Source organism: Citrus sinensis, chromosome 2, assembly GCF_022201045.2.
Source record: "Citrus sinensis cultivar Valencia sweet orange chromosome 2, DVS_A1.0, whole genome shotgun sequence".
Taxonomy (NCBI): Eukaryota; Viridiplantae; Streptophyta; class Magnoliopsida; order Sapindales; family Rutaceae; genus Citrus; species Citrus sinensis.
The window spans coordinates 30,098,099-30,157,131 of NC_068557.1; the positions used below are offsets into that span (position 1 = coordinate 30,098,099).

The 59,033-nt window shown below is 34.1% G+C and overlaps 9 protein-coding genes across 17 annotated transcripts; 6 read left to right on the plus strand and 3 right to left on the minus strand.

Moving 5' to 3' along the window:
• Positions 1-7,835: 7,835 nt before the first annotated feature.
• LOC102621329 (VQ motif-containing protein 4) lies at positions 7,836-8,873 on the plus strand. Its single transcript, XM_025095592.2, has one exon. The coding sequence runs from the start codon at positions 8,029-8,031 to the stop codon at positions 8,728-8,730; it is 702 nt and encodes a 233-aa protein (XP_024951360.1). The 5' UTR covers positions 7,836-8,028; the 3' UTR covers positions 8,731-8,873.
• A 5,421-nt stretch (positions 8,874-14,294) lies between these two features.
• On the minus strand, positions 14,295-14,636 carry LOC102623595 (rapid alkalinization factor). The gene has a single exon (XM_006468151.1). It carries the CDS (start codon positions 14,634-14,636, stop codon positions 14,295-14,297), a length of 342 nt encoding a protein of 113 aa, XP_006468214.1.
• Positions 14,637-21,483: 6,847 nt separating this feature from the next.
• LOC102621058 (nonsense-mediated mRNA decay factor SMG7-like) lies at positions 21,484-26,935 on the plus strand. 2 transcript variants are annotated; one of them, XM_006467712.4, is made up of 6 exons: positions 21,485-21,662; positions 22,745-22,883; positions 22,988-23,581; positions 23,819-23,941; positions 24,064-24,272; positions 24,632-26,935. In XM_006467712.4, the coding sequence occupies exons 2-6, from the start codon at positions 22,821-22,823 to the stop codon at positions 26,667-26,669; spliced, it is 3,027 nt and encodes a 1,008-aa protein (XP_006467775.3). In that variant the 5' UTR covers positions 21,485-21,662; positions 22,745-22,820; the 3' UTR covers positions 26,670-26,935. The 2 variants fall into 2 exon arrangements, with proteins under 2 accessions (XP_024950575.1, XP_006467775.3); XM_025094807.2 differs by lacking the exon at positions 23,819-23,941 and having other exon boundaries at positions 21,484-21,662.
• Positions 26,936-27,407: 472 nt separating this feature from the next.
• LOC102620764 (hypothetical protein) lies at positions 27,408-32,313 on the plus strand. Its single transcript, XM_006467711.4, has 4 exons — positions 27,408-27,814; positions 27,883-28,061; positions 28,174-28,331; positions 31,742-32,313. The coding sequence occupies exons 2-4, from the start codon at positions 27,984-27,986 to the stop codon at positions 31,836-31,838; spliced, it is 333 nt and encodes a 110-aa protein (XP_006467774.1). The 5' UTR covers positions 27,408-27,814; positions 27,883-27,983; the 3' UTR covers positions 31,839-32,313.
• A 928-nt stretch (positions 32,314-33,241) lies between these two features.
• Positions 33,242-37,313, plus strand: LOC102619935 (uncharacterized). 5 transcript variants are annotated; one of them, XR_003063776.2, is made up of 9 exons: positions 34,646-34,752; positions 35,077-35,119; positions 35,204-35,306; positions 35,643-35,692; positions 35,873-36,052; positions 36,445-36,519; positions 36,643-36,692; positions 36,810-36,924; positions 37,021-37,313. XR_003063776.2 is itself a non-coding variant. In XM_006467708.4 (9 exons), exons 3-9 carry the CDS (start codon positions 35,243-35,245, stop codon positions 37,026-37,028), a joined length of 546 nt encoding a protein of 181 aa, XP_006467771.1. In that variant the 5' UTR covers positions 34,646-34,752; positions 35,077-35,119; positions 35,204-35,242; the 3' UTR covers positions 37,029-37,313. The 5 variants fall into 5 exon arrangements, 2 of the variants coding, with proteins under 2 accessions (XP_006467771.1, XP_006467772.1); XM_006467708.4 differs by having other exon boundaries at positions 36,639-36,692; XM_006467709.4 differs by having other exon boundaries at positions 36,445-36,487.
• A 337-nt stretch (positions 37,314-37,650) lies between these two features.
• LOC102619644 (30S ribosomal protein S5, chloroplastic) lies at positions 37,651-39,876 on the minus strand. Its single transcript, XM_006467707.4, has 2 exons — positions 39,089-39,876; positions 37,651-38,124 (listed from the first exon to the last, which is right to left on the minus strand). Exons 1-2 carry the CDS (start codon positions 39,757-39,759, stop codon positions 37,875-37,877), a joined length of 921 nt encoding a protein of 306 aa, XP_006467770.1. The 5' UTR covers positions 39,760-39,876; the 3' UTR covers positions 37,651-37,874.
• A 2,946-nt stretch (positions 39,877-42,822) lies between these two features.
• Positions 42,823-49,292, minus strand: LOC112497288 (B3 domain-containing transcription factor LEC2). 2 transcript variants are annotated; one of them, XM_052432683.1, is made up of 7 exons: positions 49,156-49,292; positions 44,883-46,570; positions 44,677-44,751; positions 44,221-44,321; positions 44,064-44,110; positions 43,878-43,951; positions 42,823-43,520 (listed from the first exon to the last, which is right to left on the minus strand). In XM_052432683.1, exons 2-7 carry the CDS (start codon positions 45,450-45,452, stop codon positions 43,098-43,100), a joined length of 1,290 nt encoding a protein of 429 aa, XP_052288643.1. In that variant the 5' UTR covers positions 45,453-46,570; positions 49,156-49,292; the 3' UTR covers positions 42,823-43,097. The 2 variants fall into 2 exon arrangements, with proteins under 2 accessions (XP_052288643.1, XP_024951254.1); XM_025095486.2 differs by lacking the exon at positions 49,156-49,292 and adding an exon at positions 47,466-48,963.
• Positions 49,104-50,116, plus strand: LOC102623296 (late embryogenesis abundant protein 76). Of its 2 annotated transcripts, none has more exons than XM_052432686.1 (2): positions 49,104-49,307; positions 49,405-50,116. In XM_052432686.1, the coding sequence occupies exons 1-2, from the start codon at positions 49,167-49,169 to the stop codon at positions 50,011-50,013; spliced, it is 750 nt and encodes a 249-aa protein (XP_052288646.1). In that variant the 5' UTR covers positions 49,104-49,166; the 3' UTR covers positions 50,014-50,116. The 2 variants fall into 2 exon arrangements, with proteins under 2 accessions (XP_052288646.1, XP_015382437.1); XM_015526951.2 differs by having other exon boundaries at positions 49,159-49,307; positions 49,400-50,116.
• Positions 50,117-52,955: 2,839 nt separating this feature from the next.
• On the plus strand, positions 52,956-55,451 carry LOC102619159 (dof zinc finger protein DOF2.1-like). 2 transcript variants are annotated; one of them, XM_025095639.2, is made up of 2 exons: positions 52,956-53,611; positions 53,740-55,451. In XM_025095639.2, the coding sequence occupies exon 2, from the start codon at positions 54,078-54,080 to the stop codon at positions 55,125-55,127; it is 1,050 nt and encodes a 349-aa protein (XP_024951407.1). In that variant the 5' UTR covers positions 52,956-53,611; positions 53,740-54,077; the 3' UTR covers positions 55,128-55,451. The 2 variants fall into 2 exon arrangements, with proteins under 2 accessions (XP_024951407.1, XP_006467769.1); XM_006467706.4 differs by having other exon boundaries at positions 52,956-53,195.
• The last annotated feature ends 3,582 nt before the right edge of the window (positions 55,452-59,033 follow it).

Here is a 59,033-nt window from a genome sequence, read left to right on the forward strand (position 1 = left end):
AAATGTCTATTATCTATGGATTTGGATCCTTTCGTAACCTAATTTTTTTCCTTGAGCACGTGGCATTTAGAATTTAAATTATAAGGTTAAGATTAAATTGATTACAAATAAATGATCTCTTTAGGAATACTCTAATACTTCAGGAAAATTAATTAGACATGGTCATAAACCAGCAGAATCACATCTCTAGATGGAGTAATGCTAATGGTTAGAAACTAACTTAAAAGACAACAACGTTAATCTCAGAATATGTATTAATTTATTATTCTCCTGAGACGATGAGGTAACAGTGGATTGAATTGGTTGTTGCATCCGAATTTGAAAAAAAATATGAAATTAAACAAAATAAAAAAGGAATGGATGAGTGATTAGACCCGTAAATTATATTGAATGGACTTTATCCTTATACAAGGCATGAATAATTAAAAAGATAAAGAAGATGAGTAGTGTTTTGACGATTTTTTCCTGATAGAGAGAGATTCTTTAGTACAAATCACATGAAACTTTTCAATAAATCACGTGAGAATAAGTATACGTGTAGTAAAAAATTTATTAGGTAAATGAATAAAAACTGTGTGAGGATTTCAAAATTTTTCTTGATAAAATATGTTAACTAGTATTGGATTAGAAAATTAGAATATATATTTCATAATCACTAGTTGGAGAGAGTCTTTGTTGCTCCTGGAGCACTGATACTTGTCTATCCATTACTTGGCACGTGTGTATAAATTTTTTTCATGATTGTTTAAAGTATAGGCATAACAAAAAGTGTTTGTTGTTCCTAGAACACTGTGATATTTATCTAGGAATTACTTATCATGTGTTTATCAATATTTTTAATGATTGGGTTAAAGTAGTGCTCTCTGGAGTACCTTAGTACCAAAAACTTTAACTTCTCCACTAGTTGTGATACCATAGTAAGTTTTCCATTGCCGTATTACGTGTAAATTTTAACTAATATATTTTGTCCCACCCCTGGTTTTGGTCTGGACTCTGGTGTCTATTCATTAATTTGCAAGGGAATGAAGCTGCTTATAAGTACATATTTTTGGGGCGCAAATTAAGGAAAAATGCACATAGTCTTATAATTAGTTACTCTAGTCTTATGATTAGTTACTCTTCACTGGGAGCTATGTAGGAAACAGTTTTTTTGTTCAATGGAGTCATAAAAATAGAAAAATTGAGAGGGCCAAGCCAGCAATGAGGACGAAATAGTGATTTAATAAACTTGAGTATGCAATAACATAAAAATCACATATACTAGAAGCTCTAGCATGAGGTTATTATTTGTTGGCTTTAGACAATGTTATTTTGTTACTGAAAGAGATGCAAGGCCTTTCCATGAAATGCCAAGCACACGCAATATATTTATCTATGTCTTGCATCAATATATATTTTTAACTCATATTACATTTCATAAGAGAAAAACTATCTCCACTTAATTATATTTATCATAATTAAAGAAGAAATTTATCCTTCACAATACTTTGTGGCAGCTCAAATTGTTGCCCTCAAATTATGAGAGCAACAGCCTTTTGTCTGAGTGATTAATTCATTTAAACAAACGTAAAATTAAAATTTAAAAGAAAGACTAACTTATTTTATCATCTTTAAATCTTATTGTCATTTTTTATACTTTTAATTTTTTTCACTGCATAAAAAAAAAATCAGCGATAATTCTAGTTATTACCCATTAACATTGGCTTATTGGAATTGGATTCGTATCCCATCATCGAACTATTGTTATAAGAGGAATTGCAAATCACCTTATATCTGAAATGTGACTATCATTTTATTCAATGGGTACTATGAAATTTCTGAAACTTTTTTTTTTTGGGTGATATAATATGGCCTTATTTGCTGAATTAATGGCGGTCATTTTTGGCGATTGAATAACTCACACGGTCCCGTGCGCCATGGTGTCTCTCACACCCATTTTTATCCTTTCTCATCTTCATGCTAACCAGAAAACTAAAATTAATAGCATATTTTACAAATGAAAATAAATTTTAAAAAATGATGTTTCCGAGGCATTGACTGATAACAAATCATTATAACATGGAGGTATATGTAAGTTATTTGAAGTTCTAATAAGTATGAAAGTAAACAAATGTGCTTATAACTTACAAACGTCGAAAAGTAGCAAATGGACTTGAAAGAGAGAAAGAAGAGAAGTTTGAGATCAAACAAGGCCCCAACTTGCCTTTTTTACTATATTTATTTTTTATTTTAATGGATTGATTGATATAAGTTTAATTGGCCTCTCATGAAAAGGCCTCAATCTGTTTTGGTAAGAAAACAAAAATTTTAATATAAATTAATAAAGAGTAATGACCTGCCTACAAAGTTGGAGTATAAATTTATATCCTAATTTTATAAATATATCAATATTAGTCTAATGGTCCACATAGAAAGCGAAAACTAATGGCTTGTGTGTTAAATATTTCTGAGTTTGAAATTTTATTATTTTTCAGACTATTTTAAATTTACTTAATTATTTTTTGTAACATGTATATGATTTTTAAATATTTACATTTGAATAAAATTAATAAACTTTTATGGCTTTTATCTAAATGAGAAAAGAGCTTAATTGGAAGTAAATAATATATCCCAAAATATTTTCATTAAATATACTTATTTTCTAAACTATAAAACATTATCCCTTTTTTTTTTTTTACCTGTAAGGATATAAATGTCAAATAGTCATGTTTAAGATAGGGTTGCAAAATTTCAAGCTCGAATCGGGCTTGGCAGAGCTTGAGCTTAACCAGAGCATGTTTCTTGTCGAATCGGGATGGGCATAAAAGCCTGAATTTATGTGTTACATTTTTTAAATAATATTGTTCACTATATTTTACAAATTTACAATATATAAAATTTTATTTTTACTATATTAGGATTAAAAGTAGAGCTAAAAAAATTTAAAACTTTGAATATATGTTACTAGAAGATTAACTAAATGCTTTTTGAGTAAAGCCCAAGCCTAGCTTGAAACACTTAGACTTGTGCCAGGCAGAATTTTTCTATCATCCCTAGTGTAAGATATTTTTTATTTATAAAAAAATAGGAGTGTTTAGAATCAAGTCCATTCCGTTCAATCTGTCTGATTCATACAAATCTAATAAGTGGATCGATAGATTAAATTGGATTGAAAATTTTAAATTTTACAGTCAGTGAATTGGATAAGTAAATCCATAGAAATCAACAAATTCGCCAATAAATAAAAATAATAATTACTTTGTTTAAACAAATGAAATAAAAATTTGTAACTATAGCAATTAGTAAATAAACAAGTTAAAAGTAACGTATCCTATACAATAATAATATACAATTAAAATTATATAATTAAATAAGTAAATATAGTTGCCTCAACAATATTATTGGAACAACATATTTTTATTTGTTATTTACTTCAATTATGTCTATCTTGTTTAGGTTGAAGTTCAAAATACGAATTGGAGGTGGACATTTTGACAAATCATCCAAACATTCAAGTTTCAATTTTTGTATTGATTCAATTCCATAAATTTAGTTAATTTTCATATATTAATCTAAACAAATCATATTTTTTCTTCTTGGTGTGTTATAATTTGAAATTTTAAATGTATTATTTTAGTTTTATTTAAGCAATTAATTTATTTGGATGTTATTTAGTTTTGAATTTGATTGGTAGTAAAATTACTTTTACATTAAAATTTTTTATTTAATTATTTGATGTTAGATACAATGAAAATTTTCTTAATTCACAACGAATCTGCAAAATAGTATTAGATGTGGATTGTGTCAAACTTGCATTCGATTTGCAAACTTATGGATTGGGTTTACATTAAATTTCATCAATCCATAAATTGGATTGAATTAAAAAATTATAATTTGTAAAATCATGGATCATAATGGATCATATATAGATTGGTCTCTAATTCGTAAAATATAATATGCAAACACCCCTAATAAAAATAAACAAAATGTCACTTATATTCGGATATTAAAAAATAATGATAGCAAACAACTAAACATGTGATTAAGATATTTACATTTAGATCTATTTAGCCTTAAACAAATTTAAACCTATTGAGATTTCAAATACAAAAACAAATGCTGTCTAAGAGTGGTGCAATCAAAACCCTCTCTTTTTATCAGATCAATCCACTTTCATTATATTTTATTTTATTACACTGCAAAAATAATAAATGTGGATAAACAAAATTATCATAAATGACAAATGATGAATCTGAGTACAACTTTAGTAACCTTATGAGTACTAAGGAACTTAAAAGAACTTCCAAAGGAAAAGGGGTCAAAACAGCTAAAACTAAGGAAATTAACATTTAACAATAAGCTGCTACAGTGTTTCAACTCTAATTGATTAATATTACTTCAATTTTACATCCAAAGGCTTTGTTTCTTGCCAAGCGTGACATGGCTTCGCAACACCATGTTTTTAAGTGGTATTGATTTGTGTTGCAATCTGAAATTGTTCTTCAATTTATTTTCATAACCCCTGTCGTTCTTCAAGTCATGGATAATTGTTCCATCGTCTTCAAATTGACCATAAAAAGTATAAAGTTGTGTTTTTGTCGTGATAGAGTTTCCAAAACACTAAGAGCATCATCAAAAGACTGTTCAAATAAAATTTTATTACTTATTTGAATAGTTACATCAATATTTAAGGCTCTAAAAGACACTCCAGTTAAGATTCTTCAAATAAGAAATGATCATCTCTCTTCAAATTTGAAGAGTTACTTTCTTCCCCTTTAAATTTGAAGAGTTACTTTCTCCCTCTTCAAATTTATATTTTATTAATTTTTGTTGAAAAAAAGAGAAATGTGCTTTAATTACTATTGACTTTTCTTTTTAACAAATAGTTATTTAATTAAAATAATATTAACTCATTTATATTTGAAGAGTCTTTTGGAGAACAATATCTTTTTTCACTCATCTATTTGTCACATAGGTAAGCAAATGAATATTTGAAAAGTAAAATTTATAGAGCCTTTTGAAAATGTTCTAACAAACCCTTTGGGACACCCAGAAGCATTTGAGATTACTTTACAAAGATTTACTTAAAAAGAATTTGGTTTTGTTGATTTAGCCGCGAACTGGTATTTAACGGTGGTGCTTGAAGAACTGATGAAATATCGGGATTAAATGAGGGCAAATTGAGAAATTTAAAAAATTTAAATAAAAAGTTGGGGGATTTGATGAGATAAAATAGGGCAAGGCCCAGATGGATTGTTTGCTTTCTTGGGCTTAAAGGCCGATTTGACCGATTAAATAAGAAACCCAAACTCAATTGCTTTCGTATGCGTCAAGTGATCCATACATCATCGATCACGATTGGGTCAGCGTGCATCGAGCACTATCCAAATTGATTCAAAAAATAATAAATAATAGATAATAAATAATAGAATACGAGTGTCTTCTCTGTTACATGACAGCAGCTCCCCTTGTGCAAGTGCTTGTGCTAGCAGCTGCTCTGGTGGTCCCCTTCACAAGTTTTTCAGCACTTTGCTTTCAAGTTATGCGTAGCATAAATGAGAATTGGATTCCTCTCTCTCTCTCTCTCTCTCTCTCTCTCTCTCTCTCGCCCCCCTTTTCACCGGTTGTGTGTGCCGTGTCTCAGCTAAAAGCTTTGGACAGTGGCTATGTATAAAGTACATCAACTTCAATGTGGGGCATCATTAAATCACTCCTCTCCAAGCTCTGTCAAAGATTATGACTCCCTAAGGACATGTTTGGGAGCTGGACAAAAGGGTGGGATCAGCCTATTTTTTTTTTTTTGTGGATAAAATATCTAATCCTATATTTGTCAAATTCACTTAGATTAGATTAAGTAGACTAAATTTAAATTTAGTCATACAATTATAGGATTAGTTATCTTAATTTTCACATGGGTTTAAGCCTTTAAGGAGGATTAGAATAAACAATGTTTGTCCTTTTATGATTTCTTTTTATTTGTTTATTTATTTACGGACGTATTGTTATTAATTAATTATTTATTTATTTTTATTCATGATTCCATAAAAATCAAGTAATTTTTTTTATTTTATCTATGACATCTTCTTTCATTTATTTATTTTTGTTAATTAATATTTAATGTTAAAATAATTAACTAATAGTATATTATATGTATTAACAAAATTATTATTAAGAAACATCCCATTTATCATATGAATATTATGTAAAACATTAACATTTGGTAAATAATTAATTTTAATAGGCAAAATATACGTCATACATAAAAATATGTACATTAAATAAATTTAATTGTTCTAATTAAATACTATTTAACTTCACTTATAATTAATTTAACATAGTTTAATCCAATATTAATACTATATCTTACCAAACATATGACACCACTATATATAATCCAGCCTCATTCAATCTAATTTAATTCAATTCAGTTCTTATAGTTAATTCAATTTAATCATGCGTGTCAAACGTAGCTTAAGATCACTGCCAATATACTTTAAATTTTGATTGCAAAGATTCTAATTCATCTGATAGTGTTTAATTATATAGTACTAATGACAATAGAAGGAAAAAGGGAGGGAAAGGGCTGCACTTGATGCTAGTATTTTTTTTTAATTTTTAATTTTGAATTATTTAAAAATTATAATAATGTGATAAAATGAGTTGTTAAGGTTAAATGCACCATACACATAATAGATAAATTAAAATAATTAAGGTGGCAAGTACCTTACCGTAGTCAGACTCAAAGGCCAAGTGGGTGGGGATTGTGCTTGTGCAAGTCAATGCCTAATTTTGAACACTTTCTTGACGATTTCATTTTCTTTGAATATTTCTTCTCTCTCTCTCTCTCTCTCTCTCTCTCTCTCTCTCTCTCTCTCTCTCTCTCATGCCCATAGACATATAGTCATGTCCACTGGCCCACTCAGTTTGTCTGTCTGAAATCCCCAACACCTCCAATGCCATGTTACCAGTTGGACTTCTTCTCAACTCTTTACCACCTTCACTCTTGGCGCGTGCGTTCCGTTTCGGATGGAGTTGGTAACTCCCTGCAGCATAAAACTTTGAATTTAATTTTGACTAAATCATGATGAGTGGATGGATTGATGATGATTCTAATAAATTACCCATGACTTTATTGAATTATGTTGTAACAGGTATTGGTAATTAATAATGTAAAAAGATAAAAATACCAATAATCAATATGTCAATACGATCGTATAATGATGGTATATAGTTATTGATGATTGAAAATAAGAATAATAAATATAAATAATTTTTTAACAAATAAGATTAAAATTTTCTTTTTAAAATGAAAAATGTTAAATTGCGGCCTATTGTAACTTAACTCTTCACGTAGGAATAATAATACAGTAGTGGAGCTCACATGATTTATTGCGTGAGAAGTAACTTAGTAAGCTACTTTTGAAATAAGGAAAAATTAATTTCCAAAGATAGCCTTCCTTAGTCAAACAGAAAGAACCCTCCGTATTAATGGGCCTTTGGTCCAGTGAGAGAACCCTTACACTTAGAATAATGAGTGTAAAGATTTGAGCCTCCATAAAAATATTTATGGAGCTTATTTACAATCCTTCCTCAATTATTAAATAATTGAGTGGAGTTAGTCTATTACTCACGAAATGTGAGTAGAGTGGACAACCCTTGAATATTTGAGAGGGTTTAAAGAATTTGGACAGTACTTCAGAGGAGTACATACCACGAAAAAAGGTCTCAATTATAAAATCTATTTATAAATATTAATTGTAATACCAACGGTCTTGTATAACAGTATTTAAAAAAAAAAAAAAAAAAAAAAAACCCTCCGTTGAAAATGAAGTGGAAACACTCATAAAACCAGAGCGTGGGAACAGAAAGAGAGGCGATAGTGCCCCCACCAAAACTTTCTTACCGAACCATAGAAAGTAAAGAAAACTCTTCATCTAATTTCTAATCTCGAACTCATCAAAACTCTGTGCTCTCCTCTCTCTTCCCCACCAAAACCAGAACCAGAACCAGAACCAGAACCAGAACCAGAATCAGAACCCGAGCCCATCAATGGAGCACTCACCAAAATACCAAGAAAATAGCAGCACCAGCAGCAGCGGCAGCAGCAGCAACAACAACAACAACAACCCCTCTACGCCGAAACCCGTTACCAGATCCGAATCTGGAAACCCGTACCCGACTACTTTCGTCCAAGCAGACACCTCTTCCTTCAAACAAGTCGTCCAGATGCTCACCGGATCCTCTGAAACCGCTAAACAAGCATCCAAACCCACTTCACAACCCGACCCAAATGCCAAAACTCACAGCATCCCTCCCATCAAATCTATTCCCAAAAAGCAACAGCAATCCGGGTTCAAACTCTATGAGCGTAGAAACTCGCTCAAGAATCTCAAGATCAATCCTTTAAACCCTAACCCATTTGTCAACTCTGGGTTCTCCCCCCGGAAATCCGAGATTCTTTCTCCGAGCATTCTTGACTTCCCGTCTCTAGTTCTCAGCCCGGTCACCCCTTTGATACCCGACCCGTTTGCCCGATCCGGGCACGGCAATCATGTTAACTATAACCATACTGCTTTGCAAGCAAAGGGCGAGAATTTGGATAAAGAAGCCGAAGAGAAGGCCATTAAAGAGAAGGGGTTTTATTTGCACCCGTCACCATCAACTACGCCGCGAGAGGTGGAGCCGAGGCTGTTGCCGCTCTTTCCGGTGTCTTCGCCGAGAGTTTCAGGTTCTTCCGCTTCTAATTCTTAAATTATTATTAGGTTTTTCTTTTATTTTTATTTTTTTTTCCTGTGTAAGATTTTTATGTATTGTTGGTAACGAGGGTGAGAGAAAAATAAAATTGTAACGTTGGATATTTGCAGAAATGAGAGAAAATCCTTGCTTCAATTGTATATTTTTATGTTTTGGCCGCAATATTATTTCTTTTATATTTATACCATTTTAGGCATTAGCAAATAGCAATGATTTGTTCTCATATGATGATTGATGGGGAAGGTTCCAATTTTTCGTTTGAAGGAGTGAAGAGAAATTAAGAACTAGTGGTAAATTTTTTCAGTATTAGCTTTTACTTACATTTTCTAGAGGAATTGATGTTGTATGAATATATTTTTTTGAAGGAAAAAAATTAATTGGAATTGCTAAATATTCTAACTTTTATTAATTGTGGGGTCGGTAGGGACTGCCAATGTAGGCATGACTATGGATCCAGAAATTCAATTCCAATTACTTGAGACTTTGTAAACATGAAACACTGCAGATGTGAGAGAGGGAGAGGAAGAGACGAGTAATGGGAAAATGGGAAAACTTTTGTTCGTATGAAATGGCCAAAAAATAAAAGCAGCTTTGGGCAAAGCTGCCAAAGATATAAATGGGAGAGGGAGGAATCTTGATGACTCTTTTGTTTTGTTTTGTTTTTTGCTTTGTGGAGTGAAAAGGATGCGCCAAGTAAAGAATTCTACGTGGACAATGCACTTACTCAATATCGTCGTCATAGACTAGTCTCGCACACATGCCATCTTTGATTCTAGATCTACCATCACGATTCATAATGCTGCGAAAAATATTCGCCATTGGATACGTAAATGGATTAGATACAGATTTTAGCTAAACCAGTCTTCATACTTGTTTCATTGACAGCGTACAGTCAAGTCAACACTCAACAGTTGTTCCCAATGAGGACAAGAAACCCAAAGTGATTGCTTATGATTTTACAATTGCTAGCATTTTAAAAGATTTTTTGTTAATGCGATGTCGACTAAATTTTCTTTTTCTTTTTGGGTTGAGGATGACGACTAATTTTGGGCACAGTTGCAGCCACACAAGATTTTATTTGGTTGGACGCAATTAATTGAAGGACCCACCTGCGCAGGAATCGTGCAAAGAAAAGAAAGCTGATGGCCCCAGAGGCCCAGTTGTTTTCGATATTTGATTGAGTTTCCTGAATCTCGAGTCAGTGAGTGGGTACTTTAGACTAGAATTGCTGTAAAAAGTGGTCATGCGAATGGGGGGTTTCTTCCTTTTGCTCTCTTCGAATCCAATACCTAAACCCACTGTGCCGAAACTTTGCTTTTTTGACTCAAGAGAGACCAACTTGAGTGAGGTGAGACATGCGGAAGTGCAGGTGTGCAGAAGTGGGTCTTTTTGATTATGAAAGACTGAATAAGCATTTTGAAATGAAATTAAAGAAAGAAAGCCGTGAAACGTGGTGACTGTTAGAGCAGGAAAAAAACTTTTTAAATTTATTTATTTATTTATTTATGTGATATATAAAAGAATAAAAAAAATTAAATCATCTATCAAAAGATTTTTTTAAATAAAAACAAATTCATATCATTTTAATTATATTTTTTTCAACTAAAATAATAATAACACATCCCACTCTTCAAAAATGAGAAAATAAAAAATAATATAATACTGTATATTAGATTATCTTTTTCTTTTCTCAATACTGATGAGAGAGAATAATAATATTATTTAAAAAAAATCTTTTAGAATAATTTTTACTTATTCGGCTCTTTAAATGATAAGTAGGATTTTATTTAAAGAAAATTTTAGTGATGCTCTTAATTGATTACTTTGTTTTATTTTGTTTTAGTTTTGGTAATTTGTGTTGGGGTTATAGTTCCCATTTTTTTGAAAAAAAAAAGAGAGAGAGAGAGAATAGGAATTGGGTTATAGTTAGTTGGTAGGTCATTAATTGAACATTTTGAAACTTCTACGTGCCTTGTTTGAAGACGCACGTCTTTCTTCCTCTTTTCAATTTTCAAAGGAAATTGTCAATCCTCAACCTATTAATTTTCCCCGATTTTAAAGTAATTCTACAAATGTGTATCTGTTCAGCATATTCTCTGGAAATTGACCAAGATGACCATCTTATGACACTATCAAAAGTTAGAATCTATTAATAGCAAGCTGAAAAAATAATACAATTTATAAAAACAAAAAGAGTAAACTTTAAACTAATGGCTGTTTACTCTTTGGATCAAAGAAATAAGAATCATTTTCATCCGTGTTTACTTGTTAAAAATATAAAGGAATGAAAGTGAATTTTGGTTGGGACTCATTAATTTGGGAACGAAAAACAAGAATTCCCTTCTTATGGGAGATAAAAATGAAAATGAAGAAAAGAGGAATAAATTGACATTTTTAACCTTAAACAAAATAAAAAAAAATTGATAAATTTATACTTTTATCCTTAAACAAAATAAAGTTCTTGGTTTAACTCATTTAAATATATTATTATTGTGTTAAATCAGTAGGAAATAGTGAGTGGATATTAATAATTTCCGTATTTTAAAATACATCTTTTCCACGTTTGTTACCTGATGATGAAAGTACTTATCCATCGACGGTATATGGGTATGGCTTGAACACTAATGCCGGGGGCTTCAAGTTTCACGCTTGATATTTTTGACAATTTGTAGGAACTTTGTTTGTATTCAATTGAAGTTGCCTTGAAGGTTCCTGCCGGGCAGTTAGCAGTATTAACTTTAAAGGATTAGAAATTTTATGATAAATTGACGTCATCGTGGAGAATTAATGCATCATAGAAAATAACTAAAAAAATCCCACTACTTAAAAAAGTCTCGAGAAAATAAAGACCTTTTTTTTTAGTTGAAACTTGCAAAAAGTATAATCAAACAAACTATAGCAAGGAATCTAGGGAAAAAGTAACAAAATATTTAAATTATTAGTGGCCTAATCATGATTACCCGTAGTCTTTTTAATTTTTAATTTTTTTTTAAAATGTAACTTCTTCACTGCCATGCTTGGACAGGAGACAAGATGACACTATACCGGGGCCGCCACTCACTCTCAGTCTCGGTATGCACGAGAAACGAAAGAAGGCAATCTAGAAGATAAGAGCTAATGTTTGAAATGACCGGCTGTTTCTTTGGCTACTGCGGTTGAGACAGTCTTAATAATTGACCAGCCAGCCGTTTTCAGTGCGAAATTTGCAGCTTGTAATTTAGCAGCTGCTTGGGCCGCAAATTTGGAACCAAAATTTGGAATTGCCAGCCCTTTAATCCCAATTGTATAACCACTCGGGCAGTAGCCCGAGTGGCCAGGGCTGCTGCCCTCCAATTTGGAGGGCAGTAATTCGAACCCCCACAAAAATATTGTGGGGTATTTCCTTCTTCAATTAATTTGAGTGAAGGTAGTCTTCTCCCTTACCCATGAGTGAGGAGTAGACATCCCTCGAATATTTGTGAGGGTTAAAATCTGGGCAGAGCTCCATTAGCATTGATGTCAGTTGGTCCCAGTAATAGTCTGATTTGTAAATATCAGTAATAGTCTCATGTATATGAGTTGTAATCTGAGCAATAGTCTCATGTAATCAAAAAAAAAAAAAATCCCAATTGTATGGTAGACAAACACATGGGTTCATCATTTTCTGTTGTCGGGTAGTACAAGCGATATTTCACAGTTCTCTTCTCTATAAGGTGATGTTATGACTTATGTGTGTGCAACAAGTATTTTATTTTTTCTTATGGTGACACCAAAAAAAAAAAAAAAAAAAAAGAAGAAAAAACTCACTCGAAACCTCAAATCGGGTTTAGAGTTTAATTGGAGAAATTTAGGCTGGGTTTAGTTTAATTTAATTTACTATCATCCAAATTTATATATATAAAAGAACGGTATACCTCTAGTAATCAGACTTAAACTTCTCCTAAAAATCTTAATATAAAAAACTAAATTAAAAAAAAAAGGAGGCAGGGGTGGTTTCATCCGAGGGTTGTATTTCACGATATAAGTTTAATTTTATAAATTTGGTGAAATCTCAATCTTTCCATGTTCTTAAATTTCTAACTTTTGTACAACCTTATTTGAATAATGTTTTAAAAATCTTTTTGTTGATTTGACTCTTTAAATAAGTAGTAAAATCTCATTTGAAGAGTTTTTTTGACAATGCTGTAACCTTTTAGTCAATTTGAAACCATCAAAAGAACAGTTTTTAAACAATTATGAATCAAGATTCTCTTAATTGAAAACGAGGAAATCTCACTTCTGATGATAAAATAGCATATATCATGTCATATAGAGTTTTATATATTTTTCTTATACTTTTTTATATTTTTAAAATTTTTATAATAAAATTTTTATTTTATATTCTCAAGATCAAATATCAAGTAAATTATTTTAAAAAAAAAAAATCACCGATAAGGTGGGTGTTAGAGGACCCCAACTTGTAAAATTAATCAAAGTAAAGAAAAATATGTTCAAAGGGGATATAAAACAAAACCTCTAGGTCATAGGAAAAAAAAAACAAAATAAGGTTAACAAAAGCAATAAGAGAAAAGAGAAAGCCAAAGAAACAAAATTAAGATAAAGCCTAATGAAATATTAAGCAAATAATAAATATATATATATTTTGGACAATCTTAATTTTTGTCCTCAAATGTGCATTGGACTAGCTCAAAATGCATGTATAGTATAGTTTCATTCTTAATTTGTATTAAAAAGAAAATATAACTTATAACTAGATTGAAACTATATACTTTTTTTACACTGATTATATATCTTTAAGTATCGTTAGGAATAACATTTTGAAGATAAATTTCTTTGAATCCATTTATGAAGTATTACAGCAGTGGTTAAAGTTAATTTATAAGTAAATAAAATATTGGACGAAGGGCCATGTGCATGAATGTTTACAAAAGGATGGCATACTTTTTATTATTATTATTATTATACACATGCACATTTTATAACACTCGAATCTAAAACCTAAATTTTGAAAAGACTGCCCGCTAACCAGTAAATTAGACCTTGGTCTCAGATGACACAGTTTATCAATATGATTTCCCCTTAATCACCATTATTGATCCATTTTTCCGTCTCTTTAAAATGACCATTAATTCTTGAGTGTTAAAAAAGGCTTTCAAAGAGCTAGGTTAAATGAATTGGAAAACAAAAGAAAAGCTTAAAGCCCTAATTAATCGACACTTGAACACGAATAATATTTTATCTTTTTATTGATTACCTCCGCAAAATAAATGGAAGAACAAAAAGAATTAATGAGGAGAAGAGACTAGGTTCGGTTACATGAATAAAGATCATCAATGTTAAGATTCAGTGATTGCATTTGTACCCATCCGCAAAATTTTAAAAAAGACAAAAAAAATAACAAAACAATAGAACATAGAAAAAAATTACAAAAAAAAAAAAAGGAAATTCGCAATAGCAAAATAACTCAAGTTTCCGAAGAGTACTAGCTAGTTATAACTTATAATCAAGGGGACATGTTATTTCTCTCTTTTCTATTAAATGAGCTTTGAATACCGTACCGATCCTACGAGTCAATTAATTGATTAGGCAGTGGCCCTCTGGCAGTTGGTGATGGCGGTGCAACCACGGCGGTAAGGGTTAGTGGGGCCACCTCCATTGCAATTGTAATAGGAAGCGCCACGTCGGTTGCATGGAACTGAATTGCCCTGTAGGGCTCCGTAGCTGATGAAGCCTGCTGCATTGAGGTGGCGACGGCTATCTTCTGTGGGCATCAACACTTCAGTGTCATCTTCAATGCGTCCGATGTTGGTAAGGCGACCCCAGTTGCCGCTGTCGAAGGCATTTGTCTCTGATGCCATCATGGCCATCACAATGCCCAATGCGAGGAACACCATACTGATCAGCAGCTGCTTTGCTGTACCCATTTTAATTTATTACTATTTATAATCATTATTTTTTTTTGGGGGGGGGGGGTGGGGGGACTCTTAATTAAATACAAACAATGGAGTTTAAAAAGAGCGAGTGATGTTTTATGTTCACTTGATGATGATCCATTTCTAAATTTTGTGCGCTCTCCTGATTTATACATAAAAGGAGGCGAAATGTGGGATATATACTACTGACTGAAGGGTGGCTGTGATTTTTACTCAGTTGAATGAGGGGAATCCTTTGATGATTTTTGTGGTTGTGAACTCTGCGGGCTTAACGTTAATTTAGACTTAGAGCTGCCCGTTTCTTGCTCCATCCCTCTGTATTTCTGTCTAAATATATATATGGTATTATTATTGTTGTTTCAAAAATGCCAATGGCTTTAATAGCCAGTATGTATGAAGATTAATTGATTAATTTGTTCCTCATGTGGTACTATTATTGTTGTTTCAAAAATGCCAATGGCTTTAATAGCTAGTATTGTATGAAGATTAATTGATTTATTTTGTCTTTAATTCTGGGTTTTGTTAATTTTTTTTATATGTTTATCCGGTGATCCATATTATTGAAACTATGGAACATTTGCCTCACCAAGTACAGATCTATCATGTCATGTATACATAGATCTTGTCCATCATAGATATTGCAATTTGCAAGGATACTAAAAAGTATAATCAACGGAGAAATTCCCGGCAATAAATCAAGATAATTTATAATTGACTAGGATAAGAATAATACACTCAGACAATTAGATGAATGATTAAGTTGAATTAGTAAGGAACTAATATTAGTATTAATTCATAACAAGTCTTTTAAGAAATACTAACATTAGATCAGTATTATCTATTAAGTTTTTGGGTCAAGTTGATCAACTAACACAATACATGGCATACATATACGCAATGTATCTAAAACTCTTGAAAAAGTTACAACAATGCATAGATTTTAAGAGTGGTGATGTATTTTTCTTTATTCACATCCAGCAAATTGAAACATTTATGATCGTGAATTGTTTTTAAGTTTTGATATATGTGGTTGACTAAACGTGTCGAATTAAGATCGTTATTGTCAACCACGTCTTACTTCCCCAATATTTTGAGGGCGTATTCCCATTTTGAGGAGCATTAGATCCATATTCATCAATCCCCAAATAAAAAGTAGAATCGCCTTAATACATATCAATTTGAGTTATGTGAGACAGAGTTAATACAAAAAAGGTCTATATAGATATATGACTAGAAATGTTAACGTTTAAGAACAATAAAAAAAATGGTGTATCATTATTAACTGCTCTGCACTTTCTTCTCCACAATATACTGGCACCTCTTATATGTTGTCTTTATCCGTATTGAATGTAACGTTGCTATACATAAGGTCCATAAAATGTCTTCCTTCCTCCTCTCTCACTCTTGTTTGTTGCTTTTCAAAAGTTGACAATAAAAAGGTTAAAAATGCATGATTAGTACAAATGGGTTCGTGTCGGTTTTTGTCACCATTCTGTTGAGGTTTATTATTTATATCAGTATCACTGCTTTTAAAAAGTAGTACTTGAACAAATTTTTATAGGACACATTAGCATTAATGGACTCGACTAGCTTACAGAATCTGTAAGGTACAGACTGCAGCATCAGCCGTTGGATGTGGTTGGATGTGGAGTGAGAAACTAAACAATAGAAAATCGGATGGTGGGATGACGGGTGATGTTTGTTACAGAATCTGTACCATAGACAGGTCCTAGCATTAATTAGTATCTTCTTCATATTTTGTCTCTCCTTGGATTTGTGACTTTTAAGAATCTAGTAACACATGACAACAATTGAATGGTTAAAATTCGTGTCTCTCCATTAGCATTAATTAGCATCTTCTTCTTGTATTTTCTTTCCTCGTACTTTTTGACTTTTAAGAGCCTAATAATACATGACCATAAGCAAGTTGAATGGCCAAGATTTATTTCTCTTCATTTTCAAAATTAATCCATTAAATTGATTAGGTATTAAAGTAAAATAGTAATCTGTCAAGACAAATTAAACTCTTATCATTCCCAATTCTTCAATTAACCTAGAGCTAAGGTGTGAATCAGCATTGAAGCCTCAGATTGGTGTTGATTTAATTGCAACTTGAACAGATCTTGACAAAGGTTCTTGGACAGTGATTTATTTCTAATTAGAGAACAAAGCAATCAAGTCACTGCAATAGTTTCCAAACCTTCATTTCCTTCTCCCCTGCAGACTTACCAAGACTTTGGCAAAATTCAAATCTAAGACTCTTATATGTGAAACCTTTACCCATTCTTGCTTTTGTCAAATTAATTAGTGAGGTAGCCTTATGCTTGTGTACCCAACCAAACACCAGTTCGATTGCGTGAATCATTTAGCGACAGCAACTAATTAAGTATAATTGTTAAAATAATATCTTAATCTCCACATTTCCAATTTTCATGTGCATTAGACTTTCATACAATAATAATACAACAAAAAATGATTATCTGGTTGGCCCATAGTGAATGCAAAGTTCACCAATTAATCAAAATTGTCTTTCGATTAAAAAAAAAAGTTAGAAAAAAAAGACACTTGTAAGCTGTAATCGAGTCAATAATATCATAAGTCTAATCCTCGGTGGTTTTTTATTCCCCCTTAAATTCTACCAAGTAAACGAACTTTGAATGTGGCTTTAAAATGATCCAAATCACAAAACCTAACAACTACCACGTAGACCCATTTTCGTGCTTTTCTTAATTGATTGATATAATTGTTCATTAAATTACTCATTAATTCCCCCAGCAGTGTTGTTACTAGTTAAAGACAAATATTGAAAAGATGGCTCCAAAAATCATAAGATTTGATATATCTTGTTACCATATAGTCTCATTTACACGGATAATAATATTAGGGATCGAGTTTTATTATGAATTCTAATATCATATGTCACTCATCTATTGGATAATGAAATTTAGGAATTATAAAATTACTTAACCACCATCTAATAGATGAATGCTACATCAATTAAAATTAAAATTGAAACTTAAATATTAGGATAACTAATATTGGTTTTGGATGAAACACATATGAAAATGAAATTTCATATTCGTTGAGGGACCCAAACTTCTCTTTTTCCACGGAGAGGAGACAAGGCATAACGTGTATAATTAATTAAGGTTAATTATTACTTATTAAGCACGCCAATTTGTTTGTCTTGAGGACTCGATAAATAATTTGATGATTTAATTGATAGATTATGATGGCCTGGAATTTAAACATACAGGAAAATTAAAAAGTCATGAAAAAATATAGGCTATCTAGCTTTAATAAATTATTGATAAAACTTTACATTCCAATTGTAATTGCAGCAGACAAGAAGCAATCAACATAAATTAAAATTAACTGATCAGTCTTGTTGTTGAGTGTTTAATCGTAAGATCGGAAAAAAAAATAAAAATAAAAAGAAAGACAAAAATTATGGGGTGTACGTAGTTGCATGCTGGCTCCTTAATTAAATATAATTAATTAATTAACATCATATCCTCTTGGTTGAAGTTTATTATTTATTAATTAAATTAACTAATCAAGAGGGAAAAGAAAAAGGAAATTAATCAAGTGAGTCGCTTCGACGAGGAGCAGTAGCAGTCGGTCTACTGAGACCGCGACCATTGCAATTGTAGTAGGAGCTACCAGGAGCATCGCAGGGAACAGAGTTGCCTTCTAGGGCTCCATAGCTGCTGTACCACGTTCCCAGAAGCTGACGGCGGCTGTCCTCCGTTGGCATCAACATCTCATTCGGATCTTCAACACGGTTTATGTTGTTGATCCGTCCCCAGCTTGAGCTGCCGTGTGCACTAGAATCCACCACTGCCGCCGCCACCATGAACAGCATCATAACCACCTTTAAATCCATTCTTTCTTCCTTTTCGATCTTTACTATTATAAATATGATGTTGTTTCATTTAACACACGTAGAAACATGAAATACGATCCATCACTCTTAATGATTCAGCTCGCCCTTCCTCTACTTTCCGGATGATTTTTGTGGTTCTTAAATTTTTAGGTTTAACGTGAATTAAGGGCAGTCGCAGTCCGTTTCTTTCTCCTTGTTTTTCTCTTTCATTTTTTTTTTAATCCATTTTGTTGGTTCTGTTTTTCCCAATATTAGTGTTCTAGATTATAGTGGTGCGTAGATGACTGGATCCCGCCCTGGTGAAAGACAAATTGGTGCCCAAACAAGCCCATATATTTTTTTATTTGACAGTGCATATTGACGTTTTTCTTTTCTTCTGTAAAATATTCAAATTTTGTATATATATTTATCCATCTAAATAAATTAATGGAGTAGACCCTGACTTTTTCATTTTAGAAATCATTTGGCGACAGCAAACTACAGTAAATTTATAAAATAATATCTTCCCCACAATTTTTCCAAGTTCGTGAAGTAAAGTTTTCTCGTACACTATATATATAATGTGAAGTGGTTGACTGATCGGCCCTTGGTGAATGCAACAGCAAGTTCTCCCTTGTACCCCACCATTAGATATTTTCATTTCTTCTCTTTTTTTAATTATGTTTTCTTAAGTTATACTATAGTACATTCATAGAATTATAGCATCAATTGAAACATAAATTAATTATCTCAACTCAAAAAACAAAACAATAGTGACATTTACAAGAATAAAATGAGTCTCATTTAATGAAATTTTTTGAAACATAGTACATTAAAAATAATACAATCAACTAACGATCGTATGAAATATACAGTTGAATTTAATATAACCATCATTTAGATGATAATTTTTAAAATAAATACACACATGATAAGACATCGTTGTATGACAAGCATGGTATGTTTTAATATCAAAAATTTCTCATTCATGACAACTTTAATTTCCAGCTCTTCAATTAATTAATGAAAAATAATAATAATCTTGCTCTTCAAACATAGAAAAGTGTTCGGCACGAGGCCGAGGAATGACCTAATTGGCCGCAGTCTCCTCATTCACGAAAATTTTAAAATACATCAGAGGTAGTATACCAATTATACAACAAGCAAATGATTTTATAACCGTATGTATTTATTTTGAAAAAATCATCATATAAATAATGATTATATTAAGTTTAAATACATATGTTATACATGCATTGAGGAGTTGTATTATCTTCGATGTAGTCTAGGATTTCTCCTCATTTTTTTGAGATTTTTCTTCAATAAAATCACTGTAAATTGTAGGAATTTTATTTTAAAATTTTTCGCCTAAAATCTCTTGTAAAATTATTAGAAATGGAAGAACTAGGAGGCTGAAATCCTCCTCATCAAAGAGGGGGGAAAAAAAGAAGAAGGAAGAAGATGAAATCCTCGCTGGCTGAATCCCACTGAAGTCAAGCATGCATGATATGGAGCAATAAATGAGCTTTGAATACAGATTGAAATATTTCAAATCAGTAACCTAACAACAACTACGTAGACCCATTTTCATGCTCGCTTTATTTGACTTGCTATGCATTAACTTGATAATTATATTGCTCATTCTGCATTTGGGGTTGTTCCTGAGGACAAATAATAGAATAATTTATGACAAGATGGGTGCAATTTGAGCTTTTAAAATATCCCATCACCATTATCATTTGCATGAAATGGTCTTCGTGAGGGACCCAAGAGTCGTGCATCACACGACATGCACTGTGGGAGAGCTTTTCTTTTTCCACGGAGACTATGACTTCAGTTGAGATTAATGCTCATATATGAGCAGTCTCGAATCTCTTTTCGTGGGCTCGGTGATCAACAAGATTGACAAGCCGTTCAAGCTGCTGATTGTAATTGGTTTTACTAGATGATTTTAATAGATCAGTTTCTTCTTTATTCAATACGAGATCTTAATAGTAATCCTTCCTTCAAATTAATGTTATATGCATTATTTATTATATACAACAAAATAAGGATATCAAAAGTGAGAAAGTTCATGAAGAGAGACACATTGCTTTTGTGATATATTTGATATCATAAGCTTTTTGTTCATATCCGTTCAATTAAAAGCACCAATTATAGTTGATTTTGTACGCATGTGAGAGGAACAAGACCCCCCAACCAACCCACAAAAACGAGCCACTTCGATCAGTACACATGTGCGGCTAGGCCCCCCTTATTTTATCCTTGTGGAAATGCACCAAATACCGTATGCCCCATCATATTAAATTGCTCCAACATCAAGATCAAACCACGACAATCACTCAATTTCAAATAATAGCATAATAATTTTCAATTTCAACTTATATTTTAAAATAAAAAGAGATAAATTTAACTAATAATAACATCATTTAATGGCGTCAACGTTTTGTTTTAACAGGCAAAAGGAGATGAAAGCTATATTATTCCCTTAATATTTAACTTTAAATGGGGTGTCTTTACAAACTTTAGAATATATCAACCTGATTAAAAGATGGGCTTAGCTTAGACCACAAGTGATCCGCTCCAGGCCTCCAACTTTCAGAAAAACATATAGGATTTTGAGTGTGTGACGGCAGATTACTTTAATTTTATTCCTCTCTTGTTTATTTATTGAAAAAAAAAACATTTGATGAATAATATCGTCCATTTTATGATGTGCAAGTGATATATTTTTTTATAATTTTATGTAAGGAGTAGTAAAATTCTGTATTAATCACATAATAACATGTGATGGTAACAATTCCATAATTTCTCGTCGGTCAATCAAATATTATCGTGCAGTAGCGTTGCTCGTGATTCATGAACAATGCGACACCCGCTACATCACTATTTCTTCAATTATTAAAATGTTTTAAGTTATATTTTAATAAAAAAAGAAATTAAAAAAAATTATTTATTGGGTTAGATAATAGATAGTCTTTGCAATTGAGTTTCATCATCAGCCACCTTTTACTTTGTCTGTTTCACAACTGAGCAAAGTACAGGTGGCCCGTGGTTTTTAATTCTTCTTGCTGCTTCAATTTTCTCCTCTCTGTGTCTGTCTTATGTGTGTTTGGCTAGTTTGTTCTTTGTTTCTGCTCCGAACATTTGCTGTAAGTTACTAACTTTGATGAGGCTTTTTGTTCTTCCTGTTATTCAATGTTTGTATCTGTGCATGTGCTTCAGGTGTTCTGTTTCTTTCACGAATTCTCTTTCTATGATCCGCGAAGACTACAAATTCTTAGCTTTTTGCTGCCTTTGTTGCTTAATTTGATATGGGTTCTTTTCAATGTTGCTTTTGGTGGGGTTATTAATTTGTTTTCTTCAACTTTCATGGCTGACCTTTCGCCTTTGTGTGTCTGCAAAATTCTCAACTTTCAGTTTATGTGGGTTTCAAATTTACTTGTTCTTGCTCAGGAAGGATATTATTGTTTGTCTTATGGCTTTGTCTTTGTTGGATTTATTTGTGGGTAGTAGAAATATGTTGTCTGTTCAGTTAATTATGATCACACGAAGTTAAAAACTTGTTGGTATGAGAATGAGCAGTTATTCCTTTAGAGCTTATATTGTTTGTTCCGAGTTTCTCTCATTAACATCCTTCAATGATCTTCTTCTTGGTGAATTGTGTACTTCAGAAGGGTTAAGTTTCTTTCTTGTTTTATTATTATTATTATTATTATTTTTAATATATCTTCTTAGTTGTTAATTGGAAAATTATCCAGAATTTTAATTGATCCTTAAATTTTGGGAAATGTTACATTTTTGGAGTTGTTCGGTTATGTTTGTGCATATTAACAATGATCGCCTCTAGAATTAGGACCTTTTCTAAAGCTTTTGCTTAAGATGCCCAATTCACCCAAAATATTGGGAATACAACTGGGTCTATTTTCGTGTTTTGTGCTAAGATGACAAGTTTAATTGTTACTATTGCAATTGTTCTGAGGTACTCACATCTTCCTAAAGAATGGATTGCAATGTTTGATGCCATTGATCAAATTCATCTCCATGTGAAGAATTTTGGCATACTTTTAATCAGTTGGCTCTTTCAGATGACCTTTTGTTTTCTTTGAACTGGAACTTTAAATGTACAACAAAAAAAAAGGACAAAGACAGGCTTATTGTGCTTATCAGATTTTTTAGTCCTAAATTTGTTTCCAGCCTTCATTCTCTAATGGTTTGCATCATTAATTGACAGGCTGATGTGCTGTGAATGTTCTCATTCCGCTCTGAAAAGAAGAAATAGCTCTTGAAGAAGTTCTCCAGTTGTAATCATGAGCAGCAATTCACATCTTCCCCTTATTTATAAGAAAGGAAAACCCAATCTTCTAGTTGAGGTAAAAAAAGATTTGGACTGTAGTTGCATCTGATCGTTTATTTATTTATTTTTTTAATATCTTCTTGCTTGAGTTTATTCTTAACAAATTTTATTGGTTTTCAGGTTGCTAATACAGATAAACAGTTAGTTACGTTGATCCATTCCAAAGGATTACTGTGCCCTGAAGTTCAAGAATTGTACCACAGAGTCTGCTCAAGCTATGAGAAAATTCTTCTAAATGATTATGATCAGGCAGAGCTTCAAGATGTTGAATATTCTTTGTGGAAGCTTCACTATAGGCACATCGATGAATTTCGGAAAAGAATAAAGAAAAGCTCTGTTTCAGATAATACAATGCCGCAAAGTGGTGCTAACGTGCAGAGAAGCAGTGACAATCATATAGAAGGATTCAAATCTTTTTTGTCGGAAGCAATGGCATTTTATCATAATCTGGTAGTTAAAATTAAAAGATATTATGGGCTTCCAGAAGAATCTTCCTTCGCTAAGGAAGGTTATATGTCAACTACTCTTGAACCAAACAAAAAGCAGAAATACCAGTTTTTATGCCATCGCTTTTTAGTTTGCCTTGGGGATCTTGCTAGATACAAAGAACAGTATGAAAACTTTGGTGCTCAGGAACATAACTGGTCAGTTGCAGTTTCCCACTACTTGGAAGCTACAATGATTTGGCCAGATAGTGGAAACCCTCAGAACCAGGTAATTTCATTTTCTTTTCTGAACTTGGGATCTATACTCCCTTTGTTGAACTTTGTTTCTTTACAAAATGTATGTATGTATGTGTGTGTGTATGTATGTATGTTGTATGTATGTATGTGTGTGTGTGCGTGCGTGTGTGTGTGTGTGTGTGTGTGTGTGTGTGTGTGCGTGTGTGTGTGTGTCTAATTTCAAATGCTTCTACTTCTGTTCTATACATGTAACCATGTGTATATGTAGTTGGCAGTGTTGGCAACATATGTCGGTGATGAGTTCCTTGCATTGTATCATTGTGTACGGAGTTTAGCAGTTAAAGAACCTTTCCCTGATGCCTGGAATAACCTCATTTTGCTTTTTGAAAGGGTACGAGTTGAGATCCTTTCCCCATTATTTCCAGATTAAGTTTAGCAAATTTTTATCCTTCTTTATTTTAATTTCTGATATCCAGTTGTTGGCATCTCTCAACGGTTCTTATAATATTGCAGAACAGGTCATCTGATTTGCATTCCCTTTCTATGGAGGCCCACTTTGATATCTCAAAACCATCTGAAAGAAGCAGCAATCAGATCAAATCACAATCAAGAGATGGTTTTTCAAATTGCAATATGTTGAAAGCTGAACATGATTGCTTTAAGGAAACAAATTTATGGTCACTTATCATCAGAACAATAAGCTTCTTTTTCATAAAATCCAGGTATTCCTTGTTGCACATTTTCTTATGATCCAGTTGTGAATTTGCTCATGGGTGGTGATTCGTGTAACAATTTTTATTTATGTGTTCGCGCACATGTGTGTAAAGGCTGTACATTTCATTTTCTGATATTGATTATTCTCCATTCCCTTCCTGTGCGAGTTGCTTTAAGCCTGCACTGGAATATCTAATTGGTTCCTTTATCAAAATTCATGTTTTATTAACTTAAAACACTTTAGCTGTCTACTAATTTGAATATTATGGAGAAAACCTAAACACAACCCAGCATTAGATTGTGGGTTGGGGTATATTCATATTTAGCTTATTTCTTATGTTTTCTGCACCTTTTGGATGGGAGGCAGTTTGGAGGATTTCCCTTACACTTTTGCTTCTACCATGAGAGAGTTGGATGCGGCAATGGAATTAGATGATGCAAAACTAAAAGCCCTGCTGGAATCCTATCAGCTTATGGATTCAGCTAGAACAGGCCCTTTCCGAGCACTTCAAGTTGTTTCTATATTCATTTTTACCATTGAGAATCTGATTAATGCCCCAGAAATAAAAGGATCAAAAGACAAAAATGATATGCAGCAGCTGGAGTTTATACGGTGGGCATTATCTGCTACATTCATTTTCATGGGACGCCTAGTTGAAAGGTGTTTGAAGTCAAATAGCTTGGACTCTAGCCCTCTTTTATCTTCTGTACTTGTTTTTGTGGAGTGGTTGGTGGGCATACTTGAGCAAGCTGAATCATATGCGTCAGATGGTAAAAGTAGAAGTGCTATGTCTTACTTTTTTGGTGCTTTTGTTGGCCTTTTGAAGCAGCTCAATGCTAGGAGTGAGGTCTCATCTCCCAAAAAGACTGCTCTGTGGGAAGACTATGAGTTGAGGGGCTTTGCACCAGTATTGTGTTCGCACCAGTCATTAGATTTCTCAGTGCATTTTGGACATATAAAGAGTTTTGAAGCTGGCATTGAATGTCGTGCTGATCGTGTCATTAATGCTGCAATGAAGATTGCAAACAGATCAAATGGTTCTCAAAAGTGGATCATCTATGACAAAATAGGAATGAGATTCTGTGTGGCAGTTTCAAATGTGAATGCAGACACAAGCAACTCAGAATTCGAGTTGACCAATGATCTTAAAGTGAAAGAGGCCCATCAGTCTATATCCAAGTCAACTGAGGAATATGAAAAACAGATACTGGAAGAAAATGAGACTAGCCCTTCTGTGCTAGGAGAATCTGCTGTCATGGAAGAGGAAGAAGTCATTGTCTTCAAGCCTCTTACAAGATATAATTCTGCACCACTCTATGCTTCTGTTCATACTAAGGACTCAGAATCTCCAAAGGACACAGAGGAGCAAACAGTGCCACCTGATGAATGCTTGCGCCGTGCCACCTCACTCCTTATAGCACAAAACCAGTCACAGGATGATCCTTTGGGGTTCCATTCTGACATCACTAATTTCAGGCCCAGCAAACCGTTTAAGCAGCAGGAGCCTCCTGTAAAGGAAACTGGAGCATCCTCATTTTCTCCAACTGCCATATCTGCTGGGCCTCCCTCTCTCAGTTCTTGGGTCTTCAATAGAGGAAGTGGCAATAATGATAGAGAAAAAGGGAGAAGTGACATGAGTATACCTGGCTTGAGCCCCATTGAGGAAATAGCTTCTGCATCCTTATCTGGTCTCTCCATTGGTCAAACTAAGGATTCTGTTATAAGTTCTGGGCAAACTTATGCGAGCAGCAATTACACTTCTCCATATTCAGCTCCAGTGCCTTCTGCTCCTTTATTGCCTGAGAATGCTTCTTGGTTTAATGATGTGCAACCCAGTTCATATGAATTCAAGAACTTGGAGGGCATCAACCGAACAAATAACTTGTCTGATGCATCAGCGTTGAGTAGTTATCCAAATTTGAACTCTACTCATGATCATTATAATTATGATTGTGCTGTTCCAGGTTTCATGAATGGATACCCACCATTCCGTGGAATGACTTCTTCTGAATGGCTTCGCCAGTACAGAGAAAACCACAATCTTGACTGGACCAATAGCTATTCATGGCCCCTTCATCACTACGCTCCCAGGAACTCAGGCAACTTCCATAATCAAGATGCTTCCATGCTCAATCTTCGTGATCATTGGCAAGTTCCGCTGGCTTCAAACCAAATGATTTATCCTGAGAGCCAATTGTTGCATCCGGGTTTTCCCCAAGTTCATGCAGCAGATGAACACAGAAGAGATAAACTATTTCCTGATTACCAGAGGCCAACCGCTTATGGCTGCGGCGTCGCAACAGACTTTAGAGATGAGCCACAGCCTCTTTTGCAGTATCTTAAAGAGAAAGAATGGCTGTTGCAGCGGGATCCAACAGGGAGAGGTCCTTATATGGGAAACTGAAATGTTCATACATCATTAACTTCTTGATACAAGCACACAACACGACTGATGCCATTCTCGTAGACCTGAGATTGAATTTGATGAAAGTTAACCAAGTCTGTATTATGATTGTATATGTCAATATGCACGTCCCAGTGTGATATCTGAAATGGGTGTTCAAGGAAAGTTTTATAGAGAAAATCTAGCTGAAGCTGTCCACAGATGTTGTATGTTTGTTTAATAATGATGTTAACACTCTTACTGATCAAATTTTTTATTTTGCTCTATCCTTCAATATCATAATTGACATCGACTGATGAACATGCACAACTGAAATTCCACCGGATTTGTGTGTGGTTGCTTTCTACCTCATCCTGACAATGCTCATACTACGGGACCCCTCCCCTGCCTCACAGATAGATAGAAGAACGTCGGTAATAACACTATGCTAGAAAGTACAAATGCAGGTAGCAAAAATTTAACCAAAAAATTGCCTAATTTTACATAAAATTGAATCTGAATTTGATCTGAGATTAGTTTATTTATCCAGTGCAAACTGGTTTGCAATTACAGTATAAGAAAACGAGGAATGCTAATCCTGACTCTTTAAGTTTTGTCTTATTTTATTTATTCTTTGACATTATTATTAAGTACGGATAACAAATTTATTTATTCGGGTGATACCTCTTTTATCCTTATAATAATAATAATTAATGGAGCTTGCTACCTTACAATTATCGTAAGGTACAGTTCTCTCACAACTGCGCGAGCTTGCAACCTTACAATTATGGTGAGGCACATCTCTCTCACAATTGCTCGGTACAGTTGTGAGAGAGCTGTATCTTACCATAACTGTAAGGTAACCACTCTATAAATTAACACACACCGTCTAATTATTCGTAATTTAGCGATGTATAATTAATTTTTTTAAAAAAATAAAAAACCAAATATAACCTTGCATCATCGCATGATATGCTGTGTGGGGACAGTTTGCCGAAAGAAGACCAATAAAGACATAATTGGGCCTGCAATGCAAAACGGTTGAGCCCAAATTAACATCGGATCTTTCTTACTCTCTCTGCTTCTCCGTCGCCTCAAAGGGCAAGCGCAAAAAAGTGGGTGGAAGTGGAGCTTGCGTTGCGTAGATCTGAACTTATTTATTTTTGGTAAGGAGGTTTAATACTTAATTTTTATATAAGAACAGAATTTATTTCTAAGTCTTTTTTATTTTCAGTTTTAGGTCAAACCAACTTTGACTAGAATCCCGTTACCGTGATCTATCGACTGCATTTAATTAATTTAAAAAGAAGAAGAAGAAGAAAACTCAGGCGAAAGATGGAAACCCATAAAGGCAAAGCAGATGTATCCTCGGCAGAAGCTGTCTTCCTTGGAGCTCTGGCACCTGGTGTTAATGTCCGTATTATTCTTAATATTAGTTTCTTCTCCAAAAGCTATATTACTGATATTTTTGTTTTTTCCATCTGATACTGATCTAATGAGTCAACATTGGGTTTTTTGTTTTCAGGGTCCCACATGGACAACGCTAAAATCGGCGTTTGTGATGCTGGGTGTGTGTCTTGCTGTTATGTTTGGATTAGCATTCTCTTCAAGCGACTCTTCACTGATTCTTCATGTTGGGTTTTTGCTCCTAATTGCTCTCACCCTCTTTTTTCTTCTTAGCTGGTATTCTTCTTATTTTCTACTCACTCTCTCTATTTTCTCAACAGTTTATTTTATTTTTATCTTTATTTTTATATTTTTAGGCATGCCTTGTTAACAACTTTCTTGGGTGGTATGTTTGTTGTTATTGCTTCAACTTCTTTGAGTTTGCTATTATGTACAGTACATAATAGCATTAGCTTTTGTTGATTACTATTATCAGGATTTGTAGTAATAGGCTGCAGAAGCATACTTGTGGCTTTTCATGTTTAAGTTGTTGTTTAACCACCGGAACTTTTTGTTAGGAAATTGAGATTCCTCCAAGTTCACTCTTAACTAATTTGTCAAGCTATAAATTAATAGACAAATTAAATAGAGAATACACTAATCACACAACACAAGATTTATGTGAAAAAATTCAACTCCTGATAAAGACACGGCCATTATCAAAAGACAACAAGAGAAAAAATAATCATTATGTAAAAAATTATTACAACTACATTCTTATAAATAATTTTCTCTCACCCAAACCCAAAGTACATGATCCCAAGAAATATTTCTTGACAAAGTAAACCCGTAATACCCACATTGAAGAGCCAAATGCTCCTATAATATATCTACATGCTTGAGAAATTTTTTTTTTTCCATTTTGAAAGCCCGAATACTTCCCTTGCATTCACCAATTGAATGCTTTCAATTTTTGGGATAAAATGCTCTTCTTTCTCTCTTCCTTTTATAGGCAAAACTTGCCTACAATCAAGGCAAGTGGCTGAAATGTTTGAAACATTTCAGCCACTTTTCAAAGTTTTCAAAGGCACCGAAATCGGCGGCTGCCTTTCGTGACTTTTACCACCGTTTGGAAATTGAGATTCCTCCTAGAATCACCCCAAGCAATTTGTCAAGAAACAAATTAATAGAAAAATTAAATGGAGAACAATATCAATCTCACAACACAAAATTTACGTGGAAACTCCAAATCCGGAGAAAAACTATGGTTGTTGTCAAAAGACAATACGAGAAAAATATTCACTATCTGAAAAATTATTATAACTACGCGTTTAGAAATAATTTTCTCTCATGCAAACCCCAAATACATGATCCTGAGAAATATTCCTTGACAAAACAAACCCGTGATATACATATTGAGGGGCCAAATGCTCCTACAATATATCTATATACTTAAGAATATTTCTCTCCATTTTGAAAGCTGGAATGTTTCTCTTGCATTCACCAATTGAATGCTTTGAATTTGAGATGACAAGCTCTCAAATGAGAACTTTTTTTGCAGGCAAAATTTGCCTAAAAAATTAAGCCAAGTGGCTGAAATGTTCAAATATTTCAGCTACTTTTCAAGATTCAAAAGAGACAGCCACCAAATTCGGTGGCTGTCATTCTTGACATTTTTTTCAATATTTTCTTTAACAATTTCCACTATGATAAAAAAAAAAAAAAAAAAAATTACTGCCACTACTGCTATCACCAATGATCATAATTTTCAATATAGAGAATTATCATACTCCACTATAAAAGGTATACTCAGTTAGAATTAATTATTAATTCCAAGAGTTTTACATCGGCGCATGTAGTGGTAGTTATGTTTTTTTTTTTTAATCATGGTGGAGATTGTTGAAAAAATTGACTAAAAAAAAGGTCAAGAATAGCAGCCACCGAATTCGGTGGCAACCTCTTTTGAATCTTGGAAAGTTTAGGTAAATTTTACCTATAAAACAAGCTCTCATTTGGTGAATCCTTGAGAAGCATTCAAAATCTAGAGATCTGAGTAATTTAATGCAAGTTAAACATTAAGTGAGTAATAGGAATTTACATAGTGAATATTTTTCTTTGGTTATCTTTTGACAACGACCATGGTTTTTCTTCAGATTTAGAGTTTTCCACGTAAATCTTGTGTTGTGAGATTGATATTGTTTTACATTTGATTTTTCTATTTATTTGTTGCTTGACAAATTACTTAGAGTGATCTTGGGAGGAATATCAATTTCCTAGCGGTTCAATTTTCAACACCTTTAGGGGCAATTGGGCGAAGAGTGGGAACTTTCATTCTAAAAGATTGCAAGCTCCCACTTGTAAGCTTGTGGGCATAATGCATTTCTGCATCTAGATTCTTTTGTGCATGAAGCATTTAAGGATTAAAGGTTCATCAGTGTCAGTTAACATGCAAATGATTTATGATTTATAAGTGCAATATCTTTCAGAATTTGTGCACTTGCATGTGCTTGTTGGAAGCAAGTGAATGCTCTTTGTTCTTTTGTGAGGTTGCTGCTTCACAAATATATGCTTTGCTTTTTTATCCTTCATTTTTTATAGGCTTTTTTTTTTCTTTTCTTTTGGTGCCACTGACTATTATGTGGAAGCTCTTGGAACTTGGAAGTGTCATGACAAACAAATCACGTTTTCAGAGGAACATGTCAAAGCGCTACCCACAGCCACTGTGCTGTCTAGGAAAATTTATGAGGTTGCTTTCTAGAAATAATTCAAAATTTTACTCTCTATTTTTCATTCTGTGCTTATTTTGAGTATGAATTTGGTTCTTGTTGAAGAGTTATTTTTCAAATATGCTGATTTCTCTTGGCATGCTACTAATTATGTGGCCATTTTCCTTGAGACTATTATGCATAAAGTTTGGAGAATCTCTTACATGAGTGGCTGTTGGAAGACTGAAAACAAAAATCCAAAAATATTCTCTTATGTTTTGGAATTGCACTTTAAAAACGCTTTTTGCTATCCTATGCTGTCAATTCTATGTAACCGCATGGTGTTGTAAATCAAGTTTGACACAAAAACTGTCATTAGCTGGTTGTCCATTCCAGCTTAAAACATTCATAACCTTATCTCTCTCGATTTTTTAGCATCAATTTACATATTTCTTTTTGCAGCTTAACAGTTCATACCTGCAGGAATCCTGAGTCATTGTAGCCTTATGCCTTTAGGTATAATGTTGTCTAGTCAATGATTATACGCTGCTAGATCCTGGGGCATAGATTCTTTTGACTTATGCATGATGATTGCTGGAGCAGTTATATGGCTGATGGGTAATTAGAATTGAGTTCTTTGCTTGTGTATATATGGGGTTTCTCTGTTCTTGTAATTGTTGGGTTTCTTGATATCAGGTTAGTTTAATATGTAGATTATGACATAATCTGATATCAGGATGCTAAAGACATGATTTATTAGCAAGGAAAACTGAATTCTCAGATTTTATTCCGGTGAATTCCAGCACTGCTATTATTTGTGTGCAGAAAATATATAAAATAAAAAAAAGATAAAATGGGAAAGAACCTTGGTCATTCTAATATTCTGCTATGCTGTTTGTGCCTTCTAGATGCATGTGGATTTTATATATTCTTTTTTTTTTTTGAGACCATTTGGATGAGCATACTGATATCTCAAATCATGACTTGTTGAAATTTCCTCAGGTTTCTTGCGCAGACTGGTCTGGTTTCAGTTGAACATCAAATGCTGGAGATGAACTTGATGCCAAATGATCATCAGAGAAGCAATAAAGGGGAATAATTTTGCTCGGAATATTTCTATAGCATTTCAAATGAAGACATCAGTAACAAAGGGCACACAAACAGTTTAAATGAAAAGATAGAGACAAACATTTTCTGATGCATTCATCTTGAAAGAAATGAGAAGAAGCGGTTGAAAGGAAAGAAGTGAATCCGGGCGGTTTGTGCTTACTTTTTGAGGATAATCACGGTGCATGTAACTAACTGATTGTGTTAGTCATGCTTTGCTTCTTTCTCCTTGTGGTTATGCTTGTCCTTTTTGCCCTTGATGAAGCAGAAGCACGAGCAGCAAGGCAGCTGAAGAAGGAACTTCATATCTTTGGTATCACTGATTATTTCAATTGTTTCGAAAACCAACAAGTATATAAACTGTAAAGCTTCAGTGATAGTATTCTTATTCCTTGTTAACTTTATTCATTCATGTTCCCGGATGCCATTCCCATCTCTTACAGATAACAAGATGCCTAACTTCTTTATTTCCGTATTCCTGGCCATTGGCTCTCTCTCCTATGCTTAAATTTGAGGGTCATGTTGACATTTGCAGTTATTTTTCTGAGAAAAAAGAAAAGAAAAAGAAAAAGAAGCTGCTTTAATGTTTGTCTTCTTCGTGAAAAAGCTTCATGATAAAGAAGTTACGAGGCTATATTCCAATTTCCAAAGGAAGCCACGAATAAAGTGACTTGACAAAACAGTTTGTTCTCCTGGAAGGGCTATCGAAAAATGGATTAACAGTGGAATGAAAGTTTGTGAACTCATCGAAATCAACCAACTAACAACAAGCCCGCCGTAGAGATTCATTTTAAAATTAATTAATTACGATTGTAATTAGAGTAAACGGGATAATATTTTTATTGGGGTGATTTCACGGGCCAATTTTTTCTTTAATTTATCATATACATCCGAACTTACACATAAACAAAAACAAATGAAGGAATAAATACTTCTATCATTTTAATGATAGCGTTGTACTAAATGCCCATTCGTAGCACATTTATATTATAATTAGGTGTTAATTACGCGTTGAGCTGGCCAAATCTGCCCACGAATGATGACAAATACTTGCCATGTATGATTTTTTATTACCATTTTTACACAGAATGAACAGTCATTGTAGATAATTATTGACAATCTAGAACCCAAAAAAAAGAGAAAAAAAAAGAAAATCTAACTTTCGGTGAAGGTTATTGGTTAAAATATCATTAAGATTAATTCAGCCCACAAAAAAAAAAAATTGGTATATTCAAAGAAAAAAAATCAAAATTATTGTTTTTCAAAGAAAAAAATATTCATGATCACAAATATATGAAAGTCTATTTCCTTTTATTAGAAGCAAGAAAGTTGTGGGGCCTGGACCGAATTATTTTGATCAATAAAGAAATTCGAAAATCATAATAATAATAATGAAAAAGAAAAAGAAAAAGAAAGATAGGCGCATTGGCCGTACATATGCAAAAGAAAGAAAGCGCTCTTTTCGTTGGCCTACTATGTGTACTCCCCTTTTTGTTTCTTTTATCACCAGAAAATTAAAAAGCCAATTATTTGACCCTTTTCTCTGTTAATTTCTGCCTTTTTGCATGGCAATGTCACTTGCTACTTAGCTAGTTCAGGCACCGGCCCCTGTCTCTTTCTTCATATTCAGTTTCTTCATATTGATGTTAAATCTCAAGATTCACTGCAGGAATTAATAATCTTTATCTGTTTTTGGTCACCACTTGAAGAATCCTTGTGTATGTTTTATATATGTGTACAAACGGTAGAAGTTGTTTCTTTGAGATTTTTCTTCTGATCGTTTTTCTTTTCCCGTTTGGTTTTGTCTTGTGAAGGTGATCATGGCTTCAAATAGCGGTTTTGATGCCCAAAGGATGTTAGTTTTCTAGCTCCAATGGTGTCTTGGCTGTGTGATAGCAGCCGGGATCTTCTTGTTTTCTTTTTCTTGTTCTTCCTATTGTTGCTTGTCATGTTTCTTTTATTTACTGCTTGATTTTGGTTTATGATTGGAGGTTACAGGCTTGAACTCTACTTGCACGATTATTTTGTGAAGCATAACATGCATGAGACTGCTGAGACTTTCAGAAAAGAGGTCAATGTCGAAGCCAGCCATTCTGTTGGTACATGTCCTTGTTCGAATTTTCTTTTTTCCTTGTAAGAATTTGGTGTGCTTTTATGAATTTACTGATTTAATTTGTAATTAAGATGCACTCTTACTGCTGATCATGTCAAATTTTGTTTGAGCATGTGGGCCCCTTTTTAATAGGGTTATTGTTCGCTTTGTTTCTGTGCTGTTACCACTTTTTCTTTCCTTGGTTTTATATTTTGTCTTTCTTTAGGAGTGTAGGAAAATTGGTTATCTTATGTACACAGTCTAAGAATTGATTCAACTTTCGCTTTGATATGGTTTTTGCTGATGTAGTTCTCATTTTAATTGATGGAGGACTTATATCTCTCAATATTTGCAATCTATTGGATCTGTTGGAACATTCATGGTCATGGTGATTTTCACGTTATTTTCATAAACATTGTGATTGTTGACTGGAACTTGCGGGATGTTGTTTCAGCTATTGATGTTCCTGATGGGTTCTTACATGAATGGTGGTGCATATTTTATGACTTTGCTGCTCAGCTAAAGCATCGGGAATCCAATACTGAGACTTCTTCTGAGGTGATACTTTGTTTACTTGAAGTCCTGTTGTTTTGTTTTATGACTGTAAGAATGTGGATTCTATGGGTTCTATTTTTAATTTCCAGGTTACATATATGACTGAGAATCAACCACTTCATCCCATGGTGCCACAGTTAGCATCGGATCAGCAAAGGCCTAGACAGTTTCCAAGGAGTGCTGACTTTGATTCGATGATTGGGGAACCATCTCTGTTGGCTGCAAAATTTCAAGAGGAAGAGCAATTTAGGCGCTCTATGTGAGATTACAATTCCAATTATGGTTTCTCAAAGCTAATAATATGAATCTTTTAATACATTGCCCTTCCCCAATTTACAATTTGGCTTTTCAGACCCCTTGTGTTTATGAATGTCTGATCTTTGAGAAATGTTTGAGATACAAAAGAGTGACTGAGTGAGAGAGTAAAATTTGTGCTTGCCTATACAAATTTGAAATGAGGAACCTAAGAAGTTTTTATCTTATGTTTAGAAGATTGCATGCGTGAACATAACGCATTTAGTTGGATTTTTCATAATTAAAAATGTTCTTCTTTTCTTGTTTGACATTCTTTTATGTATTTCAGCCATCTGCAGCAGCAAATTCATAGTCAGTCTCAGCTTGTGCGAGTATGGTCTATCCTATTTACTTCATTAATAGGATTTCAATTGCTAAAATTTATTCAAAGGTTACAAATTTTACCAATGATGCAGGATAATTTATGAGGCTTTGACTTTGGGAGGACTACACTGATGGATCCTGCCCTCTATGGTGCACAAAGTCCCGTACCTGCAGCACCTGGACTTCATGGGGCAGGTTATTTGACATCATACAATTTAATGTTTTTGTTTGTTCTCAATTTAATGTTTTTTTTTGTTCTCTGGATAATTTTGGAATGAAACTTAGTTTTGCCTTTGATTTACTTTTACTCTGTTCTTAGAACTACAAAATCAACTGAATAAAGAGATATGTTCAGTATATTTATCAGGCTATATTCTGTCAAGATAGGAAAGAGTTGAACACATCATATGATGTCTTGTTTTGTTTTGTTTTTCATTTTCTTTTCTCCCTTCTGAGTAACTGCTTCCTCTGTTCTTTAACGTGGCAATTTTCTGTTTTACATATCTAATGCCTAATTTCTGTCTATTGCAGGCCTGAACGGAGATGTCAATCCAATGCCGTCGAATATATGGCCATTGGATGTAAGAGGCTTAATAATTTACTTGCTGAACTCGTTTGGCAGCTATTTTAGGTTCTTTCTAAGTGTAAATTTAGAACTAGCAAATCATCAACGAAAGTGCTTATTTTAGCAGGATTAAAAATTTAGCCAGTAGTTGGTCTTCATCTTGGTTTGGGAAATAAGCCCTTACACATTTTTTCAGGCACCAAAAAATCAAAGGCAGTTTCAAACATCGACCATGAACCAGCAACAACAGATCTTGGCTCCAACACAGTCATTGACATTGGGGAACCTGACACCCAGTTTTCCTGGAAGCTCTGCCGGTTTTGCTCGTCACAAGCTGATGGTTCCCAAGATGGATTTAAGGGGGAAAAACGCACAGGTAAGCAGAAAACAGTGATATTTTTTTGTGCATGGGTATGAACTTTGTCAATCCTCTTGAGTTTAATATTGATATATATATGGGTGTGTGTGTGTGTGTGTGTGTATTTTACCTGTACTTTTATGTGCATCTATCGTTTATATATTCTCCATAACAGCATTGCTTCCCTTTTCATAAGCTTTGACATCCAGTTTTCCTACACACGAATATTTGGTGTCTGCACACCTGCATGAAACTGCACAGTAACATGTGCAATCATGAATCATGCAGGTTTCATGTCTCCCTAATGTCAGACTTCCGATTGGATATCATAATTATCTCTTTATTGCATACTCATTAAACTTGTTATGCTCATTTTCTGACTAGAGGTTTGTTTGGTGTTCTTATTCTAGATGGCTGTCCAAATGAGACAAACTGCACAGCACCAACTTCACGGTAAGCAGCCTCAGCACCAGCAGTTAGAAGAGGTTGGTCAGACATAGCACTGAATTGTTAATTTGCTTTGATACTTGGCGGGAGAGGCCCAACTTATGTGATTTTATTTTCCCCCTATATACATTTTCTGACATTAAGTAATCTTGACCAGAAAGGCAGAAGAAGGAATAAATCATCACTTTCAAGAGCTAAAGACAAGAGTAAGGTAGGTAACTTGCCCCAGGGAAAAAATATCATGACCCTTTTTTCCAATGGCTAATTTTAAAAACTATTTGTTTTGCTTCATCTGATGGTTGCTTTTTCATGGTTTCTTTTACTGTAGGATGATAGGAAAGCAGAAGGCAGTAAACCTGTGAATGAAAACATTGAATCAGTTTCATCCCATGATACTACTGTTGATTCAAGCACTGCCGCTAGCAACAAAAATAAGCCCAGAGGTTCTTCTTTTTCCAAAGTCAATTTCAACGTTGATATTGCATCGCTTTATGCAGTGTTCCTCTCTGGTGGAAACTAATTTATGTATTTCAATGCAGCCCCTTGAGCTGTGGAATCCAATTGAGCGCTGTAGAATGCAGACAGGTGATGCAAACATTCATGATTCATCATTGGCAGATACATTTCATGGGTTGTATATTGGCACTAATCCTGCGGAAGTTTGACCATCAGTCAATAAGTTCCATGGCTGAATACACTTTTTGTTGTAGATACTACAGGGAGACACAGAGACTGTTCCTATATCTTTTGTAAAGGTATAGACATAAATAATTACAATCAAAGTGTTGATAGCATTCAAATTTATTTGCCATATAAAATGCTGTTTCCCATTTGCCTTTTGTCCATATTGTTGAACTTGGCTCTATTTTTAACTCTATATTGTTCATTTCTTCTTCTATAGTTTTGCACCGTCCCCGTAAATATTATTCAATCGATCTAGAGATACAAATTTATGTTTGTTGTGAGGTACTCGATGCAGAATATTACGCAGGGATGTTAATAATATTAATTTACACAGTAAAAAAGTGTCATGCTTGCTAATTGAATCTAAATCTTACCAGTTACCATCTCTGATTTCATATTCAGAAAAAAAATAAATGAAGTATATTTATTTTAGGACACAGAATGTGTAAAGAACACCGTTTTTCATCTCAGTAAGAAGATACGGATTAACACCAAAAGTAAATTAAAATAAAATCATGACTAGAAAGAAAATTTTAAGTTGCAACTTAAAAGTAGTACCAACTGGAAACAAATTGGATAAAACTAGAAGACCAGCTTGAGCCACAAAATCAAGAGAGATGTCTGATGTTTGTATTTGGGGTTGCATTACATAAACCATTTTACAGAATCTACACTACAGGGCAAAGAACTCAAGCCACTTCTAGAGCCATCACTTCCATAATTCTTCCATTGGGATCCCGCGCTCACGAGAAACTTCACGCCACTGCTTCATTTTCTGCACTGCAACAACCGTTGCTCTAGCATTGTTGAGGGCATTGTTACTCCCAAGTTGCTTCCCCAAAGCATTCTCAACACCTGCCATTTCAAGAACAATTCTAACAGCACCTCCAGCAATCACTCCAGTACCAGGAGAAGCAGGTCTGAGCATCACCTTAGCCGCCCCAAAATCACCATCAGATCTGTCATTTATTTGTTCAACAGAATCAGTAAGTGCATAGGAAGAAAATACATCAGCATTCAAATATGTTGCATAAAAATCATGCCCTCAGCGATATGTAAAGTTTAGGGGTAGATATGCAAATCAAGAAGCAAGATCATAAAGGGAATGCATTTGGAATCTGGATAGCATGCTTTTGCACACATATGGTAGGATTATTATTATCCACATATATTTTCAATCTGGAGGTAAAGTCTGTAACTCAGGTTACGACTAACATCTTTTCTATATTTCTATCACACTGACGTTTCTATCATTTGTTTAAAGGAATAGCAAAGGCATATATTTGGGTAGTTTCAATGAAAAATGAACCATTTAAAACAAATTTAGAAACAATTTACTCATTCCGACAGTTTCTGCCTGGTTTCAAAACATTCACTCAGTCACGATCAAACTGAATTAATCTACATTGTAAATCTATGTACGCTATAAGCAATTAAGCATAAATTCATCAAAATCACCATAGTTAGACCACAGCTTTATGACTCTCACATAGAGCTTTTACACAAACAAAAATGACAAAATATCAACTGAAACTATATGTATGCAATGTTCGACATCCACCTTGAGTTTTTTTAATTAGGCCTTAGCAAAAAAGTTTCTAGAAAACAAATATATAAAACTCTTTATACGGAAACTACATTCTGTCCCAAACCACAGGTTCCCCAAAATTAAGCACCCTCCAAACAACAGATTCAAAATCAATCCAGTCTCCACACAAAACAATTCTACAACATTCTGTCTGAAACAAACAATTCCACAGAATATAGCAAACTTAACAAACACATCAGTAATCTCGAGTTCCCACATTTCACGTTCTCATTATCACACACATCCATACTCAAACCAGAAAAGCAACAGAAAAGTGAAACCAAAAAAATTGGGAAAAAAAGAAAAGAAAAGAAAGAAAGATTGATTTACTTTACCTGTGTGGGAAAGTCAAGTACTTAGTCATAGGGACAGTAACAATATTCCTCCTAGCATCAACGGCGGATTTCTGCACGGCAGCAATAACTTCTTTAGCTTTGGCAACGCCAACACCAACTTGGCCTTTCTTATCACCAACCACAACAATAGCTCTAAACTTCAACTGCTTCCCTCCTTTGACCACCTTCGTCACTCTTCTGACTTGAACCACTCTTTCTTCAAACCCATCCTTCACTTTCTCCTTCTTCGTTTTCCCAAAAGCACTCGTCTTTTTCGCCTTCGAGTCCATCACATAAACATCATTCCCCGAGACGCTGACTCCCGCGTACGCGGGTCCGTACAATTCTTCGTAAGCAGCGGCAATTTCGTCCTCGGTTTCCATTGGGAGCTCGTCGAAGGAGGGCGGGGGAGTGTAATCCTCCGGGGGCGTCGGTGGGTCGAAAACGGCGGCGTCTTCATCTGGGTTGTTGAAGTCGTCGAAAACGATGCCGTTTGGTTTGTCGGATTCGGAGGCTCTGACGAGGACGGTCGAGAGGGTGAGTTTTGGGAGCCTGGTGAGTTTTGCAGTGGAGAGGAATGAGAGGCGGGGAGTCGGGTGAAGAGATAGAGACAAAGACAATGACGAGAGAGAAGAAAGGGTTGCTCTTGTTGCTGATGCTGTTGTTGCCATTGGTGATGTGTATGTAACGCTGCGTTTGGGGGAGAGTGGAGAAGAAAGGAAGATCAGTTCAGTCTCTTGGGAGCATTGCTTATCCTCTCCTACGACGAAATGGGCAAAAAGCCAAAAGCAAGCTCAGAGGAGGACTATGTTGTAATTTTCATTTTCCTTTTTTATTTTTTTTTTTATTTTGGGGTTTAAGATGGTGTTGGATGGAAGTCAAATATGTGAAAGCCAATCGCTACAAATTGGACTTTTGCACTTTTAAAAGCCCATTGTCTGGCCCCTTTCAATTGTCAGAACGCACGAAGAAAAAGCCCACCAGGTATCCCCAAAATGCAAATTACGAATGCAATTCCTCCGCATTTGCTGGCCTGCACGGGGCGATCCTTCTTGTTAAGCATTTTCTCACTATCTTGCATTCTTCTTACAATGCTTCAAAGGTGGGCCATAATATTCAGTATTAAAGCTTGAGAAAGCTAGTTAGTCAAACAACTCCAGAAGCTAGCTGCAATTGAGATTTGACAGAAGAACTAGCAGAAGAAGATCGCGTTCTGATTGCTTTGTTGAGAGAAGAGGTACTTTTTCATTCCCGCTTATGCTAACAATTAATACTCCACAATACATTGTAGTAAGAGTGGCCTTATAATTATTTATTTTATCGATTCTACTTTTGAAGTCAAGCCAATTAGAGATTTCACACAACAGAATACATACTCCTATTTTATGTGTTAATAACTAATGCTAAAACAAACCACTCAGTTAAAAAAGGTTGAGTGGCTATAACTACTCTTTCACAACTGTGAGGGTAGTTTTAAAATCCCACAAAAATATTATAAAGATTTAATTATTTTTTTTTGAATTTGAGTGAAAATAATTTTCCCCCTTTCGAAAATATGAGTAGAGTATATGTCTTTTGAATATTAGAAACGGTTAAAATCTGGACAACACTATTTAAGATTTAATGTAAACTACTCTAAGTAATTATCTAATTATTAATATCAGTTGTAATTTCATGTAATATAAGTTGTAAACATGAGTTATAATTTAAACAATAATCTCATGTAATTATAAATAAATAAAAAAACTAATGCTAAGATTACAAAATAACAATATGCTTATAAATCCTAAAATGAGAAGTCCTCATGAGATGATGTTGCAGCAGCTAATTAAATCGAAACATCCATAAATTCTAGTTCACTCTCTTTCTGGGTCTGTAGCTCATTTTTCTATACCAGGCCAGGCAGTCCGATTACTGAGAACCCACAGCACAAGCAAGATTCCACTTGTAATCACAACCATCCAAGAAAGATACGCCCGTATAGGAATCAAGTTATCACTTGTAATCACAACCATCCAAGAAAGATAAAAATCAGCAGCCCCAGCGGCATAGAAAAGCCACATCTTGTACACAAAGAGAGGTCCCAGAACTCCTTAGCAACAGATTAACAGGTACGAAAAGGAGCAGACAATCATGTAGTTTCTTCTTATAAATCACGGAGAACATTTCAAGAAGGGGGCAGTACGCGATTTATTTGAATATGTATCTTTAAAAACAGCGTTTTACAAAGACTTTCGATAGATGTCAAAAGCTCAGTACATAAAATAAACCAAATGGTGATCGAACTTGGTAATGATAAAAAGAAATGGCGACGATTGAGAATGATGGCGATGTGATGCTTAGGGAGAGAAAAGAGAGCATATGAACAGAAAATAAAAGAAAATAAATAAAATAAAACAAAACAAAATATTTTTATTATATTTTTTAATAAGGATAATTTCGAAAAACAAATGAGTTAATTAAATATTGGGGCTGCTAAGATAAATCGAGAGAGACATATATTTTTTTCTATTTAAAAAAATTGTCAATAGCTCAAAATGTCGGGGCCACTGTATAAAAATATTACACTCATGGTGTGTTTTATTTGTTTAATTGGGGAATAGGAAAACGAAATTAGAATCATTAACGATGTTTATTTCACAAGATAAGAGTAGGAACGAAATCGAAATCATGAGGCTCATCCCAATTCGAAAATAAGGAATGAGAGATTGATTCCCAAGAGGGGATGTGAATCAGTCTCTCATTCTTTAAATTATCAATTTTGCCCCCAAACACAGAAATTCAATTTTGCCCTCAATTCAAAAAAAAAAAAAAAACCAACGCAAGTGTCGAATGCAACATCTATGCTCGATCTGCCACCGTTGCACGCAGAGCCATGATCAATCCCCTCATAGTCGCATGCAGATCCTCAACCTCATGGAAATTGATCCAGTCACCGTCGCACACTGCCATGCACAATCTCGTCACCATTGCACATAGGTCGTCAACCTCGTGCCACTGATTGTCATCGGTCGTATGCGATACCTGTTGATCATCGCTGCCACTCCTCGATCGTCGTTGCACATTTGAATTGTCACCGGTTGTTGTTGTTGTTGTTATTAACAATGGAAAAAATAATAACAATCATAATTATTATTGTTTGATTGTCATAATAAACAATAATAATAACAACAACAATTAACTAAGGGTATTTTAGTAATTTAAAATAATTTATTCTGATTTAAAAAAAAAACACAATAATGGGAATACAATCCATTCTAATTCTGATTATTTCAATTAACGTAGACAACTTATTCTGATTCTCATTCCTTATTCTCCATTCTTATTATTGTCAATTTTGATTCATGCCTATTGCAATTCCCATTTGGTAAACGCACCATTATTATTTTTTTACATTTACAATTTAAATTGAATAATTTACACAATATGTTTCTAGATAAAATGATAACTACATCGACCAATTCGGCATTTGTCGTTTACGCAGACATGATAGATCGTTATTATCTTAGTTAGGAACGTGATTGTCCAAAATGCAGTTTTTCTAATATATATGAGAAAAATGATGAATAAACTAATTTTGAAAATTGAGTTCCACTACCACTTCTAATTAATGTTATACAACTCGCGTCAGTTACATTTTCCAAGTACTACTTTCCTCATAAGTTCCATTCCAATATGTGGAAATTAAATTTCATGATCAATGTCACACATAAACACACAACTCAGTCCGATAATGCATGTGATGAGACTCATAACTACCAATATAATGCTCTTTCACACAGGAAAAAGAGTGTACACAGCCAAGAGAATTAATATGGCTTATGCAAGAGAAATGAAACGTATATGATACAAGAGATTTTATTCTATTTTTTTTCCTTCTTCAATGAAGAATTAATGTTACTGAGGTACTTCTCCATTTCTCTTGCGCAGCAATCATTATGTTTAGTAAAAAAAGAGATTAAAAAAAAAAAATTTACGACGTTCCATTGTCATGAAGTTCCCTTAGTTGTTAAATAGAAAAATTATATGTATCGACATCCGGTAGCATATCGAGGCAACTGTAGCAGTCATCAACAGTTTGATGATGATCATATTCAGGATTGTTCATTTTAGCACCATGCGACGAGGAGCTGGTTGCTGCCAAGTGGGCATGGATTCCGGAACTAGTAGCGTTGTTAGATGCACGGACAACATTGTTAGCTTCCTCATGATCATCCAGTGGCAACGTCATGAGGTTGTAATAAGTTTCCTGTTGTTCTTTGTGCCTAAGTTGTTCGATAAGTAGTGCTAAAGATGCTTCTTCCTCATCTCTAGCTTGGTGCATTATGGGAGTTGGAGTTTGATTTGCAGCTGGAAAGAAGTCGTAGTTCTGTTGTTTGTATGATGGCTCGGCTGCTGGCTCTGGCCGTTCCACTTTTTTAACGGAGAAATACTGTCCCTCGGATGCAAGAAAACACCAAAAGTCAGAGAACAGAAATCAAATTAGAAGCTACATGTATCTCAGTGCCTCGCACGTTCCCATCAGCTGCTACTGCCTACAGGTACATAAAACACTCAAATTTTGTTTGTCCATTTTTGGCACCGTTTCATTTTGTCATTTTCCAGTCGCATCCTTCCAAAGGATGTATCATCATCATACAGAAGAGGTTAAGGGTACTGTTGTCTTCCAGTTGAACAAACTTGATTCCCTTTTCCATATTTCAAAATTCACTTTTTTAATTGTCAAACAAATTCCAATTAATTAGCACAGTTTCATATATAGCAAGTAATAATAAGTTGATAAACTCACGAGATTTTTGCTCTCATCCTCGTAAAGGGTAAGGGAATCTCCAATCTCCAGCCCATTTTGCTTTACAAAATCCACTGTATATCGAAAACGTGAGAAAGTAGAAACAGAAGATGAGAATTGGCTTGGGGGAAAAAAAAAAGCTTCATTTTTAAGGTTTAAAATAATTTTTCAGGAACTGGGATTTACCTGTATTTTCAAGAACATACATTCTGCTTTTATTATTAGACCAGTACCTGAGTTATCAAACAGGCACAATTAATAATATGATTAACTAACAAATGGGTCTAGCAGTATCAAAACTGTAGTAACCATAACCCATGCATGTCAGTATGTATGTACTCACTTGAACTTGAGAGTCCAATGTTTGTCAGAATATACATCCCTGATTACTATGTGGATGCCTTCTTTATCAGAAAGACTTGGAAGATTTTCTTCAGCCTCTCTCTGGATTAAATAAAAAAAAAACGAAAAAGAGTCTTAATTATCATGAATATATAGATAATAAGGCTAGTTATTTTTTAAGAGGTCATTAATAATCTTTCCTTTTTCCCATTTGCTTTATTTTCTGTGCAAGAATCGAGAAGTCAGGAAGAGAAGTTATTCGGCAGAGTAGATGCACAACTATGATGTAGTGGTCAATAAGAGTAAATCAAATGAATGATTATGGTTGGCTCATTTACTTCTTTCCCGTCTATCATAATCATCTTCATTGCATTGGAGTAAAAGAACGCAAGACCAAAATAAGCAAAAGTTGACCGACTAAGAAAGCAAAGCTATAAGCACAGCAAGGGCTGATCACCTTTGGAAGAATAATCCTTCCTAGAGATCCCACATCACTGTTCTTCAACGCCTTCTGCAACAGCACTCTCAGTCTCTGTGAGAAGAAAAACCAAAAAAAAAAAAAAAATTAGAACAGACAGTACAGAAAACACATGATGGAGTAAAGGCTAAAGACAAAACAAACAACGGGTTCTAAATTTTCGGATTAATTCGACGCGAACTCACTTTATTATCTGGGGTGCAGAAGTTGAACAGATCTCGGTGAGTGTCAACACCATACGTTGGTAGTCTTGTCGCGTCAAAGTGAGCTGAAGAAGGCACATTTGAAGAAGAAGCCCCAGAAGATGCATTTCTTTGTAAACTGAGGCTCTTTTGCCGAGCTAGTTTTCGTTTAATCCTAGCAATCTTGGTCTTTTGTGGATCAAGAACCACTCTTTGTGGCTCCTTTGGTACCCTGATATTTGGTTGCAAACTCCACGATCCTGCTGCTGCTGGTATCGCATTATTACCACCTCCATTTTGGATCCCGTTTTGTGCTAACCAAAATGGATACACCGGATATGGAGCAGCAGCAGCAACAGCAAAAGATTGACCACCAGACTGGTCCAAAGGAAATGTGCTAGGGAATTGCATATTTTGATGATAATAAGTTGGTAAGTAGAGCTGGGAATTTTGTATATACGCCATGTTTGGTTGGCTAAGTTGCTGGTTAGTGAAGGTATTAATGGTATTGTTGTTAGCGGTGGCGGTGGTGGCGGTATTGTTGTTAGAAGCGGGGAAAAAGTTGTTCTCCATAATATTGAAATGGAAGTACAGACACTGTTTGATAGAGAGGAGAGTGTGTTTGTGTGTGTGCGTTTAGTTTTGAGTTTGTATTATTTTGTTCCGATGAGTGCAAGTCTGGTTCAAGAATAAGGTCGTGGTGGAGGAAGATGCTGCCATTAGAGAGAGCCCAGGTGTCGATAAAGCAAGAGAAACGCGTCAACTGGTGCAGAAGGGCCGGTGTGGAGAAGGAAAACAATAAAGCAAACAAAAACAAAAGAAAAAAGAAGCCACGAAATTGTAGCAGAGTGAAGTACTGAGAAAGTGAGAAGCTGAAATGAATGAACAAATATGGTGATAGAGTGGAGTAAAAAGATGGCCAATGGGGCGTCGTTGGTGACAGATGGTAAGTGAGTGGCGGTTTTGGGATACCCATCTGCCCAGTAAGAGAACAAGACACGGTTGGCTTCAAAGACTTGGCGCCACCTTTGTTTTAAATGTGGCAGCGACTTGGCCTCACTCTTATTTTCTGCACGCAACACCACGCAAATTAACTATGCCTTACTCTCTCACACACACATACACACTGCATTTTATTTTCTAACTAAGACTGATTAATTTTAATCTGCAGCTTTGATATATAATATAGATTGCAAAGCTGAGTGGGGTAAATTAGATTTTTTTTTTCTAGTTTTAAATAAAATTTATATGATGAGAAACGATCAGAATTGTTCTTTGCCGTTGCATTGTTGTTTCTTAGACTCAGAAAAGCCAAATTTGGTTCAAAATGCAAACTTTCGAAACACCAAGAAACAGCAAAGTCAATTATACCGTCCCTCTTGTTTCCTTCAGAAAATTTTTAATTCTTATATTAGTTGTAGTTAGAATCGTTTGAATTTGATTTTGTATTAAATTGTTTTAATAGAAGTAGTTTTGTAATAAATTAGTATTAAAATTAGGTTGATATAATGTTTGGGATGTGAGTAAAAGATTGCAAAAATGTTTGGAATGTGAGTAAAATAGAGCGGCTGAAAAACCCAAGAGGATGAAATTTTTGCCTCCGCTCCATGGCTCCATGGCCACCAGCATTCTGATGCGATGCCTGGCTTGTTATTCACCAGCTTGGCCATGCCTCCATGATCCAAGTTCACCTATGTAGAAGGCACAAAAAAATGGGAATATTAGAGTTGATACATCATCAATTATACAGTATACATTACTTGCTTTTGTGATCCAAGAAATTATCCCCTTCATTACTTCTTTTACAAGCTATATGTACATCGAAAGAACAGAAAACTAGTTCATCTGGAGGCTGGAGTTATATTGAATTTCTTGTTAGCAAAAACGTTTGGCTATTCTTACTTTCAAAAATTGAAATATTAAGCACTTGTACGGATGAAAGAGAACAGTTAATTAAAGCACAAGCAGAGATTTATCTTCCCATTAATTCTTCTCAATATGTAAACTCAATGATAATAGAAGCAGAAAAGGCCGCAAAATACAACCCAAAAACAGATAAAAAGCACATAATTGGCAAAAAAATCTCGGTTCACATGTATATTAATTGCTAACTAATGATCATATCTAGTAGATATTTCTATACATGTAAAGCAGATGTAGTTTTACCCATGGGAATTCTAATTTTGCAATTACTTTTTGCTGGCAACTGATTAATTCACAACGACAATGAACTTTCATTAATATATTTTTCATGCAATGAAAATTTGCAACAACAAAATACATTAAAGAACACATCATCCATCAGAGAAAAGATTCCCATGAGTATAATAGAAGACCAAGGCATGAGATCACTTGAAGTTGAAGATCTCAAAGATGCATGAGAAGTCTTCAGTGCAAAATAAATACCGCAATCTACTTAATGGGGAAGAAAAGATTAGAATACGTAATTTCAATAGTAATGAATTTATGAAGGCGATTAGCTTCACAAATAAGCAATATGCAAAGCCTTATAAGATAGAAGCCTGACTTACAGAGTAAGAAAAATAAGCAATATGCAAAGCCTTATAAGATAGAAGCCTGACTTACAGAGTAAGAAAATTCTCTAATTCTGGATCTACAATGAGAAAAAAAGCCCTCATGCCACAAAATCAAGGCTATATTTATAATCATTAAGTAATAAATGGTTCTTAAATCAAAGCTTAAACTATTTCTAAGAGCTTGTAAGAAGGAAATAAAAACTCGAAAATGATAAAGGGCAAGGCAAGGAGTGATGCATTTGCAAAGAGACTCTTGCATAGTTTATATAGATCCATTAACGGGATCTGCATGGAACTAAAAGGTCTTAGGTGATAACACCTGCATAACTTGACTTGATAGCTGTCAATGGTTTAGAACGTAACGCTAAACACGCGTTGTGGTGGCCATAACTCGTGCTCGAAAAAGACAATCGAAGTAAACTGGATTCAATTTATTGTTCACATCCGCCGTTGTTATTTGTGCTTTGCAATCTATATAAAATCTCATCGAAACGTAAATTGACAAGCATATCCTGCTTTCCAAACAAAGCTGGCTTCATTTGTTTAGCCTTAATGATCAAGAAACATCAAACTATGCAGAACAAAAGAACCAATTCGATGAGGCCTAATTTTTTCATGTGAGTTCCAGATAAGATAGGAATGGAAAGGAACACTACTGATAAACATGTGATGATCAAGCAAAGTGGTATAGGGATCAATATCTTGTCAAGGTCCAAAGACAATATTTACATGAAAATTTTGAATAAAAATAATGCAACTATTGGTGATTACTACTCACAACTGGCAAGTGAAAAATGGTCTTTTACCGACCATTATGCTAATTTAATATTCACCTTTCTCTAGATCACAAAAGAAAAGATTTCTTTGATAATCTGAACATACAAATGTCTAACCACATCAAGATAAATTTTTAGTTCAAATTTGAAAATGGACGAGTAACTCAACACTGGAAAATATGCTTTTAACTATGACTGAAGCAAGCTAGTTTCAGAATATAACTGCAGAGGTAGAAATAAAGTCTAAGGTGAACGAATTCTGATACGAATAATCAAGAAAGATGATGCCCTATGTTGGAATGAAAAGATATGATGCATTTGGTAAGTCAAATTTCTGCTTTCATGTTTCCAAAACTAAAGACTTTTTTTTTTTCTTTTTCCGTCCTAGTACTACTTCAGGTTTTTGGGTATTAATTATCATTGGCACCTTCCTTTTCAGGAACATTGCCATACTTGTTATATACAACTTAATACTTTGTGGTTTGCTAGGAAAGAAAATGGCTACAAAAAGAAGGATACAAGGATACAAGTTTAAGGCAATGCAATCTTCTTAATCATTCCCTTTTGACACATTTGTAACTATATCTCATCCAACGTAAATAAATCTGGAGGTTTGAGTTGAATATAGCATACTGGCTAGGTATCAAATTAGTGACTTCAAACGGAAAAAGGATTGATAATCTGGGCTTCTCTAACTAATAATAGGCTTGAGGCCCAACGGATTATAGAAGTTTGACCAGAGTCCAAACCAACTTGATTTTGTTTTTGTATCCAATTATTCATTATTCAAGGGAAAATAAAGATGTGTTGACTAGCTAGACGGTCCAACTTCCACGTGGCATGAAATGCCCACGCGTCCATATTGTAGGTCGCCACCTTCTTCTTCACTTACACCTTATAACATGCAATGTAAAGACACAAAGCCGTAAGGAAACGATCAGAGAGGAAAGAAAATCAACATACAGCAAGCAACCATGGCAGCGATGTTCATAACCAAGAACGCTATCTTCAACCTCACAAGAGCTTTCCCTCGTACCTCTTCTCTTTCGCTCACAACTCCGCACAAAGTCTCCAGAGTCTGCTTCTCCCCTGCATCATCATCTAACTACAATGAGGTAATATTAATTACTTACTCAAAATAGTATTTTTAATTAGGTGAATATGTATGTGTGTGTGTTTTGTTGAATGGTTTGATTGTGACTTGCAGGACAGAGATGCAGTGGAGAAGGCCAGGCCAGGGATTCAAGGGCTGACATGGCCTACAGGTCGAAGGAAACGATGAACGAAACTGACGAGGACATATCAGGTAGAGCAAAAGAAACCATAGGCAAAACCAAAGAACGGGCTCAGGAGATGAAGGAGAAAGCAAAAGAGAAGACCAAAGAGGGAACTAACAAAACCGCTGAGGCGGCACAGAACTCCAAAGAGAAGGCCAAAGAAGGGACAGAGAGAGCATCAGAGGCTGCTCAGAGCGCTAAAGAGAAGGCAGAAGAAAGGAAATACAGGGCAGCGGAGACTGCAAAAGATTACGCACACAGAGCCAAGGAAAAGACCGCATCTGCAGGGGAGACTGTGAAGGAGAAGACCAAGGAAGGCACCAACAAGGCGGCGGGGAGGGCGCAGAGTCTAGGGGAGAAGGCGAAGCAGACGGCGCAGGGTGCATGGGAGACGGCGAAGGATACTACGCAGAAGATCAAAGAGACTGTTGTAGGGAAAGAGGATGAAGATCGTAATGATGACAGAGAGAAGAGGATGGATGAAGATGTTGTTGAGTTGAGGAGGCGGCAAGAGGGAGAGCGTGATGACAAGAACAAGTATTAATTAGTAACGGGATCGTTGATGATCATCAGTTTTTATTATCTCTGTCATCTGTGTGGTGTTTTGTTAATTAATTAATTAACTGCAAAATAAGTTTTTATGTTGAGAGTATAATCTCCGAGGAGACTCCGCTCGTTTAATTAATTTAATAGAAAAAAATAATAGAACAAATAAAAAAGACCACCCCTGGCTCTGACCACTGAGAAAAAGTATTAATTTTCCCAAGTAATTAACATTGATGGTAGTTGACACACCTGCCAGTGACGCTGCGATGCCCCATGCATGTAAGCCAAAGCCAATGTGCCTTAGCAAGACTCATTATTGAACTCGAGGACAACAGAATAATGAATTATTCATGTAATCACTTCAACAAGAAATTATTACATCATTCTTTTTTCGGGAAATGGATTTGTTGTTACATGAGATAAGACATAAGACTATAATTTAATTGATAAGCGATTGATTTGCGACACCCGGAAGAAGGAAGATTACTTCCAGGGTATAGATAAAGACTCCCAATCTGAGCCAATGTGGCTCATAATAACATTAACGTGGGTATACGTAACATGATTTAACAAAACGTTATCCTTGGATGTGAATTGTTTAATAACAATTTTTTTTTAAAGCCAGTAACAATGTTGTTTAAAGTTTAAAATTACGAATTATTAAAAATTTGTGATGTATATGTGTCCACATAATTGAATTCTTATGTACTTATTACATTTCTAACTAAGAAGATTTTTAGGTTATAAATTTTAGAGAAATTAATGGATATCAAGATGGGAGTCATCATTTCCTTCCTATTTTGATGAAATTTCATTACCCTTAATGTGATAAAGAAGGCAGAAGTTAGTTAAGCCCATATTATTGAGACCGGAGCAAAATCCAGGACGAAGGCCCAGGGGAAAATGGCCCGGCATGAGAGCGAAGGCATCACCGTTGAATTAGGCGATGCTCCACGCATCCATAAGATACGAGGGAACGAATGATGTTGATGATTAGACCAATCCAGTGGACCACCTGAGAAGATCAAGCTAATAAAAGTTATCCAAGTCATCCGAGTGGTGAGCAGCTCTATAAAGGACAATGGAGGAAAGTACAGAATAGCAAATGTCACAGCCAATGGGTATTGGCTATTGAAGAGTGAAAGTGCAGCGTTTGTCCACCAAGTGGTGGCTTCAGAGGAGCAGTTGTAACCTCTAACGGCCATCGGCGTCACCCCATTTTCTCCTCTCAAGTTTACGTGCCACTCCCCCACTTTTCGTTATTTTAAAAAAAAATTAAACTCCCCCACCTCCACCAGTCTCATTCCTGGTTTCGTTTCCTTCTTGCCTGTTTGGCCTGAGAAATTTATCTGGGCACCCGGATTTTTTGGTACTTTTAACTGCCGAAACTACCCTTCCGCTATAATTAACTTAAAATGGGGCTCTCTCTCTGTACCCAGATGATTTGGGTTTTTTTTTTTTTAATACTGATTAATCATCAGATTACTGTATTACACAGATATTTACAACAACTGTTATTGTAGCAGAGATATTATACTGATATTTACAATCAGATATACATAATTGGGACTTATATTATGACATTGAATTCTATGAAGTACATGCCCAAACAAATAACCCCTCACAGGAGAGGGATGTCCATACTCCACTCGCATTTCGCAAGGGAGAATGATTTTTTTGGAAGTATAAAGAACATTTAGCCCCCACAATACTTTTGTGGGGGCTAGAACCGCTGCCCCCACAATGCTTTTGAAACTTTAAGTTGGATGCACATAAAACTTACTTTTATTAAATAAAATTGACGGACTTTTAAAATGATTTATGATCTTTTAGCTAAGTATATGTATTTTGCCGTTGCCCTTTTCGGTGTACATGATTGGTTGTACGACAGTAAAATACTGCAAGAAAACAAAATCTGTACACGATGATAATAATACAGTTTATAACCTTTAATATTTATACAGATTATAACTTTTAATATTTACTTTATGCAACGAGAAGGTATAAAACAATTTTGATAAACACGAGTGAAAATTATAAATTCAGTACTTTAAATGTTAATCGTCAACTACAGTGTCCAAAAATAGAGCTCAAAGTAAAAATAATTTATTTCCAGAGTATACAAACCAATAGGTAAAATACAGTGTCTTAAAATCTTCAGATTGCTTCAAATTAAAGCATAGTTATTTGTCTTTAATTAAATGTTAAAATGGTATATGGTCTCATAATTTTTTGATGAGTAATGATAAATATGTCAGAATTCTATGCGAAATTAATTCAATCTCAAATAATATAATAGATAATTTGTTACTCGTCATGTGGTTGATAAATTTTTATAAATTTAAATAAATAAATTATATTATTTTATTATCCACTTAAAAAATGACACATCATTTGAAAATAAATTCTTAAATAATATTTTGAGATGTCCTATACACTCTTTAATTTATCAATATTATATCAAAGTTATTAAATTTAACTTCCATAGTAAATACAAAATCACAAATTATGAACGAATGCAGGAAGTTCCCTTCTAATAAGAATTCACTTACTTTAATATGATAAGAGACGATATAAAAAATAATAAAAATATATATATTTTTTAATATTAACAAAAGAAAATACAATATATTAAAATATAAATTTTTTATATCTTTTAATTTATCTCTTATTTTATGAAAATAAAAACTTCCTTATTAAAAAATTTATCTCCAATGCGAATCCTTAAAGCCCTCAACTTCAAAGTAAAGGGAATGAACTTAAGCCAAGACTCACTTTAGATCATGAAACCACAACCGGGTCAACGAACGTTAAGTAAGAGGGTCAGACTTTGGGTTACCAATTCCTCCCACTAATGGGGATAATATAGTCTTTTCAGGCTATGAGTGTCGATATCAATTATGGATGTCCAAAGACGACTGATATAAGATAATGACAACAGAAACAGCCTCTAAAATATTTGTTTAAAAAAAATTTCCAAAAAACAAAAGAATGAGAGAATAGAAGACTCAAGAGAGAGAGTTTGGAAAGTGGAATAAGAGAGAGAAAGACAAAAGGAAGGGGGGTTTAAAGGAAAAAAAAAAAAAGGAGAAATAGAAGCGGAATTCAGTGTTACACAGCGCACACCACCCTATTGACTACTGCAACGCCACCTTTCTCTGGCCGCAGCAGCCACCTCTGGTCCATCACCCCTCTCCTCTATTACATCTCTCTTAATTTTTCTGTCTCTTAGTAATTCCATTATTGATTTTTCTTTCTTTCTTTCTTTTTTCCCCTTGAGGGGTGGGTTGTTTTCATCAAGTACAAAAAGAAAGAAAGAAAAAGAGAGTGAGATTTTCTGATTTGTGGTCACCGGAGTAATTTATGTGTGTAGGCTATTTCATGTATGACACGGGGGTGTTCTGATCAAGGCGATCAATCAAGGTGGTGTGGGGCTGAATTACCTGAACCTAAACACAGCCATTTATTTATAACGACTGTACCGTCTCTGAACCAGCAAAAAAAACCATTTCTCCCCTTACGTTTCTCTAGTTTCTGCCTTGCCTGCACACCAGAATGAGACCTTTCCTCTGTGACTTTGTCCACGGTCGACACCCGTACAAATTAAATCTCATCTTTCAATATCCTCCTAATTCCGAATCTCTCTCTCTCTCTCTTTCTCTCTCTCTTCAATTGATTAAATAAACATCACATATGCAATTAATATATCTATGTGTTTATGCAGCATATTGGTTATTTGAGGATCTGAGAGATTTGGCTAGAGGTTATGCGGAGATACTGAGTTATTGATTATGATTTGATGTTTTGTTGGATGTTTCCACTGTTGAGAGAAGTTGGTTTTAGTTTTTCTGGTGGGTTTATTGTGTGTGTGTGTGTATGTATACACACACACAGGCACAGCTGATAGCTGATAGAGCTCGCATACAAACAATCGCCGTGGTTTTGCACTCTTGTATGTTTAGATTCTTACTAAGCAGCCATAGACACGCTGTGTCCTTAATTTGAAACCCTCTATATATCTTAACCTCATCGGGTTTCACTTCTCCCTCAAACAAAACCTGCATGTACCAAACCCACAATATATATAAAATAAAAGTAGAGATGCAGCAGCAGGAGAGAGGAGGGAGTAGTGAAGAGAGGAAGCAGCAAGATCGGAGGCTGAAAACGATGCAAGGAGGAACGGAGAATCAGCAGCAACAGGAACAGCCGCAGCCACAAAAGTGTCCTCGTTGTGAGTCTCTGAATACGAAGTTTTGTTATTACAATAACTATAGTCTCTCTCAGCCTCGTTATTTCTGCAAGACATGTAGAAGGTATTGGACTCAAGGTGGAACCCTAAGGAATGTCCCTGTCGGAGGTGGTTGTCGGAAAGGAAAGCGCACTAAAACCTCTTCTGTCTCCGGGGAGGCTTCACGAGCTTCTCAGCCGCCGCAGCCACCATCGCCGCCGCATCCGAATTTGACAACCACCCAGCAGAATATTCTCTCTTCTTCTAATCCAGTTATCACTACTGGACCTCCAGTTTTGAGGACTAAGCTGGAACCGGCGGCAGCTCCTCCGTCGATGGGGTCTTACTATCCAAGTGGTGGGTTCTTGTCTTCTTTAGCTGCAATCCAATCTCAATCTTTTAATCCTCAGCCGTTGCATCAAGCTTTTAATGTCGGAGGTGCTGATCATCATCATAATATCGGAGGGTCTTCAAATTTGGATCTGTTGCAGGGATTCAGTACTGTCCCTTCTTTTGGGTCATCACATACACAGCACCAGCAGATTCAACAATCAAAAATTTATCATCATCAGATGGGAAATATAGATAAAAGTGCGAATCCCATGCACATGATGTATCATACCATTCCGTCTGATCAGGAGAACTTGACTATTCAGTCTAGGAGGCCCGGCAGTAGTACTTCTCATCATCAGCAGCATGATTGGCATCAGCAAGGCAGCTTCATCAATAATAGCAACAACCCTAATGTACCTGATCATGATACCAGTTTGTGGAGTATCAGCACTGCCAGCGCCAACAGCAATAATACTAATACTGCCTCCGTTTCTGGTTCTTTGAACCCAAATCAATGGCGTGATCTTCCAGGTTATGGCCCTCCTCCATGATTGGTCTGTTCAGCTTCAATATGCCAGCTCCTTCCATCTCCAAAGGGATTCTTTTTTATAATTCGAGTTGCTATACTGAAAACAGCACCATTAAATCTCTCTATATGATTTGGTTTTGATCTTGTTCTTGGAACATGGCTTTGAAAGAATTTTGAGATGTTTGTGTTCATGTAAATGGTAGAAAAAAAATAGCGGCAACTGCCATCGTTTGTAATCTTTCTTATAATGTTCTATAGAGATGTTCTCGATCGGTATAGGGATTAATTAGGTTGTTTAATTTGAACTTTTGATAAAAGTTAATAATAAGGTGTATGTTTTTGAGAACTTTATTTATTAAACCTCTCTTCTCTTTATTAATATTTGTGCTTTACATGGTACAACGAATGTATCAATTTTCTTCCACTATTCAAATCAAAAGATATAAAGGCCTTCGCTTTTGGTAGCTACTAGTTAATTAGGGTTTTTTTACGAGTCTAAAAAGAAGAGGAGAAGAACAGGTAAAAAGGACAAGTACATGGGGAATAAATATAGACTAGTGGAACTGACGTATTCGCGGAAGTTGTTGGACGAGATGGTTCATTTTGTTGCATGTGGGCGACTGAGACATTTAACTCAGTCTTCATTTAATGTTTGTGTATCCAGTATTCACTTTACCGTTCAATTCGCCCAGAGCATTCGCCAGTGTACAAAGAGGTAATCTCTATTCTCTAATTTATATTTGATGCAGTTTATAATTAACAAAAATGATATAAAAATTAATAATGTGCCTCATTTTTTTTTTATGGTTACAAATTGTATTAAATATAGTTTAGAGAAAACTATAAACATAATATATATTTTCTCAGTGTCATGATGTAATAAATTTTAAAATTTTCGTCACAATATCACTCATCCTTTTTTATGCCATAAATTTTAAATAAATTTTCTGGGTGTTTTGTTATTATGGGATGGTGACGTAAGAGATCAATAAAATGGGTCGTTAGCTAATTAGAGATGCCCAACGGGTCATGTCGTGCCTACTATGCGTTTCGTGCTTAATTTTTTTTGTTTAGGCTCACTTGTGCCATTCCATGGGCCGTGCCCAGGAAAAAAAGTTCACTAAATTTTTTTCCTTTTTTATTTTTTAAGAGTGCATGCTAAGTTATTTTTTTTAACTCTATGTAATTTTTTGGATCCATGTGCCTTTATTCAAATTTAATAGAATCAAAAATTCAAAACTCAAGTTCATATTCAATAATAATAAATTAATACTAATAAGATAATGTAATATTAATTATTAAGTTTGACTATGTGGTATTAGAATTCTTTTTTAGTACTTAACAACAATAATAATAATATTTTTTTAAGGGTTAAATTAATTGTTAACTTAGAATTACGTAAAGTCATTTATCATAGTTTATAATAATATTAATACATATTTATAAAATCATAAGATCAGTTACTTATTTAATAAATTATAAACATAAATCAATTATAATTTTTTTGAAACTAAGAATTAAATAAATTAAAAAAACTTAAGCTAATAAAATGTATTAAAAGATTCAATTTCAAGTTATTTATAAAATCATAAAATTTTAAGTTTACTTTCATAAAAAAATGAAAGTATTTATTATGTGCTTTTTCTCGTATCGTACTTTATCTCATCTCTAATCATGCCGTACTTTTAATGTCCATGTGCTTAAAATTTTAAGTTCGGCCCAACTTACATGCGTGCCGTGTTGTGTCACATACTCTACCAAAATATTCTCATACTGTATCATATTGTACAAACACATGTCATGCCTCGTGCTGTCCGGTCTATTGACCACCTCTAACAAGCACACCTACCGAAAATAATAATTAAGGACGTGGGTCTCGAACGGATTAATTTTGTAAAAATGAATCCAACAATTGACCTCGGTCTTGATGCGTCAATTGCTTAAACACACACACAAACAGATATATATAGAAAAAGAAATTAAAATCTGGTGCTTATAAACAATAATTGAAAATGAAAAGTGATTACCATCAAAGACAAGATTGGGAGAGAGCGTGGAGTGGGAGGTGGCTGTGGTGGTTTCCAAGTAAAGCAGATCTTTCGTCTGCCATGGCAAGATATCTGTTCAGAGAATAAAAATTAAAGCAGTGAGACTGAGAGTGAGAGACCTCTTCTTCCTCTCGGGATACCCACAACATGTCACTTCTTTGCCGTACGGCAATTATAATCTAAAAAATATAATTTTTGAAGAGAAAGATTACATCACTATTCACCATGGAAAGTCTGTCAGCGCCCAGCCAGCATGCATAATTATAGGTAAGCCAAGAGCTAGCCAATAATAAAATATATTCTACATTTCTACTGTTTGAAACAGAGCCACTCGACTCAATCGAGCTAGATCCTATAAATGATTTCCAAATTTTCAATTACATATACCAAACTGATTGGCAGAATAAAATCTTGGTTGGCACAATTTACTAATTTATGCTCAATCGCAGTCTTGGTGAATGGTGGTGATGATATATTTTTAGCAGGTTCCATAATTAAAAAAAAAGTAAAGAAAAGAAAAGAAAGAAAGTCGCCTGTTTAGTTTGAGAGATAACCTATTAGATTATCTACAATCAATCAATCATAGCTTGGTAATATTGTTTATTATATTTTTAACAGGTTTTTTATTTAAAGAAAGAAAAAAATTTTGCTTGTGTGCATGAGAGAGCAGTGTATCTAAAATTTTAAAGCTAAAATTTTTATTTGATATAATTTTTCAAATAAAACTAATTGAACTTAAACTTTTACAAATAGAATTTTTTTAAAAAAAATTAAGCTATGTTATTGAATAAATGAAATAAGATCATTAAATAAATAAATGATGGTTTAGATATTTTAATATTTAAAAAAATTCAACCTCTACTTTCAGAAGACTAAAATTTTATCTCCTATTTGTAGAGACAAAATAACTTATTTAATATTCAAAAACTCTACTGAAAAATAACCAAATAACAACAAAAAACTTAAAAAAAATCATGTGAGATCAAATAATTATTTATAGTCATTAGATAAAACGTACTAAACAGACACTAACTAAAGATTTCAAGATTGTGTCATCATTAATTTGTGTATAATATACATTAAATTCAAATTCTTTCACAAAAAATATAAATATAAATTTGACTAAGGACCAACTTGGTAATGTTGTAGTATTTAAAATAATTTTTGTTAGTTGTACTATATAAATAATCAACTGTGAAGAGAATGAGCTAAACTTTTGGTAATAATTATTTTTAAAAGTGTTGTGAGCTTTAAAAGCAATAGTATGTGTTTGGTAAATTTTATTATTAAACTGCTGCAAGAATAAAAATTACTAAAATAGATATAATGTTTAATAAAATTATTTTCAAATTTATAAACATGTATGTATAATATATATATTTTAGTGTGTGTATGTGTATAATAATTGAAAACTAAATAAATATTCTCACCTTATTAATTTTGCTTTTTTAATTTTGTTATCTCAATATAATTGGTAATAATAATAATCCCTTTAAATTTAATAATTTTATTTTCTAATTAAATAAGGATAATTTTATATGTGAAAATATATATGAAATTGCATTAAGTATAACATTAATTCTCAAATTTAGATGAGAAGCTACTCCTTCACTACTTTGAAATCTACTGTATGATTAGGTAATTTTTCTGAATGTAAATATTAAAAAACTTTACCAAACATTAAATTAGTTTTCAACATTTTTAAATCATTTTTAAACCTCTTAAAAGCGATTCCAAAAGGATCCAAGGAGATTAAGATCACTAATAATTACAACTCATATTTACAAAAGCTATCCAAAAAATTAAACTAAGTAATAAATTACATAACTCTTAACCATACGTTCTATAAAATATGGATACGTGTAAAAAAAATTATAATA

What these genes read in the sequence shown, in the direction of transcription:
- LOC102619644 (XM_006467707.4), bottom strand. Translation starts at nt 39,759, where the DNA reads ATGGCAACAACAGCATCAGCAACAAGAGCAACCCTTTCTTCTCTCTCG. An exon ending in TACTTGACTTTCCCACACAG is followed by an intron (nt 38,125 to 39,088) that starts GTAAAGTAAATC and finishes AATAAATGACAG; the next exon opens with ATCTGATGGTGATTTTGGGG.
- LOC112497288 (XM_052432683.1), bottom strand. Translation starts at nt 45,452, where the DNA reads ATGGAGAACAACTTTTTCCCCGCTTCTAACAACAATACCGCCACCACC. An exon ending in CATTGGACTCTCAAGTTCAA is followed by an intron (nt 44,111 to 44,220) that starts GTGAGTACATAC and finishes TTGATAACTCAG; the next exon opens with GTACTGGTCTAATAATAAAA. An exon ending in GTATGTTCTTGAAAATACAG is followed by an intron (nt 43,952 to 44,063) that starts GTAAATCCCAGT and finishes TTCGATATACAG; the next exon opens with TGGATTTTGTAAAGCAAAAT.
- LOC102623595 (XM_006468151.1), bottom strand. Translation starts at nt 14,636, where the DNA reads ATGGGTACAGCAAAGCAGCTGCTGATCAGTATGGTGTTCCTCGCATTG.
- LOC102621058 (XM_006467712.4), top strand. Translation starts at nt 22,821, where the DNA reads ATGAGCAGCAATTCACATCTTCCCCTTATTTATAAGAAAGGAAAACCC. An exon ending in AACCCAATCTTCTAGTTGAG is followed by an intron (nt 22,884 to 22,987) that starts GTAAAAAAAGAT and finishes ATTGGTTTTCAG; the next exon opens with GTTGCTAATACAGATAAACA. An exon ending in GTGGAAACCCTCAGAACCAG is followed by an intron (nt 23,582 to 23,818) that starts GTAATTTCATTT and finishes GTGTATATGTAG; the next exon opens with TTGGCAGTGTTGGCAACATA.
- LOC102619935 (XM_006467708.4), top strand. Translation starts at nt 35,243, where the DNA reads ATGGATCCTGCCCTCTATGGTGCACAAAGTCCCGTACCTGCAGCACCT. An exon ending in CGAATATATGGCCATTGGAT is followed by an intron (nt 35,693 to 35,872) that starts GTAAGAGGCTTA and finishes ACATTTTTTCAG; the next exon opens with GCACCAAAAAATCAAAGGCA. An exon ending in AGCACCAGCAGTTAGAAGAG is followed by an intron (nt 36,520 to 36,638) that starts GTTGGTCAGACA and finishes AATCTTGACCAG; the next exon opens with AAAGGCAGAAGAAGGAATAA.
- LOC102620764 (XM_006467711.4), top strand. Translation starts at nt 27,984, where the DNA reads ATGGAAACCCATAAAGGCAAAGCAGATGTATCCTCGGCAGAAGCTGTC. An exon ending in CTCTGGCACCTGGTGTTAAT is followed by an intron (nt 28,062 to 28,173) that starts GTCCGTATTATT and finishes TTTTGTTTTCAG; the next exon opens with GGTCCCACATGGACAACGCT. An exon ending in CTCTTTTTTCTTCTTAGCTG is followed by an intron (nt 28,332 to 31,741) that starts GTATTCTTCTTA and finishes AAATTTCCTCAG; the next exon opens with GTTTCTTGCGCAGACTGGTC.
- LOC102621329 (XM_025095592.2), top strand. Translation starts at nt 8,029, where the DNA reads ATGGAGCACTCACCAAAATACCAAGAAAATAGCAGCACCAGCAGCAGC.
- LOC102623296 (XM_052432686.1), top strand. Translation starts at nt 49,167, where the DNA reads ATGGCAGCGATGTTCATAACCAAGAACGCTATCTTCAACCTCACAAGA. An exon ending in CATCATCTAACTACAATGAG is followed by an intron (nt 49,308 to 49,404) that starts GTAATATTAATT and finishes CTTGCAGGACAG; the next exon opens with AGATGCAGTGGAGAAGGCCA.
- LOC102619159 (XM_025095639.2), top strand. Translation starts at nt 54,078, where the DNA reads ATGTACCAAACCCACAATATATATAAAATAAAAGTAGAGATGCAGCAG.